Genomic DNA, 72089 nt, shown 5'->3' on the forward strand with positions numbered 1-72089 from the left:
TGGATTACATCATTTACAAATGATATATTGGTGCATGTTATGTCCCCGTGGCTTCTGCAGTCAAGATCCTTCAGCCTGAGAATTGATTTTTGTGAGAACATTGCCTGGGGGAGCTGTCAAAGCCTACAGCAGGGATGTCAAACTCACGTCATCATGGAGCGTCATGTGACGTATCAGGACTTTTTTTTCCCCTTCGCTAAACCAGGCGTGGGTGTGGCCAGTGAGTGATGCATCCGGCCTGCAGCCTACAGGGATCTCAAGGAACGGGAAGTGAAGCATGGGGTGCCTTAGGGTGGGGGGTGCCTTGGGAGGCCTGGGGCAAGTGGACCTGAGCCTGGGCTAGGCCTCCAAGTGTCTCCCCCACCACTGAGGTACCACATACTCCACATAATGACCAGCACAGTTGCTTAATGACCACATTGGGGAGGGCAGAGGTAAGGATCGTTAAACAAGGTGAACATATGGTCATTGCCACTATGGTCATAACTCAAGGTCTATCTATACCTGTGCCCTTTTTTTCTTTCCTTTTTAGTGGAAAGAGCCATTACAGCAGCTTATATAAGGTCCGTTTAGAATCCCAAAGCCGCTTTTTCAGCCTGATAAATATTTTTACTACTAAACAATAGATGAAGGAGAAGGGGTGCGTGTGTGTGAAATTTCTTTATTGATTATCAGTGGAATTTCTTGCTGTGCAATTTTGGAACAAGAAAAAGATTCCTGCATGTTATGATCCTGCATGCAAATACTTAATAGTAAGATGACATAAAATTTTCTGATACAATTCAAATGTTTTAAGTCTTTAGAATCCATTATGTCTAAATGGCATTTTAAATAATAGAAAACTTCATTTCTGGATTTTGAATGCAGATGATTAAAGATTACTGTACCATATCCTGTTGATTCTCACTGAACTTTAGAACCTTAATCCTAACTTTATTTGGAAAATCTGAAAAATAATAATAATAATAAAGAGTTCATATTTGCCTAGCCAGGAAGCTATGGATTATTTTCCTGATGCAGTTTGGAAGAGTTTCACACAGAGACACACAAAACCTCTTGTTGTTGTTGCTTGCTTGCTTCTTCTTTTTTAACTCTTTATGATTTTTCTCCTTCTCATAGGTCATTCTTTCATAGGAATTAAAAAGTAATTAAAACTTGCAGAATGAAAAAATGGCACACGCACTGCTTGCACAACCAGGACCCGATTGCTTCTTCCGATTCACTCAGGAGTCACTTGCAGCAATTGAGCAAAGGATCACCGAGGAAAAAGCCAAACAAAAAGTAGATCAAGAGCAAAAGGAGGAGGACCATGATGAAAGCAAGCCAAAGCCAAATACTGACTTGGAAGCAGGGAAGCCGTTGCCTTTTATTTATGGAGATATTCCTCCTCACTTCGTGTCTGAGCCCTTGGAAGACCTGGACCCTTATTATGCAAATAAAAAAGTAAGTGTTCATAAAGAATAAAACCGAAGCAAGGATCATAGTAAATGTGTATATATGCACTGCGTAATGTGGATGAAACAAGTCATATGTATAATCTTGATTAGCAGTGTTTGGCTAGTGCAGGGATGTCAAACTCAAGGCCCACGGGCCAAATCCGGCCCACGGGGTGCTTAGATCTGGCCCATGGAACCACCCTGGAAACAGTGAAAGATTGGCCTGCAGTGCCTCTGCCAGCGAAAATGAAGTTCAGGAAGGCAGCCCTCCTGAGTTCCATTTTCACTGGCAGAGAGTTGCAGGAGGCCGTCACAGCCAGAAACGGAGCTTGGAAGCCCATTTTCACTAGCAAAGCACTCAGGCCACCACAGATGCCCCTGACATGAATGATGAGCAGGCCATGCTCACCTTGGCCCCCTGAGGCCAAACACAACCCTGATGCGGCCCTCAATGAAATCGAGATTGACACCTCTGGGCTAGTGAAGGCATCTTGCCTAGCAGTTATTTTAACATTATAACAAATGCACCACAAATCTGCTCTTTTTGCTTAATTAACTAGTATTTGTACTGAAATGGAAAATTGATGCCTTATTTGCCATACCCTTGTGGCAAACTGAAATGCATAACCATTAAATAATTATTTACTTTGAATTTTTTGTGATAAATGCCACACGGTAGGTGTGTACAAAGCCTACCATTCCTATTCCAATAGACAATTTCTCAACCAGCTGCCCTAGGTGTGGATTTACATACAATCATATTATGAATGGGAAATAGGACCCTTCCTGGAATTGTAGACTTTGCACATATCTGCCATTTGTCAATATCACGTTGTTGTTGCAAAGTCGTGTCCAACCCATCGTGACGCCATGGACAACATTCCTCCAGGCCTTTTTGTCCTCTACCATCCTCTGGCGTCCATTTAAGCTCACGCCGACTGCTTCAGTGACTCCATCCAGCCACCTCATTCTTTTTCATCCCCTTCTTCTTTTGCCCTCAATCTTTCCCAGCATTAAGCTCTTCTCCAGTGAGTCCTTCCTTCTCAGTAGGTGGCCAAAGTATTTGAGTTTCATCTTCAGGATCTGGCCTTCTAAGAAGCAGTCAGGGTTGATCTCCTCTAGGACTGACCGGTTTGATCAGTCCAAGGGACTCGCAGGAGTATGACAATATCATACAATGACAGTTAATCATAATTTACAATTCAAACAAAAAAAATGCAGTTCCCTTAAAATTGCACTCATGTCAGAAACACCGAGGCATTTCTGGATTGAAAGGATTAGCCAGTGACATCACTATTGCTCAGGGAACACCCAGTTGGGGGGCTCTTTTCATGTCCCTGGGAGGAGATGGAGCAAAGAATGGGAGCTCAATCTCTGTCCAGGGCAGCATTCGGGTCTCGAACGGGGGCTTGCTAACTTCCATCCCAGAGTCCTAACCATGTGAGCCACCATGCTCCTACCTTAAAACTAAAGAAGGCATATTCCAGTGGTGGGTTTCACTTACCTTTGCTACCGGCTCGCTTGTACGCATGCCACTTCTGCGCATGCGCAGAGCGTATTTAATGACATCTGGGTGGGTGGGTGGAGCCTCTTGCTGCTGCTATTACCGGTTCGCCCAAACCAGTAGCAACCCACCACTGGTATATTCATTTCATAACAATATACCAGGAGAATTTGATAAGTAGGAGCACTTTTACTTTTATCGTGCAGAATTATGATATGATACATCACTATGGCATATTAAAAAATAGTTAAGATAGGCAACAAGAGATATAAAAGTCTGGAAATCTTCCCGGTTCATTTACAACATTTGCCCAGGCTTTTAACTGATTCAGTGCTTCTGAGTTTCATTAATCCTGTGGTAATTATTAAGATTTTGCAAGCTGATGATTTTACAGCTTTAAGCTGTTGTAATTTGAAGGTTTTGTAGTTTTAATGCTGTACTGAAACCCCAGTATAATTGTTTGTTAAAAGGAAAGCTGGTAATACATTCTATAAATAAATGAATACCAGGACAGAACAGAACAGGAATATTATACAGAATTGTGCTTCGTGTAAAAGTTTTGAAAACTCCTTTTGCACAATTATGAAGGGAAGGAATAGCATATGGCTTATAGTGACTCCTTCTCGTAATAGAAAACCATGATTATCTGGAACATTTGAACTGCAACTTGATGTAAAACTAAAGAAATAAAATCAACATGATTACAACATTACATTTATGTTTTGTTCTCTCTTATCAGACATTTATAGTATTGAATAAAGGGAAGAATATCTTCAGATTCAGTGCCACACCTGCCTTATACATGCTGAGTCCTTTCAATACCCTTAGAAGAATTTCTATAAAAATTTTAGTTCATTCATATCCTTTTACAACAGGTAATGTAAAACTTTCTCTTATGAAACTGCTTTTTAAACAGCAGCATCAGTTCCTTTTGTCAGAGAGATGTACATGTTCTTCCTTAATTTTAATTACTTTGGTAACATTATATTCTTATTTAAATAGATAAAATCTTCTCTTTGTAGATATCATTTGACTTGGAATAATCTTCCTTCTTTCCTTCCTTCCTTCCTTCCTTCCTTCCTTCCTTCCTTCCTTCCTTCTTTCCTTCCTTCCTTCTTCTCCTTCTCCTTCTCCCTCTCCCTCTCCCTCTCCCTCTCCCTCTCCCTCTCCCTCTTCTCTTCTCTTCTCTTCTCTTCTCTTCTCTTCTCTTCTCTTCTCTTCTCTTCTCCCTTCCCTTCCCTTCCCTTCCCTTCCCTACCCTACCCTTCCCTTCCCTTCCCTTCCCTTCCCTTCCCTTCCCTTCCCTTCCCTTCCCTTCCCTTCCCTTCCCTTCTCTTCTCTTCTCTTCTCTTCTCTTCTCTTCTCTTCTCTTCTCTTCTCTTCTCTTCTCTTCTGCTTATTGTGGCCACCCTGAGTATCTGATAAAGTAAGCAGCAGCTCATGAGAGCTTATACTTTTTAACACAATTCACCAGTTGTAAAAGATGTTACCAGATTCCTTTTGATTTTCTACCAGTAGAATAAAACTTTGGATTTATCTTGGAAGGAACTTTTTATGTTGGCATAGCATTTTTATGTGGAATTTATAGATATATTTTCAAATAAATTCATTGATTCATACAATGAATATTTATAAGCCAGTATCGTAAAAAAACATGGATACATTGGTGACACAGTGTTTAGAATGCAGTATTGCAGTCTAATTTTGCCCACAATGATCCTGATGGGGCTCAAGGATGACTCAGCCTTCCATCTTCTAAGATCGGTAAAATGGGGACCCAGATTGTTGAGGACAACATGCTGACCTTGCAAACAGCTCAAGAGAATGCTATAAAGCACTATGGAGCAAAATATAAGTCTAAATGCTATTGCTATTTAGAGAATAAACCTATGCCTGTTTATCTCATTCAATTAAGTGGACTTACTTTTGAGTAGACATATATTGAAATGAATTGGTAGATGTAAATATTTGTCTAGAATTTGCTACATATTCCTTGACATAATCCAACATTATTCAGCATCTTTATTATGTTTACTATTCTCACAAACTGTGTATTCATGACTTTGAAAGACCCTCCTGACTGGTCAAAGATGGTAGAGTAAGTACACAATTTGTTTGTTTTCCTAGTCCTATATAGACAGTCTCGTGATAATACTGTATCTAGGCAGTGATATAGATTTGCAAGAAGAAAAAAATAAATGGTGTTTTATGGATTACTTTTGGTTCCCCCCGTCCCCCCCCCCCCAAAAAAAAACAAAAAAAAACCACCAAGTGGTAGTATTGGAGCCAGCTCATACTGACTTGCAAGAACCAATTTTGGAAATTTGGAACCAATTTCCAATTTCTGGAATTTTGTGAGTCAGTTGAAAACAGAGTTCAGCTACAATGCCTGGTACTCTGATCAGTTGTTTGGCAATTCGCAGCAGTAATTGAGCCAGAAGAGCCTGTGATACATTTTTCAGAACATTAGTAGATATATTCCATGTATAATTTTTATTTAGACTATTAATGCAACTTAATGGGAGACGATGGCTCAGCAGTTAAAGATGCTGAGCTTGGCAGCTGGAGAGCTCCCATTACTTGTCCCAGGTCCTGCCCACCTAGCAGTTTGAAAGTATGCAAATGTGATTAGATTAATTTGTACCCCTTTGGTGGAAAGATTACAGCATGAGCCGTGGTGGCGCAGTTGTTAGAGTGCAGTACATATTCAAGGAAAAAAGAAAGTTTCACAAACCTGAAACCGGACAAGAACCTGGTGGCTCAGCAGACTGATAGCATTGTGATTAACACCACCTGTCTGCAATTACTGTAAGTTCGAATCTCACCAGGCTCAAGGTTGACTCAGCCTTCCATCCTTTCAAAGGTAGGTGAAATGAGGACCCAGTTTGTGGGGGCGATAAGCTGACTTTGTATAAATATACAAAACTATTAAGGCTATTGCTTAACACATTGTAAGTCGCCCTGAGTCTCCAGAGAAGGGCGGCATATAAATCAAATTAAAAAAAAAAAACCCCGAATCTCATGGAATTTACGGAGAAAAAATATGGAAGAATTACATGTTCAAAATAGAACATGCAATATGCTTCCATAAAACAATAAGGACTTTGAAATCTTTTTATTGCTAATCTATCGCTTCAGTAATAAGCTAATATATGTTCCTTCTACTAATATATCTTCCTTCTTATTCTGCAAATAAGGAGGAACATTACCTTTCTGTATTAAAAACTTGGTACATTGGTACTCTTTAAAACTTTAACAGAATTTTAAAAACAGCCCTCTAGCATTGGGTCAAAAGTTATGTTAAATCATTATATCTTAAAACTTTTAATGAGATGTACATCTATAGTAGTGTTTTATGCTCAGTATAAAAATAATGTGAAAAATCCAGTAGTATAATCTTTTTGATAAAGAGAATGTTCCTGCCCTTAGCTCCAAGATGTAGGAGCAGAAACTCAGAGTGAAAAGGGGGTGGGGGGGAAGTGGAAAGGAAAATTATAATTTTAAGTGCAAAAATCTCTGCAATATTGGAAGGCACCAGGAAAAGGAGGCAATAATAAAGCAAGTAGGAAATACTAAATCCTGCGGGAATGATCAGTTTCCTTGCATTTTTCTCCCTTAGATACACATTCACTGGAATATATACATTTGAATCCCTCATAAAAATTTTTGCAAGAGGTTTCTGTATAGATAAGTTTACGTTCCTTCGAGATCCTTGGAATTGGCTTGATTTTCTTGTAATTTCATTTGCGTAAGTATTCAGCCTTCTTCTTTTTTTTTTACATTGGTGACCTATGTATTTTTTAAAAACCAGTATCACTACTATTGCACCTGCATGACAATTTTGACATACATTAATTGTATTGTTTATGAATTGCAAATAGCTTTTTCTTAGTGGAATGGGCATAATAGGCAAGAGAAATTTCCCTGCATGCCCCCCTCCCCTAACCACTGCTCTAGGATAGGTGCAGGAATCCCAGAAGGTAGAATCTGTGGGAAATTCTCACTGTATAAGCAGAATGGAAAAACTGTCACCAGATACTACAACTAAACCATACTAATCTCATGTTTAGTTCAGTTGTGATTAGTTTTTCTTGGTCATAATTAGCTCCCTTTACCAGTAAGGTAGTTTCTGTCAGTAAAACTGTTTGTCCTGAAATCCAATCCATGTTTCTTCACAATGTATTCTGGAAGTGTAGGAGCAGATTGAATGTAAAGGATGAATTGCTGTATCTAACCCAGTTTTCCCCCTCTTTTTCTTAAATGTCAGAATTTCATTTGTTGAAGCAATAATGCAATATTAAGGTGTAACTGATTCACATTGTCTGAAATACAGACACATACATATACATGCACATACACATGCAAATACACATACATATACATCCTTGTGGCCCTAAATTGTTCATTTAAATAATCCGTATCACTTTGAAAGTAGTACATAAATTTATTAATCACGCAAACAACTGTGGTGTACAGTAGGCTTCCAAAAAAGCACTGACAGTTTTTGCATATGGTGATGCATTTTATAGGGCTGAATGAAGTTCCCTTTTAAGGAGGAGGTACTTTATTCCACCACAATACATCCACACAGGCATGGAAATACACACACCTAAGTTTCGGTCTGCTAACAAACCAGTGCCATCTATACGTGGTAAAGCATCTTTAATCATTTATTAATTTATTTGTTCAACTTGTATGCCGCCTTTCTCCGAAGACTCAAGGCGGCTTACAATGCATTTAAAAACCATATATAAAACATTAAAAGTTAAACCATTAAAAACCATTAAAACCCAATCATGGATATCAAATGTGCTAGTGAATGTTTCACTGACAGTAATTGCAAACTTACAAGCATTCACTTGATGTTATTCCCAGTGGACACAGCGGGAGTTATTTTCAACTCTACATGCTGAATGCAAAATCACTAAAACTAAATTATAATTTAATTACCAAACGGATTTAGCTCAAATAAATACTCAGGTAAGTTACCGTGAAGTCTGCCTCAACTCTGAATAACTGTGATTTAATTCTACAGGTATCTAACAGAATTTGTAAACCTAGGCAATGTTTCAGCTCTTCGAACTTTCAGAGTATTGAGAGCTTTGAAAACTATTTCTGTAATTCCAGGTAAGCTGTAAGTAGTGTAAGGTGTTAGGTCCCTTGTATCTGTCCAACTGTTCCTTTTTATCCTGTCATTGTGTTTGTGTGTGAACTCCCCTATTACAGATATGTGACAGAGTTTGTGGACCTGGGTAATGTCTCAGCGTTGAGAACATTCAGAGTTCTCCGGGCATTGAAAACAATATCAGTCATCCCAGGTGAGAGCTAGGTTAAACCCAGAGGCTGATTTTAATTTGTCAAAACTGCAGTCGTATCTGTTTGGCCAATTCAATTGCTACTCTAGATTATTTATCTAGAAACAATTCCTTGTTTCTTGCTGTGGTGAAGACATCAGCCTTGGAGTTTAACACATTTCTGCATGAGATAGCAATGATGTATGTTGCACATGAAAATAGTTAATTTTCTTTCATACAACAATATGAAAAATGGTTGCACTTTTCATATTCAGATAGACTTTGCTTATTGAAATAATTTGGGAATGAGGATGTTAGTATTTAGAAAATTAGATTGCTAGTAAACCTTCTAATAATAATATGCTAATAAAGGAACTGCATGGATATTGCATGAATATAGCTTAAGAAGCCTTACCTTCCAAACCACTTTCTGGCTTGAAAGGAGATGTTTCTTGTTAAGTCATGCTTGAAAAAATTTACTATTGGTAAAAAAGAATTCCTTACATCAGATCAGGGGTAGGCAACATGGTGCCCCTGGGCACCGGCTTGCCCATGACACCTCCTTTGCTACTGAACTAGCTTGCCATCCTGCTTGGCTGTGTTTAACAAGTCCTTTTATATATGTATAAAACCATCACGAAGCAAAACTGCATCTTCTAATGTTCTATGGAATTATAAGAACGCTTCAAGTCAACCGCTGGGATCACAGAGAACATACTGGGAGGAAGGGCTAATTTGACTTCTGGTAAATGGGTGTCTTCTCATGTCAAATGTTTGTAATTAACCCATGCATTCAAAATTAAAGTTATCACACACCCCACACCCCCAGTTGCCTACCCACTGCATTAGCTCTATGCAAAGTAAGAATAACTACAATTGCTGGCTTCCAGTCGCATAGCTGTTTAGGTGATGACGCTTTTTATATTCCTGCATAGTTGCCTTTTTTTTTTTTTAAATATTTCATGTCTCAAGAGTTTGAAGGCTTTCTCTTTTAGCAAAAAAAGTAATGGCTTTCAAAAATAGGAACTGCTTGCATGAAATGTTTTAATTCATCTCAGTTGCCAACACCTAGAGCTCGAACCGAAGCTAATTTGGGATTGTGCCTTTCTCTTTATTTTAGGCCTGAAGACAATTGTAGGCGCCCTCATTCAGTCAGTGAAGAAGCTTTCAGATGTTATGATCTTGACTCTGTTTTGTCTGAGTGTGTTTGCACTAATAGGATTGCAGTTGTTCATGGGGCACTTGAGGCATAAATGCTTGTTTTGGCCCCTGAGTAACACTTCTTATGAAGATCCACACTTTAAGGAATACTACAATGGAACTGAGCTCATGTGGTCTAAATATATTGAAAATAAAGGTAATGTTTAAATAACAGCAGCAGCAGCAATAATAATAATCCACTAGAGTACTTGAATATGAATCCAAGCTTTACCATAAATCTAATCAATCTATTTGGCCAGTTCTAAATTCAGAAAATAATTGTTGAATCAAAAGTTGCTGTGAATCAACCTCACATCACACTACCATCATTCAGTTGTTCCACTGGGTGGCACTCTATTTTCCAATATTTACTTAATTTTTGGTCTTTTCGGTTAAAGTGAAAACATCATTTGCTCAACATTGCCTGGCAATAGGGTTGATAATGTAATAATAATTAATCTAAAACTTTTTTTCTGGGCTAATTTTATTTAGTGGCTTCTCTGAACTAATTACCATATAAATTTCAAATAAGAGTTGCAATATAAAACTTCAATAAATAATCAATCTCGTGTTTTCTATTTGAATCTAAATGCTCAGTCACAGAGATAGATTAATTAATTAGTAGTTTCTGTTGCAATGTCAAAAGAAAAAGTAAAGCTCTTTGAAAATGCTAGGAGAAAAATGACAATTTCCCTTCAATCAGGGTGTCCACTTTCCCGAATGAGATGTTGGTTGTAATTCGTACACACACACTGGCAATACCTCACCTTGAAAATTTACTTCACCTTGAAAATTGAAGATTTCAGTCATCGTTTACAGAATCACAAGATTTTTTTTTGTTACAAAAAAGTAAAGATATTAAATAATAATAAAAAAGAATTACATGGATTCAAGAAATATAATGATATAATCGGGCTAGTCAACTTCCTTGAATTTAATCCACACGCAACACGCACACATACACACACACTTAACCTGCATTCCTAACTGCTTTGTCTTCTCCCATACAAGTCTAGTCAGAAGACCACAGTTATATTTGCATACATTATAAACAAGTGGCTGTTAAAAGTAGAAGAACAGATTGCGCACTGTTAACTCATCACTATGTTAGTCTATATTATTTCCCCATCCTCATGCCTTCCAGATGTGTTTGGACTGCTTTATGTTGGGCAAGAGAGTTGTAGAGGCTACACGCATCACAAACACAAGTAAGACATAGTCATTTTGCACATAACACAAATTTGAAATTAGTTTCTTGGATGAAAAACCAGGACTGTTAATTGTTCTACTTATATGAATATTGTGTTTGCCCATACATGTGTTATAGCAAGTCTTTACTTTTTTCAATACAGGAACACGTAAATTGGAAGTACTCAATGAAGAATTCTTTAGAAAAATTCAAATTTTAGTTTTAAAAGTTTATAACTGAAAAAGACATACCATAAAGTTTTTTGCTTGTTTTTGTTTAATTTTTTATTCCATGTAATTAATAATAATGGTATAGAGCCATGATGGCGAATCTATGGCATGCATCCCAGAAGTGGCACGCAGCGCCCTCTCTGATGACACATGAGCTGTTGCCCCAGTTCAGCTCTGCCGCACATCCCGCTGGCCAGCTGGTCTTCGGGTCTCTGCCGCGTATGCACGGGGGGCAGAGCATATGCGGGAAAGCGCATGTGCATGCGCAGGGGGCCGGGCGCAGGGGGGGTGGGGGATGCGAACGAGGGGCACAGGTGCATGTGGGGGGCACACACGCATTGCATTTTGGGGGTTTGGGCACACATGTGCGCGCTTTGGGCACTCAGTCCGGAAAAAGTTAGCCATCACTGATATAGAGCATCAACAGAAATTTCTGGATTTTCTTCAGTCAGGAGAGCAAAACTGCAAAATATTGTGCACGGAATACCAATTTCTACCAAAAGTAGAAATCTCTTCTGTGTCTCTTGATTACTTTCTAATGTATCTGGTTGGTTTATTGGATTGTGGCTCTTAGTGTGAAAATGTCTTCTGCGACAAACAGAAAACTGTGACTATGATATGAATGAAAATATCATAAGGGTTTTTTTTTTCCCTTACCAGACCACTTTTACTTCTTGAAAGATGCAAAGGATGCCTTGCTATGTGGTAATAACTCAGATGCTGGGTAAGTATAGTTTAGAAGAGAAATCCAATATTAGTAATCTAACTAAATCTGCTAGTCCATCAATTACTTTGCATTGAATGCTAACATATTTGAGCAGAAGCTATGGAAGAGGTTTGGGGATACTTTCTGGCATCATGGAACATTATTAAGAAAGCTGTAGCTTAAGGGAAGAAATGGGACAAATTTAATATTTCCTCTTTGCTTTATAATATGGCAAGAATATTCAAGGCACTAAAATACTTTGTTTTACAGGCCCAGTTTAGTGTAAAGTCCTAAATAAAAGTTTGGTTTAGTACAAAGACCTGATTTTTTTAATTGGATAAAAAAATATAATTATTTTTGAAAGTCATGAGAAGTTAATGGGAACTTTTTCACACACTCATAAAATCATACCCCTGTTTCTCCCAAAATAAGACATCCCCTGATAATAAGCCCAATCGGGCTTTTGAGCGCATGGCAATAAGGCCAAGCACTTATTTCAGGGTTCAAAAAAAGACAGGGTCTTATTTTCGGGGAAATACGGTATTAATTAACAACTAGTTCAGATAGAGCTAAAAATTATCTGTTTTCTTTAAGAAGAAAAATAGGAAGAAAAGTACCCAAAATGGAATCTCCATCAAAACGGGACTGAGCCTCAGATATTCACTCTGATGTGACTCAATGTGATGAACTCTTAAGTAATACAATGTCCTTAAATCTCTGAGACCAGTCTGGTTCTGATTCATGTCAGCCTTGAATATATACACAGATAGTTTTTTGTTATCCATAGGATCTTCAAATCTTTATAAATCCACATAGTAATTTGCATTTTGACTTTTAATATGCCTGATATATCTCTACGTGTTCGATTTTTATTTCTAAACTATTTTAGTCTAAAATGAGCATTTTAAAGTGCATTCAAAGTTTCTGATCTGATTGATGCATTTGATTTGATTTGAAGAAGTATGAAATTTGAGAGGTAATTTCACATATTAATCCTGGATATGGGATATTTTCAAAGATCGAATTCAAGAATGTTTAAATAAGTTTAAAAACTATAAAGTTTTTATTCTCAACTGTTCCATGCAGTTTGGGTTATTATACATCTCAGTATTTCAAGGTACAAAATACAGTTACTCCTTTACTTTTGCTTTGAGATATATTCCATGTGCTTAATTAGAAAGTGCAAAAATGTTCATTTCATCATCTTTTTTTATAGGCAGTGTCCAGAAGGATACACGTGTGTACCAATTGGTAGAAACCCGGACTATGGCTATACAAGTTTTGATAGCTTTAGTTGGGCTTTCTTGTCACTCTTTCGGCTGATGACTCAGGATTACTGGGAAAACCTTTATCAACAGGTGAGAAAAATAACACTTTTAATTGTGGGAAAGGCCAAAAATAGTTTATACAAGTGGCTGAAATATAAACCACCCTGTCATATTGTGAATATGACTCAGATGAAGAATTGTTATGAACCATTGGTTAGAGAAACAGCTAAACTTCACATGCAGCACTGAAAAGCCTGATGTCGTTTAATTCGGCTTCCCAATTTCATCCTACCCATTTTTAAACAAGTGATACATGGCGGTAGAGTTGAATACATGTATTAAATTCAGAAAATATGTTTATATTGCTGAATAATAGATCCAATACTTATTTGTTCATTCCGTATATTTAAGAGACAACATCAATGGAAGATATATAAATAGAGAGAGATAGATACACACATAACTTTTAACATTCACTTGTTTACTAACCTAGTAACTCCTTGGTTTCCCAGACATTGCGGGCTGCTGGCAAAGGATACATGTTCTTTTTCGTCGTGGTGATTTTCCTGGGCTCTTTCTACCTTATCAACCTGATCTTGGCAGTAGTAGCTATGGCCTACGATGAGCAAAATCAAGCTACTATTGAGGAAGCTCAGCGAAAGGAGACAGAGTATCAGCAAATGCTTGAGCATCTGAAAAGGCAACAAGAGGAAGCTCAGGTACTGGTGTCTAAAATCTTCAAGAAAAGTAAATATAGATAAGTAGGAACTGCACAAATTATTTTCTTAAACGTTTTCCTTTCAGAGGGACTTTGTGAGACTCCCCTGCGGCACTGCTTTCAATCTCAAGGTGTTCAAGAAATCTATTGCATTTTCAAGGTACAGGTAGTCCTTACAACAGTTCATTTACTGACCGTCCAAAGTTACAACATCATTGAAAAACGTGACTTATGACCATTTTTCACATTGGCAACCTTTATAGCATCCCCATGGTCATGTGATCAAAATTCAGATGCTTGGCAACTGGCTCATACATACGACCCTTCCTGCGTCCCCAGGTCCTGTGATCACCTTTTAATAAGCGCAACATCAATGGAGAAGCCAGGTTCACTTAATAACTGTGTTACAAATTCATCAACTGCAGTGATTCACTTAACAACAATGACAAGAAAGGTCGAAAAATGGAGGAAAATTCACTTAAAACATGACTCACTTAACAACAGAAATTTTGGGCTCGATTGTGGTCGTAGGTCGAGGACTACTTGTATATGTTTGTACACCAGTGCCTGATGTGATATGTTTTATAAAAATAGAGTTCTATATGGGTTCATTATGTCTTGCCTTTATCAACCATATAGAAAGCTTATGACTCATATGACATCTGTCATCTGTCAAATAACAGTTGTAGTACAGATGCAACACCAACAAAGATGACAGGAAATTAAGGGTATTACTTAGTGTTATTGTCCTTCATAAGGATGGGATTGAGTTGGGTGAAATGCTCCCAGTTCGGACCGGATCGCCCGATCCGGTAGCGATGGCGGCGGGTGGTTCAGAGAACCGGTAGCAAAAATCCCTGCCCCACCCCCCACATGCCCAGCTGAGCCACACGATCATCAGAGGCTTTTTTTTTTTAACTTTTAAAAGCATTTTTTCTACAACCTCTTCCGACGAAAAAATGTTTTTAAAAGTAAAAAAAAAGCCTCTGATGATCGCACAACTCAGCTGGGATCATCAGAGGCTTTTCAAAGCATTGTTTTCTGCAACCTCTTGGCCGAAGAGGTGGTAAAAAAAAAATGCTTTGAAAAGTCTCTGACGATCCCAGCAACTCAGCTGGAATCGTCAGAGAGACTTTTTAAAAAATACCTCTCTGCCTATCAGGCAACTCAGCTGGGATTGTCAGAGATGTATTTTTTAAAAAAATACCTCTCTGACAATTTCAAAGCATAGAAAAAATGAAACTTGAAAAGTTTTTTTTTAAAAAAAAAAAGTTGGCCACGCCCACCCAGTCACATTACCCCACCACCACCAAGCCACGCCCACAGTACCGCTAGTAACAAATTTTACATTTCACCCCTAGATTGAGTCCCCAGAGCTTTAGAACGGGTGTTCATGTGGATGGAAAGAACACTATTACAATATTACGTACAGAACATGAAATACAGTACCTTGGCTTATTTAATGATACACATAGAGTTAACACACAACACACAGGCTAGATTCTAATTCTCATCATTATATATCAGCTAAATATTTACAGGCAGTCCTCGACTTACAACCACAACGGAGCCTCAAATCTCTCTGTCTTAAGTGAGACATTTGTTAAGTGAGTTTTGCTCCATTTTATGACTTTTCTTGCCTTAGTTGTTGCCTATGTGGATCGCTGCAGGTGTTAAGTGAGTAACACGGTTGTTAAGTGAATCTGGCTTCCCCATTGACTTTGCTTGCCAGAAGGTTGCAAAAGGGGATCACATGACTCCAGTAGACTCCAGACACTGCAACCCTCATAAATGTGAGTCAGTTGCCAAGTGGCTGAATTTTGATCGAGGACCACGGGGATACTGCAATGGTTGTACATGTCAAAAATGGTCATAAGTAACTTTTTTCAGTGCTTGTTTTAACTTTGATGGGTCACTAAATGAACTGTTGTAAATCGAGGATTACCTTAACATACTGATACATTTCAAGGGGTTCATAAACTTCAAGAGGGAAAAATTATAATTGTATTTTAACTAAAACTTAGCTTGTGTTGATTAAATGGCTTAATAATGAAGCACATATATTGTATTCCATATTGCTGTTTTTAAAATATGTTGATACCTGTAGTTGAGTATAACGATTTCCTTTGTAACGTAGTATTTATTTATGTATTTGGCTTCGTGCATTTTAAAAGCATTTTTCTAAGATGATATCCATAGATGTCACAAGACCCTCAAGGAGGCCTATGAAACAAAAAGACTAAAAGCCCCTATTTTGGTGTATATTCATTTGCTAATATTTTGATACATGCATGTTGTTGGTTTTTTGCCCACTTGTATTCTTCAAGCTGTGTTCTTTGGCAGTAATAAGCATCATGCTAAATAATTAAATTGTGTGAAGAGCACTTACACAGTTGATCCCTTCATACGATAGGCACTGGTGGCGGCAGCGGCTTATAAAGATTTCAGGGACGATGGTGCTCTTGGAAGACTTTCCGAAACATCTTCAGAATTATCAAGCTCCAAAAGTGCTAAAGAAAGGAGAAACCGAAGGAAAAAAAGACGGCAAAGAGAATTGTCTGTCGGCGAACCTGGAGGGAACAACAAAACGTTTCCAAAATCAGAATCAGATAGTAGCATCCGAAGGAAAGGATTTCGATTTTCCTTGGAAGGGAATAGACTCACGTATGAAAACAGGGTCATTTCTCCATACCAGGTCAGATATCCTGTGGGTATATCTATCCAAATTGTTGCAGATGAGGGCCTGAAAGACACTTTGTGGTCTTCATGCAAGGAAAGACGTGTATAAATATATTGTGTCCTTCTGGGATTTAGATTTTTGTCATTACTTGCAGTAACTTGAGGAACTTAAAAACAATACTATCTTTTTGTTATTAGAAAGCCAAACAGTTAGAAAAAAAAAGGGGGGGGGAGTTCATAGTATGAAATTTGGGGAGAGAGGAATAAGATTTTTCTAACAAAGACAGTAGAGCAGTGGTCCCCACCCTTTCTGGCACCAGGGACCAGTTTCGTGGAAGACAATTTTTCCACGGACTGGGGCAGTGCTGGTAGTGGTTCCACATGCTACCTAGATCCCGCGGATGCACAGATGAAGCTGCACTCACTTGCGTGGCCTGGTTCCTAAAAAGGCGTGGACCAGCTTGGGGATTGGGGACCCCTGAAGCCAGGTCTTTGTTGCTATACAAGGAAAGACAGAATGGTGTCTAACCTATTTAACTGTACTGTATGGACATTTTCATGACTTATTAATAAGAACTTGGTAGTGCAAAGATTCTACTAGTTAGAAATTATCATTTCAATGGAACCACTAATTATAGTTGAATTTTCCTTTAATAATATGTCTAGAGCTTTATTGATGGGCCTTTGATGCAGTAAATTTGATGTGTTTGGAAGTACCTTTTAGCATTTACTGAAATTTGGGGTGAGGGGCGGAGAATAGTGCCCAAGGACATCGCTCTTGATATGCGTCGAGCTATTGGCCCATGTTGATTTTGATTACTTCTTAATTAAAAAAAATAGAACAGCTATTGTATTTCAAAGCACTATTAAACACGTTTCTAAGAAAGCCCATAAGCCTCACACAGCCATATAGGAATTTCTAAAAAATGAAAATAGTGGCTGTTCTCAATTTGGAAGTATGACTATCTTCGCAAACAAAGGATAAATTGAGATTATAGATGGTATCCTCAGAGGCAAGAAGAGGTGGTAGAAAACAATATTTGAATGTTTTGAGTTTCTTATGTTTTTCTATTTTGCCAGGACTTGGGTAACCTTTTTATAATGACTTGTGGTTCCACTTCCCCATTTCTAAGTCAAACCTGCATTCTTTTAGCCCCTAGGACTGTGATGGCGAACCTATGGCACGTGTGCCACAGGTGGCACGCGGAGCCATATCTGTGGGCACGCGAGTGTTGCCCTAGGTCAGCTCCAGTGCGCATGTGTGTGCCAGCCAGCTGATTTTCAGGCTTTCCGGACCCACCGGAAGTCAGAAAACAGGTCATTTCTGGCCTCCGGGTGGTGGGGAAGGCCGTTTTCACCCTCCCCAGGCTTCTAAAAAGGCCTTGGAGCCTGGGGATGGCAGAAAACGGGCCTATCAGGCCCACTATGCCATCATGTGCCAAAAGTGGGGGGAGCACAGGGGGTCACAGATGCAGAGTGTGGGGGGGCACATTGAATTATGGATGTGGGCATGCGCATGCGTGCGTCCTGGCGCCCCCCCTCCCCGCTTTTGGTATGCGATAACAAAAAGGTTAGCCATCACTGCCCTAGGAAGCATGTCTAATCCCCATGGAATCAATTTAGAAGTTTGATCACATCATACTTAAGATCAACTGTACTCAATTTCAATAAGATCAACTGTACTTTTCCTCTCAAAAGTTATTGCCTAGGGTCATCCAACTGGGATTTGTATACGATTTGCAAGTTTTCACTCGATGGTTCAATTTCTGTCTCCTTAGTCAATGCTGTTTCCCACGAGGCGCAATAGCCGGGCCAGCTTCTCCAGCTTCAAAGGCCCAACCGCCGAAGGAGGCTCCGATGCCGATAGTGAGCACAGCACCTTTGAAGAAAACGGAAGCCGGAATGGTTCCTATTTTGTTGTACGCAGACATAGTGACCGTCGCAGCAGCAACATTAGTCAGACCATGTTTCCAATGAATGGGAAGATGCAGAGCAGTGTGGACTGCAATGGGGTGGTTTCCTTGGTAGGAGGACCCCCTGTGCTCCTGTCGCCCACAGGACAGCTTCTCCCAGAGGTGATAATAGATAAAGCAACTACCGATGACAGTGTAAGGAAGATTTAAGTAGCGTAGGCATGATGGGTCTCCAGAATGGAATCCAAATCCTGAATGCCTCTGCATCTTGGAAATGCTTTCGATATTGCCCCTTTTCCAGGCTTTAACACTGGGCTACCCGAAAATAAATGGTCTGACTTCTGCTGCATGTATTTGCAAACACCGTGCACACAATGCGATTTAAAGGAAAACAAGATTAAAATTAAATTAAGTACAAAAGGGTTTGTTGCCATGTTTACCTTTAATTTATGCTTAGCAAATACCTTCGCCTTCTTTGCTCCTTTATCTTCGATTTGCTCCTGCTCATCCTTGCCTAAAAGATCCATTATGTATGTACCTTGTTTCTAGAAGTGCCCACATGGACCTTAGAGCCTCTCCAAAAAGCTGTTTAATGTGATTTTTTTTTAATGTACCAAAAGGGTGAAAATTCCACTAACTTTATTTGTTTGGATCTTACCTCTTTATCCGGGTCTCCTACTTTTGGGAATGCAACCCTAGCCACACAATGTGGTAGGAGCCATGGTGATGCAGTGCTGAGAATGCAATATTGCAGGCTAACTTTGCCCACAGTCTAGAGTTCGATCCTGAGAGGCTCAAGGTTCACTCATCCTTCCATCCTTTTGAGGTTGGTAAAAGGAGGAGCCAGATTGTTGGGGGCAATAAGCTGACTCTGTAAACTGCTTAGAGAGGGCTGTAAAGCACTGTGAAGCGGTATATAAGTCTAAGTGCTATTGCTATTGCTACTCAATCCCCCAAAATTGTGCACCCCTACTTAACTCTCTTCCATTGCCACAGCTGCTTCTATCTCTTTTTAATTCTCCCACTGGTATCTGTCTCATTGCTTTTCCTTAACAAGAAGGCACTTCTGTCACCATAGAGAGTGAAGTATTCCATGCTCTGGCTACAAGGCCAGCGTTCTTCCATTCTCTGTGGCACTTCAGCCTAGTAAGGCCAATTCCTGAGGCAGCAGTTTCTCCTAGAAACCAGCTTTGCAAAAAAAAAAAAAAAAGGCACAAAGGACACCAATAAATCTTACTGCCTACACTGAGCCTGTATATTGGAATGCTCATGGGGTTTTGTGTGTGTGTGTGTACATCTCTACATAGACATAAATTTGTGTGGAGCTGCACACATTTAAACTCGGGTAATATGATTGGATAGAGACATTGTGGGCAGAATGGAGGGTGAAATCTACCTGGCTTACTATCCTGCCCTCCATGCCAGGATCAGGAGAACCTTCATTTTGTTCTCTTGAAAGAACCGTTTGGTACTCAAGAGTATGTTGTGAGATTAGCATCAATGTTTGCCCCTCATTAACTTCACGGTATGGTCCTCCAACTGTATAATAACTCATTTCCCAATTTTAAAAATGGATGCAATAAATAAATATGATCTAATCACATAATAAACGTGATTAGATCACATTTAACTATATTGTGTTTGCAGCTTCATAGAGTATTATAAACCGGAATATCTTCCCTGGTTTATGGTTGGTGTGCTGAAGCTCAGTTAAGTCATGTTTTTATTGCTAGGCAGAGCATGCAACAAGATGCACCTGGGATAAATTTGTTATTGATTTTTTTAAACAATTGTTCAGAATGGATTGAAGGCCTGGAGGAGCACTGGCTCAAAAACATAATGCTGTTTGCTGAAATGACTTTTGTTGCATGACCTAATTTTTCTTTCTAGATTCCCATGTGAAAGGTGTCAGGTTATCTAAACATAAAACTAATTCTTCTAATCTCTAGTATGAATCTTCATGCTTTGATTTACATATATAATTTTTGTGTCTTGGCAATAAGATGTAATCGAATATTCACAATCATTTCAATTGTAAATGTTACAGTTCTGCAGAAAATAAGACTCATATTCACCAGTGCATAGAAAACAATGGGACTAAGGCAGTGGTCGGCAAACCACGGCTCGCGAGCCACATGCGGCTCTTTGGCCCCTTGAGTGTGGCTCTTCCACACTCGTGATGCCCTGGCCGGCTGTGGCTGAGCTGGGAGCGTGCACACACGCAGGGAGACCCTACTCAAGCGAGCGCCGAAGCTCAGGAAAGGTGCGTGCAGGGTGGGCAGCGGCTTGCTTAAGGAGGGTCTCCCCACGTGTGCGCATGCTCCCGGCTCAGCCACAGCCGGCCAGGGCATCACGAGAGTGCAGGAGAGAAGGTGCCCGTACCTACCTTCGCGCCACATTTGCACGTAAGACAGCCTTTGCTTCCTGCCGCTTCAGGCTGGAGTTCACACCCTCCGCACTCAGCCGAAGAGCTGCTGGGGGTGGGGGATGAAACAGCAAGGCGATGGCCAGAGCATTAGTGCAGGAAAGAAGCCCCATCCTGTTAAGACCCTCCTAATCGAGCAGCCGCTCACCCCGCGGGTGCCTTTGCTGTGCTTTGGTGCTCATTTGGGGAGGGTCTCCCTGCCCATGCACACGCTCCTGGCTCAGCCACAGCCGTCCAGGACATCACAAGAGGAGGGGGAGAAGGAGGACAGTCACCTGAACGGAGGGGGAGACACAGAGAGAGAGAGAGAGATGGGGGGAGAGAGACATAGAGATACATACAGAGTAATACATAGAGAGGGGTGAGAGAGGGGAAGAGAGGGAGAGAGACATGGGAGGGAGGGGGAGATAGGAAGAGGGGGAGAGAGACAATGTTTTTGTGGCTGGGTAGTCGTGGCTAGGGGGGTTCATGTGACTGGGTGAGTGACATCGAGTTGGCCACGCCCACCCAGGTTTTGTGGCTCCGGTGTGTTTTTTTTCTGTGGGAAACGGGTCCAAGTGGCTCTTTGAGTGTTTAAGTTTGCCGACCCCTGAACTAAGGCAATGGGATAGGAATGACATAGTGTTGAGTGAGGCCACTGTTTTCTTGAGTTTTTCCCTTATTGGGCAGTATTTGAACTTTTTTCATTTTCTTTTCTTAATATTTGTGTATGTGCCACCAGCATTTCTAGAAACCAAAGCCTTCCTTACAGTATGGTTTTTGTATATATTCCATTTCAAAATAGCAGAAAACTATTCCAACAGATTCTACTTGAACCAAAGAGGATCTGCAAAACTAAATTTTTAAAAACGTGCTATAGATCAGGGCTGTCAAACTTGCGGCCTGTGGGCCAGATGTGTCATGCGCTGGCCACGCCCATGCCCGGTTTAGCGAAGGGGGAAATTCCCAATACATCACGTGACGCTGCCATGACGCGACAAGTTTGACACCCCGCTATAGATTGATCCCTGCTAAAGTCTGGGTCGAGAACCTAATCGTGATCCAAGCACGGCTTTGGGAAACTTGTAATGTAGTTTCAATTATTATAGGAAAAATATATTCAAAATAACATACAAGATTTGCAAGTCAGCCCTCAAGAGCTCCTGAAGTGCAAGCCTGGTCATGGGACATTTCCAAGCTAAAAGGCTAAAGTGGCCTGTTGTAGAGGTGCAGGTTTAGTTGGTTACATGTAACAAGCATAAAATATGTTCTACGGTTGACTTATGTTTAAGCTTAAGAAGTACAGAAAGATTCAGGTGCATGTGCAATAGCATGAACTTCTTGAAATTATTTGTGTTGCGTTATAGTTCTAGTATAGATCTCCATAATCATGTCGATAATTTAGTCTTCTTACTTCACTGTAGACTACTGCTTCTGAGGTGGAAGGCAAAAAGAGGCGGTCCAGTTCTTTTCAGATATCGATGGATTTGCTGGAAGACCCCACCATAAGGGAAAGAGCAATGAGTATAGCAAGCATTATCACAAACACGATGGAAGGTGGGTCCCTGCGTATAGCTATGTGCCTAGCCTAGTAAATCTGCGATGAAACTTTGGTTTACTTATGCAAATGGAAAGCTTTACAAAGCTAATAGAGCACTAATCAAGTTTAAAAAAAACACTGTGCTTTATTAGGCTTTGCAGCGATTTGGACTCAATAGACAAAACGTAATTCAGGATATGCACAACACCTATAAAACTTTAAAACACTCCATTTTCTTGGAGAGTGGGTCTTTGTGGGTCTGCTGATGTGCCATCATTGGAAAAGGTGTATCTGGCTTTAGGTGTTCCTGGCTGGTGCTACAGATTTAGGTGAAAGCAATTAAGAAAAGAAAATGGAATGATGGCAGTACTGGTAGATGGTAAAGAAACACATTCATTGCTTCATGCCTGCATAATCACAGGAAATTTGCTGATTTGGACCATTTACGATCCAAATCAAATTGGGATGTCAAACTCAATTTAATTGAGGATCAAATCAGAGTTGTGTTTGACCTTGGGAGGGAAGGGTGGCGTGACCAGGGGGGCAGCATAGACAGCTTGATGTCACTAGTATGAGGAACCTGTGGTAGCCCAAGTGCTCTGCCAGTGAAAACAGGCTCCCAAGCTCCATTTTTGGCTGCGATGGCCTCCGGCAACCCTCTCCCAGCAAAAATGCACATGGCCCTCCTGAGGTCCATTTTGGCTGGCAAAGGCACCACAGGCTAGTCCTTGGTTTCAAGGGCAGCCCCGCAGGCCAGATCTAAGCATCTCAAGGGACGGATCTAACCCACAAGCTTTGAGTTTGTCACCCCTGATCTAATGTGTCGAACAATTCACTTGGGTGGGCCTAAAATCCCTCTCATGCATCCTTCAGTGTGTTTAAGGAGAGTCAATCAAACTATCTCATGTTTCTCAAGGTAGCATTTTTTCTTAATAGTATATTTTATAATGTAAACTTCGTTTGTTTGTTTATAATATGTTGCCCACAAATAAAGTGACTCTGGGCGGCTTACAAAATGATAAGCAGTTAAAATGTCAAGCGCCAGGGAAATCAGGAGATTCAGGCAGTTCAAAGGAATATAAAGATTTATTACAAGCTTAAGCTCTCTACAAGAATCTGAGCTATTAATGGTCAAGGGAAATTAGCGAGAGTTAAGAAAGGCATTCAAGGTGGGCTGTACTTAAATCTCTTGTGGGCACGCAGGAACTCATGACTGATGACGCATTTGACCCCTCTCTCCAGCTCAGCCTGGTCATCTCCTACAGGCAAGATTTAAATTAGAACTAAAACCAAGAAGATGAGAGTGAAGTCTTTTCTCTTAAGTATACTGATAGTCTGCCTATTTAAAAAAATGGTACACTGGATGTATTTTTAGAAGAGGATTTTTTCAAGTACTAGAATAAACCGTGACAAAGGCTTAATTAACACCTAATTTTAATTTAGGTGTCTTATAGTAAGGAAGAAACAGAGGGTGGAACAAATACTACACACCTCTTTGTTTGAATGGAAGTTACAATTAGATCAATGCACAATTCTCCATATACATCTGAGAGCCTTACACCGTTGTCCTCTGATATGGCTGCAGCTGAGCAATGGGGTGCAGGTTATAGAGTTTTCAACTGGGACAGGATGGTTCCATCCTTTTTCCAGTCATTATGCTCAAGACGGTGCAGGATATTTTTTGATAACAGTTTTGGGATGTGCCTATTCCTGTTGAAAGAGGCTCTACTCACAAGTGACTAACACAGAATCATGCCCTGGTCACCTCCTGTAATGAGTTCTACATGGAGCTGCGGTTGAAGAGTATCTGGAAATTTCAGCTGGTGCAAAATATGGTGGCTTGAGCAGTTATGTGTGCCCTTAGAATGGCACAAGTCACATCTTTGCTCTGTAAGCTTCATTGGTACCAGTTTGTTTCCAGATATAATTCAAGATGTTGATTTTGAAGCCCTTCATGGCAAGGGGCCAGGTTAGTTAAAGGACCACCTTCACCCAGTTACATCTGCCATCTGTGAAAGAGTTTTATTTAATGTGACCCAGGAGATGGCCTTTTCTGCTGGGATGCCCGTTCTGTGGAACACCATCCCCACCCCGTCATCTCTGAGGTGAGATTGGCTCATTCCTTGATATCCTTCCAGATGTCCCTCAAAACATGGCTGCTTCAGGATCTCAAGGAAATAGTGGTCTAAAAAGATGGCTGCATCATTTCCCCCCCCCCATTTAATAAATAATAATATTGCCTGATGTATTTTTACAATACAATACAATACAATACAATACAATACAATACTTGTAATTGTTTTAATAGTTTGATTGTACAGTAGTTTTTTATTGTGCACTTCCTACAATTGTTTTTCTGTGTGATGGCAATAAATAAATAAAATATCCAGCACTTCATTTTCTGTCTTACCAATTGTTACAATGTCTGTGAAATAGGTTTGCCCTTTTAAGTAGCAGTATTTGAAATGTGCTATGACAGAAAGTTCATAGAAATGAACCTGCAAATCAGACTTTAATGAAGTTGTTGTTTTCTGATGAATGTAAATCATGAAATCAGTATAGGTGGTTTTTAAAAAATATTTTCAATTCCTTTAGAACTTGAAGAATCAAGACAGAAATGTCCACCATGCTGGTATAAATTTGCCGACAGTTACTTGATTTGGAATTGTTCTGATAGGTGGTTACAAATAAAGAGAATTATGCATTTAATTGTGATGGATCCATTTGTTGATCTTGGAATTACCATCTGCATTATTTTAAATACACTATTCATGAGCATGGAACATTATCCAATTGAGGACTCCTTCAGTAGTGTTCTTAAAACTGGAAATATGGTAAGTCAATTAATTATAAATATAAATAATTTTACAATTCATAAACCTGCTACATTCTAAGGAAGCTTTCAAAAAATGGGTTTCTTTAAACTTTTTGAAAATATAAATCTGAGCCAGACATCAGTGCCTTTTTAGCAGGAATCATCAATATAGTAAATATTGTTTTTTCCACCACAATATTGAAATCCTTTCTGAGATTAAATCTGGAGTTTATTTTATGGAATATGTGTGTTTCCCATGGACCTGTTCCTTCTTTTCAGAATTAAAGTTACAACCTTAGGACTGTAAAGGGAATGCTGTTCTGATTGAGAATTGTGGAAGTTGAAGTCCCACACATCTAGAAGGCTATTTTTGTATGATTAAAAGTTGTTAAATAATGTTGTTTTCAACAAACCTTTCCATGGTTCATGCCCTGTCCTTTGGTGTAAGTTCTCCTGTACTTCAGCTCTTTTAAAATTATATCAAGCCATGGATTTCCTCAGTTGGAGCTGGAGAACAAATGAGATTTAAACATTTGTTTTTGTCACTGTAGTTCAAGTATTGTTTCTTGAGCTGTATGCCTTCAAACAACAAAATAATACATGGAAGTTTTCATGGGAATAACTAACTGATTGCATTCTACATTTAGGTTTTCACTGGAATCTTCACTGCAGAGATGGTCCTCAAAATAATTGCCATGGATCCTTATTATTATTTCCAAGAAGGCTGGAATATTTTTGATAGCATCATTGTATCCCTGAGTTTAATGGAGCTGGGTCTTCAAGATGTGGACGGATTGTCAGTCTTAAGATCTTTCAGACTGGTAAATATCTGACCTGTAGGGGGATTTTTTTCCCCCAGCAGAGCTGCAATTTTCCTTAGGATAAAAATCCTTCTATGTGGATTGTGAACTTGGTGGATCTAGCAGGTTGTGCAGATATCTGCAGATTAGCTAATTTAAGCAGGAAGACATAATATCTCTGGAATTGACAGACTCAGTTTATCCTATTTGGAGATTGTTATAATAGAGCAGAAGTTTTATATTAGAAAAGCCAGTCTAGGATTTTCGAATCTGCCAAGATCTTCATTAGAGTTTTTGCAAACACTTGGATGGAATATTCATACATACAATTATTTTCTCATAGGGAAACAGACTGATTGGATGCATTGTCATTATATAGTCTGGCCTGTCAAACTGGCGGCCCACAGGCCAGATGCATCACGTGCCCACCCCAGCTCTGAAAGGCAAAAAATGTCGTGATACGTCACGTGATGCAATTGAGCTTGACACCTGTGTGATTAGGGGAGAATGAAAACTCCCTGTTTGGATGAAGCAAACCCCCAACCCCCCCCCCCCCCCCCAAAAAAAATCCCTTCATCTGGAATAAATTGAAAATACTGGAGGGATCTACAGTTTACTCAGAAGGAAGCATTTTAGCCATTCTTACTAGAATAGAAAACCAATGTGGAATGTAGAGGGAGATCACTATTCTGTTTCCAGCATTAATAGCCTCTAGCTACATAGGATCTAACAATAGAGAACATAAGTAGCCTCTGTGGTAGGCAGGTGTTTGGTATAGGAAGGGCAGATTAAAAGGAAACAGAATGAGAAGCTTTGTATTTCCTAGAAACAAGTCAAGTTCCCTGAAGAAATTTCTAGGCCATTCTGGAATTGATTACAGCCTGGATTTCACAAGCATTCAGACTGATTAGCAGCAAGCCCCTTTGGATATAAGGCTGTCAAGTGTATGGCTTTTCCCTATACACAAACACACACTATGTGTTTTATTTTATTTATTTATTTTATTTAATTTAATTTGTGTACCGCCCTTCTCCCCAAAGGGACTCAGGGTGGTGAACAGCCAAAATTAAAATACATACAATACAAAAGTTAAGATAATTAAAAGAGATTAAATCAATCGGCCTCCCAATTTAAAACCCCAAATCTATAAAATTTAAAAATCCCATTAAAAACCATTTAGGCTAGGCTGGCTTGCTGGAATAAATAAGTCTTCAGGGCCTTATGGAAGGTCCAGAGGTCCGGGATCAGTCGTATTCCAGGAGGTAGCTCATTCCACAGGGCGGGTGCCCCCACAGAAGGCTCTCTCCCTGGGGGCCGCCAGCCAACATTGCCCCCCACATCCCCAACTCCATGGGGGGGGGTCTCCTCCCCGCCAGCGCCCTCTGGCCTTCTCATCCTTGAGAAGGAAAGAAAACATAGCAGTTCATTTATTTATTTGTTCGTTCGTTCGTTCAATTTATATGCCACCCTTCTCCGGAGACTCAGGGCGGCTTACAATGCTTTAAGCAATAGCCTGCATACTTTTGTATATACCTGCTTAGTAGGACTTTCGCCTCCCCCCAAGCGGTGTTCTATTTTATACAAAGTCAGCTTATTGCCCCCACAATCCGGGTCCTCATTTTACCTCCCTCAGAAGGATGGAAGGCTGAGTCAATCTTCAGCCTGGTGAGATTTGAACTTGCAGTAATTGCAGGCAGCTGGCAGCTAAGTGCTACTTAACAGCACTTTAGTCCGCTGCACCACCAAGGCTCTTTTCATTGCCTCCATAGCATTCATAAGATACTTTTTTTTATATTTTTTTATTATTATTTTGTCAAACACGTAAGATATCAGATACAAGTATAAACATGATTATGAATATATAGGATAAGGATACGAATACATGGGGACAATAGGACAGGGATGGTAGGCACGCTGGTGCGCTTATGCACGCCCCTTATAGACCTCTTAGGAATGGGGTGAGGTCAACAGTAGACAGTCTAAGGTTAAAGTTATGGGGGTTTGGGGAAGTAACCACAGTGTCAGGTAGTGCATTCCAGGCATTGCTGCAACAATTGCTACATTCACATGACAGGTCAATGGTTTCTGTTGTTAGGGAGAAGCAAAGAAGTAAGGGCAGAAACCAGACAAGAGGAGCAGGGATGTTGAAAAAACTCTTCCTATCTCAGATTTCCTGCTCTATTGACAGTAGCAGCAGCTTTTAGAAGGAACGGCAACTTTCTAAAATAGCTACTAGAAACTAACTAAGACAGTTTGGGTTGCTGGGATGTTCTGTTGTCTCCAACAGAAATCGTCACAGAGGCAGCAAGCTCCATGGCCAAACAGAAGGGGGGGGGGCAATCCTGCAATGGTCCTACAAGGGAGATGCTGTGTTTCCCAGAGAAACACTGACAGATCATCTTGATCTGGCTTCAGCCTTGATTCAGCAGCAGGCTGGCTCTACAATGGAGGTCCATGTAAGGGTGCAACCTCTACAAAAGGTTTTAACAATCCATTTTGATGCGGTGGTGAGGAAGGTCTGTGGACGAGGCCTTTGTTTTCCCTCCAAAAATTGTTGCTGGTAAAGAAAGAATATTGGATGGTTTGGGTTTTTATTTTAAGCATTAATATATTTTCTCAGTTTATGCTAGCAATCAGATGCACATCAACAATAAAAAAAAAGCAAGGAGTCTAGGAAAACTGAAACATGAACATGTATTTTGTTTGGCAATTGTTACTTAAAGAAGTCTACATTTTCAGAGCTGTAACTAAAGCCCATTGTTCAGTATGTAACATATGTAAGTAGAGCAGGGCACACCGTATCTCCCCCCCCCCCCCCCCCCCGATTTGGAATATTTTCTTTATTTTGTGTTTATTTCAACTACAGGTTTTGGTGAAATGGAGTTCACTTTTATGGTGATATAGAAGCAGAGTTCTGATTTGTTGTTTTTTTAAAAGTGGATTGGAGAATTCTGAGAGACAATTAACAATAAGAATGACAACAACAGCAAAAACCCACTGCTAAAAATTGACAGTTTTGCAATCTGAGAGGTGTTGCGGTGTTATAAATGGGTACCAGAGGAATTAAAACAATTCACAGGCTACATGTTTACAGCTAATAGTGTGGCCTGGTGGTTCTCTGTATTTTAGCCAGCCTGTACCTATTCCTCATTTACGTAAATTATATAAATTTTTCTTACATATGAATTCTTCCTTACTGTTTTCAGCTTCGAGTGTTCAAACTGGCAAAGTCTTGGCCAACTCTAAACATGCTAATAAAGATCATTGGGAACTCAGTTGGAGCTTTAGGAAACTTGACCTTGGTGCTAGCTATCATTGTCTTCATATTTGCTGTGGTTGGTATGCAGCTGTTTGGTAAAAACTATGACAGTTGTAAATGCAAAATTTCAGAAGACTGTAAACTTCCACGCTGGCACATGAATGACTTTTTCCACTCATTCTTGATCGTGTTCCGAGTTCTTTGTGGAGAATGGATAGAAACCATGTGGGACTGTATGGAGGTTGCAGGTCAACCCCTTTGCCTGACCGTTTTTATGATGGTGATGGTGATTGGAAACCTGGTGGTAAGTAACTATGCAGATTTTCAGTTATTTAGGTCATGGTTGTCCAAAATGTGCTTTTCAAAAGGCAAATGGACTTTTTTTTTTTTTCTCCTTGAAGACGTTTTGCTTCTTATCCAAGAAGCTTTTCCAGAACTGGAAAAAACAGTCTTCAAGGGGAAAAAAAAAGAAGAAAGTCCTGTTGCCTCTTGAAAAGCAACTTTGGGACTGGTGGTAAGTGTTTGTAGACACTGTTGTATACAGCTGTTATGGGATTATTTCTACTGCGTTGTCTAACACTATACAGCTCTTATTGTTGATGAGGTCAGTTAAGTAGTTTTGTTGAGAAAACTGCTCTTGCACATTCCCACCAAAATTTAGAGTCCATGAGAGCTACTAAGAATACTCTTTTCAAATATCTTTTGTATAATCAGAAAGTTATAAGGAATTTCAAAGATCCCTGTACAGGTAGTCCTCAACATACTTCCACAATTGAGCCCCAAATTTATGTTGCTAAGGGAGAAATTTGTTAAGTGAGTTTTGCCCCATTTTACAACTTTTCTTGCCACATTTGTTAAGTGAATCATTGCAGTTGTTAAATTAGTAACACGGTTAAGTGAATCTGGTTTCCCCACTGCAACGGTCATAAATGTGAATCAGTTGTCAAGCATCCGAATGTAAATCGTGTGACTGAGAGGATGCTGCAACGGTCATAAGTGTAAAAAAATCACTTTTTTCAGCGCTGTTATAACTTCTGCAACTTTAGATAGCTGTCACAGCCTTAAAGTGCTGTGATGGGCACAGTGTCTATTCTGGCATAATTCTAAACTTAAAAGTCTATGCAACTCAAATTCAAGTATTGTACCATCGATTTCCTCTATTGTAATTGCAAAAATATGGTGGGCAATCTTCTTTTTGTTTTAAGTAACTCATTTACAGGCTTCATAAACAAAGCAAGAATATTCTTATTACTTGCCTGGTGAAACAGTAAAATATTACTACTTTACTATGTTTTAACCATCCACAGTTTGCAGTACAGACGTAATGTAGTATAGACATAAAGTTAGTTGATGTGGTTAATTTCATCAGGAAGGGAAACGTGTGAGCTCAGAGAAGAGAGTGTGCAAATGTTTTAGAAATTACATTATTTCAAAAAGTCACCTGTGGAGAGAGAGAAAGAGATTCCCAACTTAACTAGCTTGGACTGTATTAGCAGGCCTGTATTTAGTTATATGTTTGTGTTGCTTCGGTTCTTTTCATCACACAGATTCTCCTTGCTTTTTTTCTACAAGTTAATTTGTTATTTTCCAACCACTATACCATCCCATTCTATCTTCAAAAACAGTGCTGATTTGGTGTTACCAACCAGCCAATTTACATGCTATTATACAAATGGTTTTTTTTAAATGGGATTGGCCTCCTATTCTGGTTAAGGACTCCTCCCCGCCCAAACACACACACACACACACACACACACACACACACACACACACACACACACACACAAATCCTGAAAGCAAATTTGATTTCATGTCTGCCAAAGTTGAAAACCCAGAATCAGGAATTGGATTTTTTTTTACTATGATCAGAAACTAAAAGGTGAATGCATGCAATTGGTAGAAAGTCAAAAGGAAGAAGTCAAAATGATTAACTAGAAAGGGGAAAAAATCTAATTAATTTATTTCCATACTCCATCCTCCAGCTTCTAAACCTCTTCCTGGCATTATTATTGAGTTCTTTCAGTTCAGACAGCCTTGCTGCTCCAGAGCAGGAAACTGAAGCAAATAATCTACAGATTGCTATATCAAGAATTCAGAGGGGAATAAATTACATAAAGAGGAAGATATGTGAATTTGTGCAAATTGTTTTTTTGCAAAGATGCAAGGAACCTTCTGGATTAAGTGCACCTGATCTACAAAACAATAAGAAAGATCAGTGCATTCCCAACCACACCATAGTGGAGATCAACCAAACTTTTGGTTATCAGAGGCCTAGAATGACTACCAGCTGCATGGACAACACTGATCACATGTCATTCATAAACAACCCAAATCTTACTGTGACTGTGCCGATAGCAGTGGGAGAGTCTGATTTTGAACATTTCAACACAGAAGAACTTACCAGCATATCTGAACTTGAAGAAACCAAAGAAGTAAGACATTATTTTATACTGTTTTATATGCTTGAGTTATTTTTCAGTGTATACCATAGTGCCATTAGTTTTCTTTCTTTTTTTTTCAAGTTTTTTATTTTACAATATATCCATATAAATGTGTGAACAGTGGCATCTGGGTATCATACATTTTAGTACAAATAAAAATAGTGCTATTAATCATATTTGTTACATTCCTCAAGCTTATGTAATTCTAGTATTAATACACATATTTGTATTAAATTATAGACTTTCATTACTTAATTATTCAATGTTTCAATACCTTATTCCAATGCCAATTACAATATTGTTTAAACATACATAATACCATCATTCAATTTCTAATCTTCCTTCTTATTATTACTTTTGTCTTATTGTATAAAAATGTGTATACTAATATTCCCCCTCTCTCTTATTTCTATCCCTATTCTAACTTTTAATCATGCCCCCTTTATATTTATTTATTTATTTTAAAAAGGGCCATTAGTTTTCTTTGACTTAAATCTTTTAAAGGATTCTTAATTTTTCAATAAAGTGAAATCTCTTTTTATTGGACTAATTGGGAGAGGTACTGTTCATTCGTGCATGGCCAGTAGAATTAAAAAGTAGAGCATTGCAGCAATTTACTTTATTTGTATCATTTGTTTAATGATACAAGTACACAAATGACATAAATAACTGGAGAAATTTGGTCTAGTGGTTATGAAGTCTGTTGTGTCAAAAGCTGGTAAGTTAGGGTTTCGTTGAAATTACTGTTTTTATCTACATATTAGTATTGACTTGTGACTATTAAACAGTGACAACCTAATTATCTTTTGATCATGTAATACAGGACTATGTATGGTATGGGTCCATTCATTCACAGAATGGCACCTAACATGTATCTGCATATTGTTGAGTGCACATGACAGATAAAATGTATCTGCAAAGAATTGAGTGAAATACAGATTTCACACAAGTCTGAAAGTTAGGGAGGAGATGCTGTGTGGAGCAAGACACACACCATGCCAAAAATTGAAGAATTCTGTCAACATACTGTTCTTGAATACCATCTACAAACTTCAAATCAATGGCTGAATTAGGTTCATTAAGGTGACTCAGTTTGGTAGGTTCAAGATGTCTCTCTAAGGGAAAAAAGGGAAATGTGACAAGACCCAAAAGGAAAACTCACATGAAAACTCAGACCTCTAGTGGCACTTGGCTTAGAAGATTACTTTAGTTCAGAAGTGGTAGTTCCTTAGTTTGTTAAGGCAAGTAATTCTCCCAAGATGATTCAAACAATCTGAACCACTTGTGTATTCAAAAGATTTATCACATCTGAAATCAAAATATATTGTAGTTAAATAATTTAAAAAAGAGTCAGGTACATTTTTAATAGGCAAAAAGTATATATGGAAAAGATTATGGCTTTCTATAGTACAGGGAAACCACTATATCTGAAGTCTGTGTTGACTTCTCATAATTAATTTTCATAGAAACCTCAGTAACTTTTACACTTTTTTTTCAACCCAAATATCTAGGACCATGATGGCGAACCTGTGGCACGCGTGCCACCTGTGGCACACAGAGCCATGTCGCCTGGCACGCCAGCTCAGCTCTGGCGCGTGCATTTTCGGGCCTTCTGTGCCCACCAGAAGTAGGGAAACAGGCTGTTTCCTGCCTCCGGAGGGCCTGGGTGGGGGGTGCGGAAGGCCCGTTTTTCTTTCTCACCTGGCTCCAGATCCTCTCTATGCATCTGGGGAGGGCGAAAACAGCCTTCCCCACCCCTTCGGAGGCCCTCCGGAGGCCCGAAACAGCCTGTTTTCCAATTCCCAGATGCATAGAGAGGATCTGGAGCCAGGTGAGAAAGAAAAACGGGCCTACTGGGCCATCACATGCCAGGAGCGTGGGGGGGGTTCGCGTGCGCATGCACGAGGCACATAGAATTATGGGTGCAGGCACTCACACGCACAAACCTCCCCTGCACCCCCCCCCTTCCTGGCATGCGATGGCAAAAAGGTTAGCCATCACTGATCTAGGAGATATATCTTTAACAAAATGCTGAAATGGGCTATGTCTTGACTTAATAAATTTATGAATATAAAATGCTATTGTGTTTGAAGAAGGTAGTCAAAATTTTGAAAATAGACACGTGGTCCTTTTGAGGCTAGTGTTAACCGAAGTAACACTAATTACAATAACAATCAGGTAATAATATTTTATCTATTTAGAGTTATATTCCTTCAGGAACTCAAATTGATCTACCTAGGTATCTTTTCTCCCTCAAAATGATCTTGTGGGATAGAGACTAATCATATGTCACCCTGTGAGCTTCCATGGTTAAAGATGGATTTGAACTTAGATCTTCCCAAATTTATGGGGAGATTAGATTATGGAACTAAGATTCCGCCCTAGTGTGGGAAGGCGGACAGCTAATAAATTTTACAAGTAAGTAAGTAAGTAAGTAAGTAAGTAAGTAAGTAAGTAGGTAGGTAGGTAGGTAGGTAGGTAGGTAGGTAGGTAAGTAAATAAATAAATAAATAAATAAATAATAAATAAATAAATAAATAAATAAATAAATAAATAAATAAATAAATAAATAAATAAATAAATAAATAAATAAATACCAGGTGTCTTTTCCTCCATATGTTGGCCTGCCTCATTCTCCAAGAATTTTGAGAATGAGATATTATTATTCACCTTCACTTCTCTATTTGTGCACATAAATGGTATCCTGCTGTCCTCCAAGTAGAGAAGCATCTTCATTGTTTATCAGCTGTTGGCAAACCCTGAATGCTGTAGGAGATGAGGCTAGTGTAGGTTGGAGCCAAAAACACCATTTCCCTTTTCTCCCTCTTTCTGCCAACCCTTTTCTTTTTATCTAACCATCTAGTAAGCCACTAAGGGAAGGCCACTTTACTCTTGCCAAAAGTCTGTTAATGAACAGAATTTATTTTCAATTGAGGTCAAGCGCCACTTGATGTTCTAGTACCATACATTATTTTCTCCTGCTGAACCACTTTCAGTCACAAAGGGCACTTGACACGAACATGATTATGAGAGGAAGGGGCAGAGAATAAGGTACAAGAGAACAGTGGATGAATAGTTTTATTTTATTTTTTTGCTCCAAGTTCAGAAGCTTTGCAGAAACATAGACAAACTTTACTTACACTTTGTTAGATTAATGGAAACAATTCAGTTTCAGACCAAATTTTATTCACATTGTTGCTTTTTCTTAGTGTGATTAAGATTGGCTGCAATTTTTGGTTGTGAATATCATGTTTGTATAATATAAAGTTCAATATCCAACTTCAGAGATCCACAGGAAAAGAAGGGAAGGTTACTGTGAGTTATCCTACATGTCTAATATAATGAATGTATTTTATTTATGTATTCATTTCCTGTCTTTATTATTTTGATAAAGAACTCAAGGCAACTAACATACCTAAAACTCCCTTCTCCTATTTTCCCCAGTTCTGTTTATTAAGCAGTTAAAGTCACACGGCATCCGTGTGAGTTTGCTGGAGTGTCCCAAGGTTGCATAGTTGACTTTCTTTTTCCTTATCGTACAATAGTTTTTCAAAAGGAAAAGTTCCACACTGTAGAAAAGTGTAATACACAGATTATCTATTTGGAATCAACTTGTTCTGAACTAACAGTTGTTTTTCTGGAATTGCTCTGTGGAGATTTCCACAGATGCTAGTATTCCTTTTTGTTGATAATTGTATTGAAGTCTCTAATAAGCATAGTAATTTTTTTAAATATTTAAGTTTTACAAAACATACAAAAGTTGACACAAGCTAATCAAATGCAGAAACAGTAAATAAAAAAGAAGAAAAGCAAAAGTGCAGAAAGAAAGAATTTTAAAAAAATAGAATCTTCCGATTTGTTTTGCAGCAAATATGAGTACATTTAAAAATTCTCTATTACTATATGATATTAAAAATTTATAAACATAGTAAAAATGAATATAAACTAAAACTAGAAGAAAGAAAAATAAAAGTTCAGAAGGTGCAGAATAAAGAAGAGAAAAAAGGCAACAAAGACAATAATGAAGTGTTTCCAACCTTTATCATATCAAGCATAAGCTAGTATGCTAACTTTTCACCCTCTTTTAAAGTTACAAAAAAAAAAAAACACCCTTCTCCCTATAGCCTAACTTTTGTAAGTAAACCCAATCTAGAAATCATCATCTTTTCAATCCTAATTCAGCAAAAAGTCGATTAGGGACTTTTGCCAGAAATATCAAATAAATAGTTTACCCCTGGTCAAATAGTCCAACTTTGTATTCTTTCTCTTTCCCTCTGCAAATCTTGACTTTTAAATCATTCCTATGGCATTTCAGGATTTGATATTTCATCATTCTTTGGATTTAAAAGGAGTCTTCAAAGGTTTTACCAGCCTACTTTGTAAATCCCATAAAGAGATATTGTCCAGGATTTCTTGTCACAGCTGTTTCATGCCTAGATTTTCTTGATTTGCCTTTGGTACTCTTATTTTAGTAATCTCGATTTTATTGTCTTCCATGCCTTGCCCTGATTCTATAATGTCTGTGTTAGGTAAAAGGGTTATTTTTTTAGTTTTTCTCTGTATCTTCTAAATGTTTATCCAATTAAGTCTGTATCCTTACTGAAATATTATTTATTAATATTTCAGTCCACATTTCAAAAACTTCCTTACAGATAAGATAAAATTATAATTGGCTTAGCTATTTTAACACTTTTTCTGCCTGGTCCTTCAGTTCCCTCTAGTGTCCATTTGCTGGTTTCATCAAGCCTCAATTCCTAATATGGGTTTTAGTTCCATTTCAGTCATTTTCCATAAGTATATTGAATAAATTTTATACTTATTTTCCAAATCGTACAGCAAAAATAACCAATATTCCAAATCTCTCTAGTCTCCCACTCCATGTAAAACTTTATTAAATAAAAATCCTCTCTCTGTTTTTGCTTTTTGCCAGTACCTTTGCTTTTTTGTTTATTATTTTAAATTCTTAAATCTCTGCTTAAAATGTCTTAAATCCAAAGAAGATAAAGCTTACCAGGTTTCAAATTAAGCTCCCTGCTTTGAAGATCTCTAATATTCATAAAATGGCTAAATTGAACATTTCCAAATGTAACTAGAAAGTTCTGCTGACTTAGTGTCCTTATGAAAGGCTCCACCGCTGAAAAGATGTTTTCTCCCTCAGCTCCTAGTGCTCAAATCTGTGGGAGATACATATTTTATGATCCCCTAGAAAGAAGCTGCCATTCAGAGCACTCATGGTGATTTCTCTATCTCTTCTCCAGAGAGAAGAGTTCTTTAGTTCTTTAGTTCTTCACAGTAGTTGTCATCTCTACTCATTCGCACAGGTGTCTTCAGTCAGTCATGGCTCACACCAGAAGCCACAGCAAGCAATATTCATAATGTGTACTTTTTAAAAATTGAGTTTTTATTCACTTGCTATGTTTGCCCTGCTTTTCACAGTTTTTTTTTTTTGTTTGAATATTGTAGTAGAAACGTTTGAAGCCATGTTCAACACATTTACCGAAACAGAAACCAAATTTGTGTCTTCAACCCTGTTTCCTATCATTCTTACTTCTCACAGGACTTAAATCAAGCAGGATCAATCAAGAGTGCACCTCTGGTGCTTTTAAACAAGGCAGATCGTCATGTGTCATCTCTTTTGAACAGGTTGTCTTAGCAAATCTACATGTTCAATGTTGAATAAAACTCGACTGGCATGCATGTTAATAATCAGTTTACAATATCTGCCACTTTCATCCATTGCAAATGAATAGAAACATGTATGAATTGATCTAGTTTTTGAATCACGTGACTTGCATTACAGCATGATCAGTGCCCAATATTCACCATGTCTGACTATTGTTACATAGCATTTTAATGCATGGTCTATGGATCCACTTTATCTTGGATTATACATTTTTGGTAGGTCTTGGGTTTAATAGAAATTCTGATTTTTAATAAAATTATTGATTTTGTCCAGTGGTGTTCTCCATAGGAAGTAAAGTACTGAACAACCTAGTTGAATATTATAATGTTAAAATTATAATGTGATATTTAATTTTCTAGCATATTCAGTGGAGCTTTTTGCTAAATTTAATTTTTTTTTACTTAGCCTTAGAATAGAAAACAATAAATTACATACAGATTTTGATGGTATGAATTAAAGTTTTTGTCCATACGCCACTCAAGGTTGTGTTAAATTTATAACATGATTGCTACTTGTATAAATGAGTATGTCCTGCTGCCTTCTGGGAAAACAATTAGAACAGGTCTTTCTGTTAATATAAAACAGTATTAACTATACTATCAATGACTATAACTACAACTACAACTATTACTATAGGTACTAGGAGGAAAACCCATCCTGAAAAGTGTCTGAGGTAATTCCATCTTCAATCATAACTTGAGTGTTTTTATGCTGAGAGAAAAACACAAATTCTCTAAATTTTATTAGAATTCTGGGTGCATAACTCAGAATCTTTAGGTGGCCTGCTCAGGCATAGCCTCTAACAGCGCCCCAGCTTCATCTGGCCAATGTTATGGCATTACAGAGGTGCCACTCAACCACTTGTATTATTTCTATCATCCCTGTTGCCCTCCCTTTTCACTTTCCCCATACTTTCCTTTCTCCTTGCATTCCTGGCTTGCCTCCCCCACCCCCCTCAGTCCCCAATCCTCTGCCTTTCTCCACACTTCCCTTAGCAAGAAACTTGTGTAAAAAGTGGACAACACATTTTCACAGTTCTTGTTGAACCATTAAATTCTTCCTTCTCTTCTAACTCTTTATTTCTCCTTGCTGGCCTGATGAACTCCATTTCATAGTATTTACATGTTGAGAAATTGGATTTCTTGATTCCTGTGGGTTCAGGAAACAGACACAGTTCCTCACTATTATTACTCCCCAGAACGAAAACAGGCTTGGCTCCTGATCAAGCAGGGAGATTATTGCAATTGATGATCTTCTGGGGTTGATATAAATTGCCATAGTTGATCACAAATCTCTTCTATGTCTGATCCAGGGATGGAAGGTTCCAGGATGTATGTGCAGGGTATCATACTCAATTTAAATGGAGGAAGGCAGGGCCTAGTGAGAAGCTGACTCAGTGAATGATGAGGAAAAAAATAATATTACAGGGAAAGAAGAGCTGGGATGGGGAAAGGTTGAAAAGAGGGTGAAATGAGAACTTTATCACTCTGAAATGCTGTGGCACCATTCAGATCCATTCTCAAATGTTCTGCTGAAGAACTGAGCAAAGTGACTAAGGTTGAAGGAAAAAGAGGAAGGTGGGAGTAACTATTTATTAAACAACAATTAAAAACAATCTGAAATTATCTAGCAAGATATACATATCTAGCTACTTAAACATTTTCTATTATCTTTGTTTTATAATCCAGTTCAGAATCAATATGTCCACTCCAGTCAGTTGTAACATTTGGTGTAAGAAAAATGCCCATATTAGAAGGATGAAAGCAAAAACATTATAGCTCAGCCCACAGTAATAAGGAAAGTGATATATGTTTATTTTAACATAGACACAATTCTTATAGCCCTCTTGTTGTAAGTGCTTTGCAATTCTTATATTGCCTGTTTTTCCAATAACCAATAAATCATTTGTGTAACAGGCAAGAACTGAATACAAGTTTCTTCCCTCAGGCAGCTTATCTGCTCTTTGGTCATCTGAATGGAGAAGTTTCCATTTCCTCAGAAAGTAGCAGAAGATTAAATAATGTGCAGAGGAGGGATTGTTGTAATGAATCATTTGGGGTGGGGGGAAACTAGTGATGTTGACCAAGTTGGCCTCCCCATTGTCTCCTCACTTCTACGTACAAGCACCCATTTTGATTTTTTTGGAATCAACAATGCCATAAGAAACTTTTGCCTTGTTCAGACAACCAGCTGAGGCTTTCTCCAAGAGTTGGGAGGTTTCTGGTAGCATTCTTCCCCAGCCAAAGATGGGAGAAAATGTTCCTATGGCATCCTTTGTTCTGGCATTCAGTAATTAAGACAAGTGTTGGCCACAGTTCAGCGAACCCAAGGCCTATGCAGCCTTGTCAGCCTTGTGCAATAGAAGTTCCAACTCCAGTGGTTCTCATTAGGAGAGCGTATTTGAATATCTAGTCTGTAGTTTGTTTCTCACCCAGGTAATTATAGGAAAACAATTTCAAGGAAGAGCATGTAGCAGGATGATGCAGTGACTTTCTCTACCTTGTGAAATGTCAATGCGTGGGTTGGATAATGCAGCCCAGTGAAGCTATGGCAGATAAATAGTCATATGTTATAAATAAATATTTTGTTTTCATTCACTTTGTGCTCGTGGGCTTCCTTTAAAAAAGGAAGGGAACTGAATGAAAAACAAAATAAATTTATAAATGCATGTATTTTTATTTTAAAGGATAAAATAAAAATATATTTTTTTATTCTGTATCTTTTATTTTGTATCTTTCAAATTTAAAAAGGGAAAATTGGATTGCAAATATTGGTATGAATGATCCTATATGGTTTTAAATTATGCTTTCATTGTTCATTATATTCATCCAGCTGTGTCGCGTTGAACTCATTTCTGATGTTATACTTTATGGTAATAACATTGTAACAGATCAGAAAATACCATTACCAAAACTAATTTGCTTTATTTTGGAAGCTCATATATGTCGATTGTTTATCCAGTTTATATCAGTTCCCGTCCTTGCCCAGAATGCTACATTAAATCACATTTACATATGTGATGATGTTTTCAAGATTGGTAGATATCAAATCAATATAGTCACAATCTAATTTTTTTCCCCCAGGAACAATCTGGATATCTATATTTATATGTGTACCAAAATAACAAATAGTTTTAAAATGTGCCGAAATCAATACATTTGTGCTTCAGCAAGAAAGAATGCAAAACAGAGGCTATTGGAATGCAATTTATTTGTTATCTTTCACTGTAGTGATTTCAGTGTTGCCTTGACTATGTTGAAAAAAAAATGATATATCAACTGTGATACTTGTTCAGTATTTTAGCACTGTTTTTCCTAGCTCAACTTCAGTTAAACAAAATGTTTCCATGATAAGAAGTGGCAAACTGACCTTACAATATGTAAGTACACATATAGCAGACAGGACAGGACATTTTTATTACCAGCTTTGCTCAGGTGTCTGCACCATGCCATATATTAATCTGAAACATCCATCAGTTGTTATGAGCAGTTTGAGCCTTCAGCAGATAACAGGAGATATATATCAGGAAGAGCTGAATGTAAATCCAAACCAAAGACTGAGACATAACTGGTTTTTTTAAAAAAAGGGATTGTGACTGACAGAGTAACATTGATGCCAACGCTTTTTTAAAAGCAGTGAAGGCGGGAGGTGGGGTGGGGAATCTATCTTTGTGTCTAGTTGTTTTGGCATGCAGTGCCGTATAGCAATATCCTGAGGGGGATCAGTTGAAACAGATTATGTCCAGGATGTGAGGGGGTCTGTAGATATTTTCTCAGCCGTCTTTCTGGATCGTGCAGTATACAGATCCTCAATGGAAGGCAGGCTGGTTGCGATTGTTTTTTCTGCAGTCCTAACTATCCTTTGAAGTCTGTACCTATCCTGTTTGGTAGCTGTGCCAAACCAGACAGTTATTGAGGTACAATAATCAATGTCAATAATTCCTCTGAGTTGACGTAGGAAGAACATTCTTCATTGTGCCTTTTTAATGATGGTTCTAATGTTAGGTGTTCATTTCAAGTCCTTGGAGATAATAGAACCAAGAAATTTGAAGGACTCTAGTGTTGATACTGTGTTGCCTAATATTGTAAGTCAAATTTGCGGCCTGCGGGATGGATGTGTCATGCACTGGCCACGCCCATGCCCAGTTTAGCGAAGGGAGGAAAAGTCGTAATATGTCACGTGATGCCGCCGTGATGACGTGAGTTTGCGCCCCCCCCCCCGTTGTAAGAGGTGGTAGAACAGGAGAGCAGGTCGTCTTCAAGTTTGAAATCTGTTTATCCCTGAAAAGTATCACAATGCATGCCTAATTTCCATTCAGAATAAATATTGTTTTCTTTAAAATGCCTTGTGGGATCTTATTTGCAGAAAACAAGTCTATCCAGCTCCACTGAAGGTAGCACAATTATTTTCGCATCTGTGGCGGACAAAGAATCTGATGCTGCAGCAAAAGGCCCACCACAACCAAAACCTTGTTTTACTGATGGTATGTATCAAAGAGACCAACTTTATTGTGGTGATTGTGTGTATTCATTGTGAATTTATTTTGGGAAATTTGCAAATCATTGCCTTTTTCAGCCCTTGTGTTCAACCAAAACGTACTTTGTTAATCTGTATATGATACCACCAGGAATTTTTATCTGAATCTGCAGTTTGTAATTATCTTTGTACTGCTGTGCACCTTAATTTATCTTTGCTGGCTAGTTACCGAAAGGTTATGTTTTGTTTTGTTTTATTTTATTTTATTTATTTATTTATTTGTCAAGTGCGTATAAGATAACAGATATAAGTATAAACATGATTATGAATACAGGATAAGGATACAAATAAATGGGGACGGTAGAACAGGGATGGTAGGCACGTTGGTGTGCTTATGCGCACCCCTTACAGACCTCTTAGGAATGAGGTGAGGTCAACAATAGACAGTCTAAGGATAAAGTTATGGGGGTTTGGGGAAATAGCCACAGAGTCAAGTAGTGTAAGCGTCAAGTCATTTATTACGGAATTGATTTCTTGGCCTCTGAAGAAAAGAAAATGCAAGTTTATGAAAGACTCAGACTTCAGGCCCACTTGTGATGTGACTGACAGTAACTTTTGGAATTAGAAAATGAGAATTAGATTGTAGACGGTTTTTCACTTGCCAGAATACAGATAGTAAATTACTGTTTACAGACTGCAAAGGAAGAAGTTTCATTCATTTTCTTCGTGTGATTAAGCAGAATGCAAAAAATATTGTGGAGGTGTTTTAGTCAGTGAAAAAAAAAGTAAAGAAAATATGAAAAGTTGCCTTAGAAATATATTTAGTTACTGTTTGTTTAACCTGGATAAGGAAGAAATAACCAACCTCTGAAGAGTTGTAGTAGTAGTAGTAACAATGACAGTGTAAGTAGAGAGGCATGTTTCTAGAAACTAAAAGCACAATTGTCAAGGGTGGGGCTTAAATTGCTTAATGCAGTTTTAAGAAGCTGTAATAATAACTATAGCTGCTGCAGAGTCAAGCCTTTTATTTATAACCGCAAAGCTTACATCTTATATTTTACTGTATATATCTTTTTCCCTTCCTTTACATAGTAATGAACTTCTTATTACTCATTTCTTTGTCTTCTGGCCTTTTGCCAGCCTCAGTCTTCACACTGTTATTTCTAAAAATACATGCCATTTATCCTTCATAATTTGCAATCAATAATACAGTTGGAGTATGGGAAAAATGCAATATACCTGCAAATGGAAAAGTAAAACATATTCCAGGCAAAAAAAACAAACAAGTAGATTTTTATCTCACACACACACACACACACACACACACACAGAGTGACCATTTGGAAAGATTGCTTATTTCCCTGTGGATTTTTAAAGATTCCCCAGATATTTGGGAGAAATCCCAATCAGATTAGAAGAAACCTGAGTGAGCCAACCTTTCCAACTCTCCAAATTCAATGCCATGTATGTTGATGATATATTAACTGATTATCTATCATGAATGCTGAATTTAGTACTAGTAATTTATAAAATTTAACTGGATATGTGAATCTGAGATAAATGAGTCTAATGCTGATTTAATGCTGATTTGGCACACATACTCGGGACACTTCTGGGTTAAGGACAGTGTAGAAGGTGGCCCAGGAACCTGCAGTGGAAGTGGAATCTGAAATATCATCTTCTTCCCTTCTGTTTGCTAAGACTTTTGTTGAATTGGCATTTTGTCAATTAATAGAAACTCACACTTTCCATGTGCAAAACCCAGTTCTGGAAACAAAATGCAGGGGTTTTTATAAAGAGTTTGTGTTATCATAGATAATGGTTCTTTTTTGGGGGGCTGTTAAGTTTGTTTAATGCAAATATTCTGGTTTCTAGGCTGTGTACAGAAATTCAGATGTTGTCAGATCAATATAGAGTCTGGGAAAGGCAAATGCTGGTGGAACCTTCGCAAAACTTGCTTTAAGATAGTGGAACACAATTGGTTTGAAACCTTCATTGTCTTCATGATTCTTCTAAGCAGTGGTGCTTTGGTAAGTTGAATGTATTCCATATCCAACTGGAAACAAAACAGTTGTAGGTTGCTTGTGCTACAACAGGATTCCACATTACAGCCCATGCAAGTTCCATTGCGTGCGAAATTAAGTAAGTAGACTAATTGGAGGGACAGCCTTGATATTTATACAAATGAAATTGAGTACATGACCACTAAGGAGGAAAACAGTTATGGTGACCCCCTGGTTATGGGGAAAAGATATCTGGTATTATCAGATATAATTTGATGCTGACAGTCACTTCAGCATCAAATTGAAGCTTTAATTTATATAATAAGGGGACATGAAATCACATGATAGCTATACATGTTTCCAGATAGTCTTTTCTTGTAGCTTTTATTATTTCTCGTTTATTTTTGCTTTGCTTCATTTAGTAATCCGAATAATTATTTGTTAATAATAGTTGGCTGAGGTTAAATGTTTTCATCACAATTTTCTATCTTTTCTGTAGCATCTTCATAAGCTTTCAAAATTTCTCTAAGTCTCTAAGCTCCTATTTCTCTGTTGTTGAATAGATTATAAAGGATATGACAGAACTAGCCTTAATTCAAACAGATTCTATCTGTAAGCTCATTAAAATACTAATAAATATTTGAAAGATTGATAAATTCAAGGGAACTGGCTCTTAACACTGTTCAATTCTGAGAATATGAAATAGTTGTTAAAGTCCTGTGCTGTGGTACGTTGAACATAAAATGTCAGTTTGATATTTATGAGGATTTTGCAGTTTCATATGTATGGGATATAAGAATGCTTTATACGGGCTCAAAATCTACACAACCACCAGGTGGCAATGAAGAGCTTCAGAAAACTTTGGTTCTTTACCCACTGTCTCCCATCTCTTTGGATGTCTGCAACATGTATATAAAAGCCATTTACAATGTGGTCCGTTAAGTGCATATGATGGGCTGATCCAGGTAGAGCTCATTAATGAGCTTTACCTGGGGTGCCAAGCTAAGAGTCCTTAAGACAACAGCTCTAGTTCTTTGCTACTCGGCAGGTGAATACACCTGCCCAATCTTGTATAAATCAGCACATGCTGGGAAAGTAGAAGTTGCTCTGAATGATGCTAGCAGAATTATTACCAGATGTTTTAAACCTACCCCTTTAGATAAGAGCTACAAATTAGCTGGCATTGCCTTACCTGCTGTTCCACACTTGATTTTTTTTAAATAGAAATAGTGTGCAAAAGGAACCTCTTTGTCACTGATTGTTAAGATAGGTAGGGGAGAATGAGAAGAACGAGTTATTACATTAGAGGAGGTAAGAGACATGAAAAAGATCAGTCTGGACAGACAGATAGAGAAGGTAAATGGGAATAAAGGTGGGGAGGCCACAAAGAAACTGGGGAAAATAGATTTGTCCTGATGGCTTTAGATACAGGAAGATTATTATTATTATTATTATTATTATTATTATTATTATTATTATTATTATTATTATTAAATAAGGTACTTGGTCGATACCTAAGATGCTGGCAGCAACCCATATCAACCATCAGCACCAGTCAATAATATTTGTGATACATTTTTAAATGCTCAGTTGACTGAGTTTCATGTTTAATGAATAAAAATTTATAATAATAATGATAATGATAATAATAATGATGATAATAATAATCAGGTTGCACCTGCCAAGAAGAATAGGAGGCAGAGGGCTATTGCAAATCCATTAAACTGTAGAAAAAGAAAAACGAAGTTTGAATGACTATGTGAATCAAAGTACAGAAAAATTGCTGTAGGCTGTGAAAACGGAGAACATTATAAAAACAACAGGGAAAAAAAGGCATAATATAAGGAAAACAGGTGGATGACAGATTAAATGGATGGAAAACCAAAGTTTTGCATGGATAGCACTTGAAAAACATTGAAGGAAAATGTGATAACAACTTGACATGGGCATCGTTTAAGATGGGAACCATAAAGAAAGAAACTGAAAGTTTAATACTGGCTGTTCAAGAACTACAAACTAATGCCATGAAAGCGAAGATATAAAAAACCAATGACAATCCAAACTGCCGACTTTTGCAATGACAAAGTTTAAACTGTTTCACATTTAATATGTGAGTGCAACAAAATTGTGCAAACAGATTACAAAGCTAGACATGACCGAGTTGCTAAATTAATCCACTGGTCATTATGTAAAAAATACGACTTACCTGTATCCAAAAAATCATGAGAACATGAAGCGGAAAAAGTTGTCGAAAATGAGAAGATACAATTTATTGATAGCGCTGTATCAGGAAACGCCAGAATCGAAGAAAAAGAACTGGAAAAAATCATGAAATATCACAACCTGGCCATCAAAACTATGTAATTATGGATGAAACATGTGACAGTGATACCCATTGTCATTGGAGTACTTGGTATCATGTCCAAGAATTTTACAAAACACATCAAGAAATTGCAGCTTCCTGCAATAACACCAGCAGAACTGCAAAAAACTGTACTACTCAGAACATCGTACATCTTAAGAAGATACTTGGTTGATACCTAGGATGCTGACAGCAATCTGTATCAACCATTAGCACCAGTCAATTATATTTGTGATACATTTTTTAATGTTCAGTTGACTGGGTTTTATGTTTAATGAATAACAATAGTAATAGTAACAGAGTTGGAAGGGACCTTGGAGGTCTTCTAGTCCAACCTCCTGCTCAGGCAGGAAACCCTATACCATTTCAGACAAATGGTTGTCCAATCTCTTCTTAAAAACTTCCAGTGTTGGAGAATTCATAACTTCTCGAGGCAAGTTGTTCCACTGGTTAATTGATCTAACTCTCAGGAAATTTCTTCTTAGTTCTAGATTGCTTCTCTCCTTGATTAGTTTCCATCCATTGCTTCTTGTCCTGCCCTCAGGTCAGGGGTGAAATCCAGCAGGTTCTGACAGGTTCTGGAGAACTGGTAGCGGAAATTTTGAGCAGTTCAGAGAACCGGTAGCAGAAATTTTGAGTACCACCTCTGGCTGGCCCCAGAGTGGGGGGGGAATGGAGATTTTGCAATATTCTTCCCCCAGGAGTGGGGTGGGAATGGGGATTTTGCAGTATCCTTCCCCTGCCATGCCCACCAAGTCAGGCCCACAGAACCGGTAGTAAAAAAATTTGGATTTCACCACTGCCTCAGGTGCTTTGGAGAATAACCACCAAATGAATGTGGTGGTTCATAAGTAGGGCCTATGAAGTAGTACTAAACATTGTGGTGTTTAACAAAGCAGCAGAAAGAATCCTGACCGAATAACAAAATACAACTATCCAAAATATAATTGTGATAGAAATCAATGCAAAACAAATCTTTGAAATATGGAGTACAATGGGTGGGCGGTATTTTCTTTTCTATTTTCCTTCCTTTCCTTTCCTTCTTATTTTTTTTTCCTTTTCTGTCTTTAATCTTTTACCTTTATGACCTTACTTGTAGTAGTATTTTAATCCATAGGCTTTCGAAGACATATACATTGAGCAGCGCAAGACTATCAAGATCGTACTGGAATACGCAGACAAGGTCTTCACCTACATCTTTATTTTAGAAATGCTTCTAAAGTGGGTGGCTTATGGCTTTCAAGCCTATTTCACCAATGCCTGGTGCTGGCTGGATTTCATGATTGTAGATGTAAGTCCGGATTCCATTTACTTACCTTCATGCCTTAGTCTGAACCTAACAATGCAGCAAGTGATTGTATGTGACACCAGAGCAATCACAGGGGCATCCATTAGTCTCCATAATCTAAACTTGTTAATAATATTAATAGTTTTATTTTAAAAGAAATTCTTTATGTCAGATTGTCATATTTGGCACGAGTGTTGTATTCTCACATAGCAACTCCTAATATTTTCTGTCTTTGTGGGGGGCGGGGGATGCTTTGAGTCAGTGTTGGCTCCTGGTGATTGCCTGAACAAATCCCTGCAGTTTTCTTCACCTGATTTTTGAAGTAGTTTTGCCCTTGCCTCTTCCCCAGGGCTGTGAGAATGAATAATCTTAAATTTGGGTGTCATTGTTCATTTTATTATTATATTGATTTTTTGGTTTTGGTTTTGGATATAAACATTTCATACCGCCTGGCCACTGGAGATAAAGCTGACTCTTTAGAGCAGGGGTGTCAAACTCAAGGCCGAGGGGGCCAGATCCGGCCTGAGGGGTGCTTATATCTGGCCTGTGGGGCCACCCTGGAAACAGCGGACTGGCTAGCAGTGCCTCTGCCAGTGAAAACGGAGCTTGGGAGGACTGCACGTGGTCCTCCCGAGCTCTGTTTTTGCTGGCAGAGGGTTGCAGGAGGCCGTCGCAGCTGAAAATGGAGCTCAGGAGCCCGTTTTCTCTGGCAGAGCGCTCAGACCACCACAGGCTCCCCCAACATGAGTGATGTTGAACTGGCCACGCCCACCCTAGCCATGCCCACTCTGGCCCCCCAAAGTCAAACACAACCTTGATGCAGCTCTCAATGAAATTGAGTTTGACACCCCTACTTTAGAGGTAAAGGTTCCCCTGTCTAGTCGTATCTGACTCTAGGGCCCAATGCTCATCTCCATGTCTTGGCCAAGGGAGCCAGCATTGTCCGAAGACATTTTCCGTGGTCATGTGGCCAAGATGGCTATATGCCAAAGGCACACATTACAATGAATGTGTAAAAACAGGCTAGTCTAGAACAGTTAACGCAATAACTTTGCTTTAAAAAAATGCAGTTCTATTGGTATGCTGCCTTGAATTCCACCAGGGTGAAAAGCAGACACTAAAAATATAGGTTAAATATCTAAACCATTCAATTCAGATGCTTTAATCTGGTAATCCATCTGATCATTTAAGTCTTTTTTGTTAATTACATTTTTAAACAGGATACTTCCCTCCTTCCCCCCAGCAATTATTCAGTGACATGATTTTGATCTCCTAGTGCTTCTTGTTTTTGAACAGGTTTCCTTAGTCAGTTTAATTGCCAACGCCTTGGACTATTCGGAACTTGGCCCTATTAAATCGCTTCGCACTCTGAGAGCTTTGAGACCTTTAAGGGCCTTATCCCGCTTCGAAGGAATGAGGGTAAGTAAGACCAAAGTTATTGGTAACGAGCTGTTCCATAGATGCCGATTCATTGGCGATTTCGGTAGAGTAATTTGTTGGGTGAAGTTATCCGCTGCTTGGCTTTTCCACTATTAGAAACATTCCCTATAACAAGGATAAAGATTTGCAGAGAAGATTATCACAGCCACAGTCATTCTGGCGAATAGTTTTTACAGCCAAGTGCATTGTTCTTTTAATGCTATCCTTAGAACAATTTGAGAAACACACGATGCAAAATTGCAACATAAGGCGACGTAAATTAATCCCAGAACAGATTGCATCGCTTTGTTTATTGCCAAACAAGCTGTAATTTAAAAAGCAAAAAAACCCAAAAACCCTGTATAAAAATGAGTACTTCCCAGACTTATTCAAATTAAAAATAAGTTTGCTGTCTCACAGTGCAAATCCCACCATTCCTTCTGTATGTATCAGGATGTCAGGCTGAGTATTTCATTATTCCACCATTGCTCCTTTGCCCTACCAATGCATTTGCCTCAGATGAATTCCTCTTCCACTGCAAAACTTGCATACTTTCTTGACAAATCAGTCCAAAGATATCAAATAGAATCATTATAAATTGTCAATCCCCAAAATTCCTGAGGTTCTTTTTTTTAAAAAAAATTCTACCCTATAAACTAATTGTGGAAACATAATATTTAAAAATTTTCTGTTCTATATTCCTGAGATTTTCTTTCGTGCTACTGACGGAGAAGAAGAATTCTTACTAGCTGCTGCTTTTTGGTGGGCCATATCAGCATGTTTGTTATGTGAATGTTGCCTGGTGAATTGTCTATGATTAGTTTTATATATTTACACTTCAGGCAATTTCTGCTTCATTGCTCTTTTTCTTGTTATCTTTTTTGCAAACCTAGAATAATATGTTCATCTGAGTCGACTTCGTATTGGGACAAATGTATTTCATCTTTCAGGTGCCGTAAGACTGTTTGATGTAGACCTACAATTTTTTGCACAATTTTTGTTCCCCTCTCTTCAGGTGGTGGTCAATGCCCTGATAGGAGCCATACCCTCAATTATGAATGTGCTTCTTGTTTGTCTTATATTCTGGCTAATTTTCAGCATCATGGGTGTAAACCTGTTTGCTGGTACATTCTTTGAATGTGTTAATAAAACAGATGGAGTAAGGATTTCTCATTTAATCGTTCCATTTAAAAATGTCTGCGAGACTTTAGACTATGCCAGATGGAAAAATGTTAAAGTCAACTTTGACAACGTTGGAGCTGGATATCTCTCTCTTCTTCAAGTTGTAAGTAACTATGAGTAAGATACTACCATGTTTCCCCCAAAATAAGACCCTGTCTTGCCTTTTTGCTGTCAGAGGCCTTCAGGAACTTCTGCAGTTGGCAAGGCCAGCAAGGCTTTCCTGAAGGCCTCTGAAGCCGATAACAGATCTCCAGATCGATCCGGAGCTCTGTTATCGGCTGCAGAGGCCTTCAGGAAAGCCTTGCCAGCTGCAGAAGAAATGGGCCGGCAAGGCAGGTGTCGGGGTGTGCGAGGCCTGGCTGCAACTGTCCGAAGGTAAGTAGTAGGGCAGCTCTCCACCACCTCATCTCCACCCTAGCTTAATTTTTACCCATGCACCCTGGAGTGGGTGGGATCTTAATTAGGGCTTATTTTGGGAGTAAGGTTTATATTGGGCACATGTGTAAAAATCAATAGGAGTAAGTCGTATTTTCGGGGAAACACGGTAGTAATAATTTTCCTTCTATACTATGTAGTTTATGGTTTCATAGGAAAAATAGAAACAAGTGAAGCCATTAGCCAAATCCTATCAATCCACATCCCTATTTTCAAGCAAGCAATATTTAGCATGTAGGAACACATGTATCAACAGAGCATTTTCTTTGGAAGAGTTCTTGCTGTATCTTCACCATTTTTGTCAAATGAAAGCCACTGGACGGATCCAGATCAGTACATTCAGTGACTTGTGTAAAATAGTTACGACTCACCGTTTCAGTTTTATGCTTTGCTTCAATGTCATTCTTTTTTAAGAAGGAAACATGTGAAAAGAAGAATTGGTTGTTAAAAATAAGGATAGTGAAGAACTATATGTAAAGCCCATCCAGGCAATGCTAAGTACATTAGCATTTGCGTTAGTCACTATTGCTGGCCATCTTATGCAGGTATCCTATGCTAAATTATAAAACTGCAGAACATTTACTTGGCCATTAAAATTAGTTCAGGGTCATTTGTAGACTAGCACAGTTCTTTATTCTGAAGCTTTTTATTTAATTCCAAATAGAGGTTTTCAACCTCAATTGAAGTGTAGGTTGCGTCCATAGTTCTGTTAATGGAACAGCATCTGTTATATAACAACACTGACACTTTTTTTAATAGGCTACCTTTAAAGGATGGATGGAAATAATGTATGCTGCTGTTGATTCAACAGGAGTAAGTATAGAATGACAAATCTACATGTGTTCATGATAAGTAGATTTTGCTTTGCTTTCAGATTATATAAAGACACTTGACTGAATGAACGTTACTGCTTTCAGTTAGATTCATTCAGTGGCCAGTTGCTTTGGACATCTTTCTTGTCTGTCAAAGTTTTGATCTCTAGATATCAGAAGATAATCTGGAGTTTAAAAGGCTTTTTCATTAGGATCAAACAGCAGAAATTTGACTTTTAATCCTGGGTTATGAATTAGGAGGAGCGCCATCTCCTTAATTTTGCCTCCTTGACTTTCTTTTTTTTTCTTTGCTTCTCTCTTTTGGTAAGAATAATAGGACCTTCAGAGCAATTATTTGTCAGATACCTAGACCTGTGTAGAAGAATATTGCTTTTCTCCAAATCTTTTCCTCTCCATGTTGGGGAGAGCCCCACTAATAGCCAAGAATACTGAGACAAGATCATCTTCCATTACTCTTTGCCAAGAGAGTGTTGAGTAATAGTCGTTCATCTCCCTCACTTCTCTTGGCAGTTATAACAACACTGAGAAAGCATATAGTACATGTGCTGAACTTTTCTTCACTGACAGAGCAGCCATTTTGTTTTCTTCAGAACTGCTTGGGACTTAGTTTGACCATCTTCCAATTCATCTGGAATGAATTCTCAGACTTCTTCTCTCCAGTATTTACTATCGAAGAGAATAACATTATGGAAGCTAATACCAGATTCTTCCATTATTGCACCAGTGCACCCCACACTGCTCCATTTATAGACTGTCCAATGATAATATAGAATTATGTTCAGAAGGATCCTAACTGGACCTCTTTCGGCATTGGTTTGCTGCTTCTAATGTCATCCAAAGTATTTTCCTCACAGACCACCTGGGAAATTAATGAAGAAAATGGATTTCAAGCTATAACCATATATTCTGTAGAGAGAGAGTTTGGTCTAGCAATTAAGGCACCAGCCTAGAAATCCAGAGACCAGAAGTTCTAGTCCCACCTTAGACATGAAAGCCGTCTGACTGACTTTGGGTCAGTCATTCTACCTTAGTCAACGACTGTGACAAACTGGTCAGTCCATTCCAATGGATCAAGACTCGGTTGATCCAAAACAAGTGGACCCTGCAGGTATAAGAAAATGCTAGGAAGGAAAAAAAATGATAAATTCTGTACATTATTTCATTGTTCTTTTATGAATATGGTGATATTCATCAAATATTTAGCGTACAAATTCTTCGTCATTTCTGAAAGCTGATTGGATAATATTTTTCCATGCCTCCTTATTTTATAGATAGAAAAGCAACCCCAGTATGAGCATAACCTGTATATGTATCTTTACTTTGTCGGCTTCATTATATTTGGTTCATTCTTCACTTTGAATCTGTTCATTGGCGTCATCATTGATAATTTCAACCAACAGAAAAAGAAGATAAGTATTCATTAACATCTGTTAACATTTTTATTGGCTGTGTTTTTATAATGGATGATTTTAATGTTTTTTTTAGGTTGCAAGCCACCCACAGCCATTGGATACAAGATGGGTGGCAAATAATTTTCATAAATAAATAAAATTTAAACAATTAGTTTTCACTTCAAAATACTCATTGTTATAATTAAATAGCTAGAATGTCATTTTAGTGGTTTTACTGAATGAGCTTACTGATAATTAGTTCTCAATATAATTATGCTTCATTCAAATTAGTAACTATATATTACATTTTAGTAACTGCTACACATAAATGTTTGTGCAAATATTGTAGCAGTAGGCTCACTCAGTCCTACAACATTAAGAAGGCTGTCTACAATTGACGTGGTTGTTATAATGGAAGAATAATATCTCATAGATATTTGTGGATATTATTTTTCTTTCATAGCTAGCATTTTAGAATGTTAAATGGCAAAAATTCAATATTCTAGTGATCTTTTCAGTAAGTATTTGAAATGAAATAAAAAAAATGTTTTCCATTTTATGTTGTTGCATAAAAAATAGGGGACAAGCACTTTTCAAGATTTTTAGAGAGGTTCTTTTCTCTCCCTTGTCCTTTTATATGCAGCCCATTAAATGATTTAAAAAGTCGAGTCTTTGACTACTACTTTTAAAATATTTATTTTTAAAAATTCTTAATTCTATTTTAGAATATAGCCATTTTATCCAACAAAATAAGAACACTTATTTTATACAAAAACCTCACCTGAAAGTTGTTATACAATAGTAGCTTAATATAAACCTCAACTATACCATAACAAATTAAGATAGGTCACTCTTAATCCCAATATTAATGTTGCCTGCTACACAGCAGCTAAATCCTAATGCTTTCATCAATGCATTCAACTCCTTTAGCAGTTGGCATGGCCAGCAAATACTTCAATAACATGTTAGATTTTTGGCCCTAAGATAATTACTTTCTGTAGATATATACAGCTAGTCTGTGACTTACAACAGTTTATTAAGTGACCATTTGAAGTTACAACAGTACTGAAAAAAGAGACGTATGACAATTTTTCACTTACAACTGTTGCAGCATCCTTATGGTCACATGATCAAAATTCAGATCCTTGGCAACTTACTAGTATCTATGACAATTGCAGTGTCCCAAGGTCATGTGATCACCTCTTACGATCTTCTGACAAGCTTGGTCAATGGGAAAGCCAGATTCACATAATAACCATGTTACTAACTAACCATCGCAATGATTCGCTTATCAACCATGTCAAGAAATGTCGTAAAATGGAGCAAAACCCACTTAACAAATGTCTCACCAACAGAAATGTTGGGCTCAGTTATGGTTGTAAGTCGAGGACTACCTGTACATTTAATTATTTGTGCCATTTCAATTCCATTACATCAGTTTGGAAACATTTTGGAACTCATTGCTATCTATCCCTTATTATTCTATCTATCCTGAATAATATAGCATTAAAATACATTTCGCCCCTTCTATGTTCTATCTTATCTCCAGAACATTTCATGAAAACATAACCATTAGTTGCAATAGAAATTCTTGAAAAAATTCCACTGTTCTGCATTCCTTCATTTTGAGAATCTTTCATAATTTTGTTTTGCTGGTTAGTAGAATTTTATGGGAAGAACTTCTCTTCTTATCCTGTGACCACTCAGTTTATTAAGGAAACCACCAATTTCTTAAAAAAACATTTTTAAACTACCATGTAAAGCTTTGTCCTTGTGAGGTAAATGGTTATAATCATTTTGTTTTACTTCTTTACTTAGGAGGGCAAGATATTTTTATGACAGAAGAACAGAAAAAATATTATAATGCCATGAAAAAATTGGGATCAAAAAAACCACAGAAACCTATACCCAGGCCTTCAGTAAGAATGCTTGTTATTTATTTAACTGCGTAAAACAGATAGAAGTAAAAATACTTTGTTTTATAGAATTTAAAAATGTATCCTTTTATCAAAAACTGAAAAAATAACTGTAAAACGATTTCCAATCCTTCGGGAAATAATAACAAATTGTTTTTCTTTTCTTTTTTAGAATAAAATACAAGGCTTCGTTTTTGATTTTGTAACCAAACAAGCCTTTGACATCGGCATCATGATTCTTATCTGCCTTAACATGGTTACCATGATGGTGGAAACAGCTGACCAGGATCCTTCTGTAGAAGAGATTTTATATTGGATTAATTTGATTTTCATTGTCATTTTTACTGGGGAGTGTCTCCTGAAATTGATTGCTCTCCGTTACTATTATTTCACTATTGGCTGGAATATATTTGATTTTGTGGTTGTCATATTCTCCATTGTAGGTAAGAAACTTTTGAAGTAAAATCAGATTAAATTGTGCTATGCATAAATTTTTTTTGCTTTCTGACAGCTCTCCCATCTTTACTAAAAAAAAAAAAAAAAGATGCATTTATGTGCACAGGATACACTGACTTAGTGTTCTATTCCTGTTTTCTCAGTCATATCACTTAGAAAAGGGGGATGGAGCCAATTTCAGATAAAAGAAACCACAAGGATGTTATTTCATCCTGATTTAAAATTACAATAATATTCACTCCTGGTTTAAAGTTACAATAATATACAATAAATGTATGAAAATATAACTATACAATTTTAACTCGTAGTGAGGTTTGTTTTTGTTTGTTTGTTTGTTTGTTTGTTTTGTTTAGGTATGTGCCTGTCACAGATCATTGAGAAATTCTTTGTATCCCCCACTTTGTTTCGAGTGGTCCGACTTGCCAGGATAGGTCGAGTCCTGCGTCTAATCAAGGGGGCAAAAGGGATCCGCACTCTGCTTTTTGCCTTGATGATGTCTCTCCCTGCCTTGTTTAATATTGGTCTCCTCCTTTTCCTGGTCATGTTCATCTACGCCATATTTGGAATGTCCCAATTTGCCTACGTTAAAAAGGAATCTGGGATTGACGACATGTTCAATTTTGAAACTTTTCCTAACAGTATGATCTGCCTTTTCCAAATAACCACATCCGGTGGTTGGAATTATCTGCTGTTTCCCATTCTCAACAAGGAGCCAGACTGTGACCCTAAAAAAGTTCATCCGGGAAGCTCAGTTGAAGGAGATTGTGGCAATCCTTCGGTTGGGATTTTCTTCTTTGTCAGCTACATTATCATCTCGTTTTTAGTTGTAGTCAATATGTACATTGCTGTCATTTTGGAGAACTTCAGTGTGGCTACCGAAGAAAGTGCTGAACCGCTAGGGGAAGATGATTTTGAGATGTTCTACGAGGTCTGGGAAAAATTTGATCCAGGTGCAACACAGTTTATAGAGTACAGCAAGCTCTTTGATTTTGCTGCCTCGCTAGAGCCCCCTCTGCTAATACCAAAACCAAACAAAGTTCAGCTAATTGCAATGGACCTGCCCATTGTGAGTGGCGACAGGATTCACTGTCTTGATATCTTATTTGCCTTTACAAAGCGTGTTTTGGGTGAAAGCGATGAAATGGACGCCCTCCGTGTGCAAATGGAAGACCGGTTTATGGCTGCCAATCCCTCAAAAGTCTCCTATGAACCAATTACAACCACCCTGAAAAGGAAACTTGAGGAGCAATCGGCTAAGGTTATTCAGAGAGCCTTTAGGCATCATCGCCTGAGGAAACCAGTGTTCAATACGTCATACTTATACAGGGATGGGGATGTTTTTCCTCCCAAAACAGAAATGGCTTTTGATAAATTAAGTTTGAGCTTAACTCTGGAAAAGATAGAAAGAAGCTCCTCCACAACGTCACCTCCTTCCTATGATAGTGTAACAAAACCAGACAAATATGAACAAGAAAAGTCAGAAAAAGAAGAAAAAGGTAAAGATGACAAGGATTATAGAAAGTAACCCTGAAGCAGGCCTATCATTCTATCTACACCAAATTGTTTACAGCAGCAGAAAGGTAATACTGATACCAACAGGAATTATGCTGAAAGCTTATGCCAAACTGACCATTTCTACTATATCATCGTAATATATTCATGCATCCAAGGTACTTGTAATTTTATCGTTGACTGCATAGTATGGTAACAGACTTATGAGGACAAGAACAATTCTTCTTACCAGCTTGCACAGATGAAGAGGACTCACAAAATTACTATAGGCTGCCAGAATGCATTAGCACTTGTGTGTGTGTGTGTGGTGTGTGTGTTAATAACAACAACCAAAAATTATTCCCTTGCTGCAGTAATTGTATCCAGTGTGTAGGTCTCAATTGCCATTTACGTCATGTTTGACAAAATTGTTAGTGCAGTTGTATTTCTGTTCATAAATTATTGTTTGTGATTATGTCCAGCAACAGAATTGATTTTTCATATATATTTAACTTTATTACTTATAATAATGATAGGATCATTGGGGAATTTAACCATTGTAGGCTTAAAACTCTTGTCAGACATTTGTAGGCTTGTCCAAAGTTTATCTGCAAGATCCTTCAGATCCTGGAAAAAAATATTGTCCAACTTAAGTTTACTAAAAGCTGAGCCTACCAGAAAACAAATGACGGGAATCAAAATAAGAGACTTGATGTCCAGTTAAAATTCAGTGAAAAGCTTAAGAGAATTGTAAGCAACTAGAAGTTCAGATCTTGAACTCATGTGATTGGAAAGAGCTAGAAGTAGGCAAGATGGAAGCCCAGCTAGGAGGTGAAGGGTACGGACAGTGAATGGTTGGCCACCTGGAATGGAGGCACATACCTCCCTTGAAAAGAATAGGGCATTTCCACAGTGGATAGTTTGTGATGTGATTCTTTCAGGTAGCAGAATTTCAGATCTCTGGCGAGAACATACTCAGCATTATCCATGAAGATGGATGAGGTTTCTTTGGCTATTGAGCTTTATTTTGTACAGGCTGAGAGGGGCTGTTGGGCACAATAGCACATGTGTGTTGCTTCCTGCCATAGGTAGCGACAGAAGTTCTTCCCCCATTACTGCAAAGTCAGCCAGCAGCTTGAACTACTAATCTTCTTTATTGGCTGTTGCTGGTTCCAGGCTTTATTTGCAGTTTATCACTGCTCAAGCCATTGGCTGTTTGAATTTGGCTGAAATCTGCTCACCTTTAAAGAGACAGGTAGGTGCTTTAAGAATATAGGCTGGTGTCTGGCATAACTCAAGTGCTAAATGGAACTTTGTGGGATTTTCTTTCCCAAAACAATCTGAATTAGCTGCTACATGGACTCCCATCAATTCTGACTATTTTTTATTTTTATAGTTTCTCACGTTTGGGCAATTCTTCTAGCTCCTCAACTTCCACAGGTTTTAGTTTTCCGTTTGTCTGTACACATACAAATGTTCCTATTGTAGAAGAGGAATGTGTTCCAAGGTGATACTTCTTTAGAGGAAAAAGTCTTGAATCCTGTGAGATATGGTACATAAGAATGCAAAAGCTGAAAGGATTTTATGTTCTCATATGTATTCTCCTGTAACTACTTCTACAGAGAAAAAGATAACTATTAAAAATAATCAAAAATAAAATGTACATATTCTAAAATTAAGTACTATAGCATACAGTGTATACACTGCATTTGATGGTAAGACTAGCTCTTACCATTCATATATGGGTTCACTGATTTGATTGATTGGTTGACCATCGGAAAACACATATTTTCAATGGTTTTAGGAATAATTTTATGTTGGGGGTCACCACAACATGAGGAACTGTATTAAAGGGTCGTGGTATTAGGAAGATTGAGAACCACTGCTCTAGCACATTAGTTATCCATTGAATTTATTTGGCCAGTTAGTATACTAGTATTTTCACACATGTACAGATAACAGATGCTCTACTTCCTAGCTCACGCATGATGGAAAAGTAAACAACAAGAAGTCATAACTTGTCCAAATTTCAGGGTTACACAAGTTTGTAACTTTTACCTATTCATGTTGTATCATACAAGATAACTTTATCATACAAGATAAAGTTTCTATACAGCTATGTGTAGGTAAACTGAACCAAATAACATGATGACTTTTCTTTTTATTGTAAATGTCCGTATCTGAATTAGTATATTTCACAATTTGTTTGCTAAACATGATTGTTTGTTTATGTGGGTCATAATTGTTTTTACTGGTTTTTGTTTTAATTTATGTTTAAACCATCCAGAATCTTCTGGAGTGGGCAGCTATAGCAATCTAATAAATTAAGTGAAATAAGCCAAAATAATTATACAGTTGGCTTATTTAAATACACCATTTCTTTTTTCTTCCAAACTAGCTCTAGAATGATTGGATATGAACTTTGAGCCTAGCCTAGCTCTCAAAAGATTATTGAATCATCATCATCACTATTTGAACGAGAATTGTTCAAACACATCTAGAGCTGCAAAGGTTCTAGATTAGCTTCTTACATATTTTATAGATTGAAAATGTCCACTCGATAAAGTGTGCTTATGTTGTGTCTAGAAAAAGTGCAGATGTCAGGTGCTGCCTTAGGAAAAGAATCCCACATAACTTTCTCACAAGGAGAAAGGAAGATTCTTCCCATTAAGCTTTTGAAAAATGAGCAAGATTTTTAGAAATTACTGTTTAACCTCTCTGCAGTTGTTGAATGCTCATTACTGTAATTGAATGAAGACTTTCTTAAAAAAAAAAAAACAATAGTTGATAGCTTTTCCTATACTCTTTTTACTTTCAGATAAGAGCTTTCTCACCTTACGTACCTTATAGGGGAAACAGAGAAATCCTAAATTAACTGAACATGCCATTCTTGGAAATGGGGCTGATGTGTATAATTTAGTAAAGTTACTAGATTAGAGTGATTTGGATTTTATCGGCAGGATCTAGATCTGTTGGTGCAGAATACCTTTGTTGCCTCTGATTCATCTTTTTTTGTAGTTGTCAGACCGGGGAAATCATGTGTCTGAAGCTGAAAGAAACTAGTTGAAGAGATATTCTTCTATTTATATTTGATGCTGCATATAACCACTGTACAATTTTTACTACTTGATTATCCTATGACATGAAACATTACTGTACTAACAAGATGTACTATGAACATGGTAATTGGTTTAAAATATAAATATATAAAACTTTTTATAAAAGCATATTTTATATTATTTTTAAATCACTTTGATTTATCAGCTTGCAGTTGATATATGCTTGCTTTATTTATTTGAACCGGTATTTTATAATACATTTTAACACACCAATGGGGGTGGTGGACAATCAGGTTGTTATTGCTATGTTTTGTTTCTGTGCCTCCTAGCAGTTTCAATTAAAAAAGCTGAACAATTAGTAATTGAAGTAATTGCAGATGTATGGAGACTGTGTGATTTGCCTGTGAAAGCAGTGAGCTTTGGGTCAGTGATATTAGTGAATGTTTGGTTCTCATAGTACTCGCACCAACACTTGGGTCTTGAATTTCACTACTGCTACATCTGTTGCAGTATTCGTTTTGATCTGTGCTGCGTTAGATATATCATAGCTGTAATTTGGTCCCCAGAGGCTGATTCGAATGTCCTCTTTGTTTAAGAACAAAATAGCAAAATGAAAACCAATGTATCTGGGCATCTTTTGTTTTGTGTTTCTTACAGAGGGAAGAAGTAAACCTATTCTTTTACTTTGGCTATTGACTAGTAATATATATTGATGAATTGCATGTAGAAGAATATTTTAGCATAAATAACTATAAACCATATTACTAACAAGCCAAAAGAATAAAGCTGATCATTTTTATCATGGATCGATTAACTTTGTGCTTCTTTTTAACTTTAAATTTTCATTAAAGCAAAATAATGTTTAAGGATGGGGGAGAGGGTGTTAAATAGTGAAACAAACCAAAATAAGATCCAATTGTTTACCCAGTTGGGCCCAGCTACCAAAGATACCAAAGATTTAAGCATCAGCAGGATATAATTGATAGAGAATGTGTAGCTCAGAGCTGAACTGTCAACAGCACCAGTCTGAAGATAAATAGCACAAGAGCAATGCAGAGACTTGCTCTTATATAAATCCAACTGTGTTTCGTGGTTTACTAGGTGATTGTGACAATTTTCACCCTGCTAGTACAAACCTTTTCATCTGTAATGTCTGTATTAGCATGGAAGGAATAATTACAACTTCTCAAGCTATCACCTAGAAACCATCTTAATCCAGAGATTAAGCAAAATTTTAAATCAAAGTAACATAAAGGCAAGATAATGTAGGAATACCCCAGATCTACTATTCTTTCACTAAGGAGGACCAACTGGTCCCCTCCCTGCTTCATTTCTGGTAAGCAATAAACATATCCTTATTTTCTTAACAGGTTGATGCTTCTTTCCTTTGGAAGATTTAATTTAGCACTTTTCTAATCTTTTGATGCTTATTTTTCATATTTTTATATGCTGTATTTGCAATCTTGTAGCATCAAGGTGATCTTTATAAATTCTCTAATATTCTCAGGAAAAATCATCTCTCATCTTTTTCATTAATACAGAAGTATGTTTTTCTGAACTCAGCTATTGTCCTACAGTATTTGTCCCGATATTATCACATATTTTTACTCTGATCTATTATATGAGGTTTTTATCTTTAGAGAGTTATGATCTCATGTATCATCCCTGGAATGTTTATGTAAAACTAATGTTCTTAATTATTGATTTCAAACCCTTCACATTAATTTGCCAGCAGATAATCCATTTAATTTATTTAATTTGCCTGCTTTTCTCTGGATTTGCTAGATATATCATAATGCTGAGTTTTCTACTGCCCTATTCCCAAATATGGCCCCATCCTCACTAGCCAACCATGTCTGTTCTAGTCATTCTGTGGCAGTCTGCTGATCCATTATCCATGCTCTTGGCAAAGGAAATAAACTGCAATCCACGAGACAGAAGCAAAATAAAACTATATACAGTATTTTGGGATAAAATTATGAAGCTTGGCATATTTGGACACTAAACAATTATAATGGCTCCCAGTAACTAAAATATATTTCAGAAGACAGGAGTGACAAATGTGTCCTACTTTTTAATCCAGTCAAGGAGAATATTCTTGTGAATGTCACAAATAATGGTGAATGCAATTTTCGGCAAGGTCTTTATTCCAAGATGTAAAATAGAATGCAGCCTTACAGCAATCACACAAGTTAACTGTGACTCATGGAAGGTAATTGATTTGATAGCTGTGCTGCCAGCTCATCAAGCTGAAGATCTCTTAAAGGATTTTTGTTTAAGGACAAAATTTGGAATCCTTTCTCCTTCCTTACATTGCTTGTTTTTTTCTTAACATCCCCAGCATCATCGAGAACATCATTTCATTATTTAGATGTATTTTTTCCTTTTCATCTTGAAATATAGTTGACCTACTGTTGACCTACTGTTTCACGTAGGTCAACATGTATTCCTGCCCTTCCAAGGCACATCTAAAGGATGTGGTCTTTTTGTCAGCAATTCTCCAAATGGACAGCAGTAGCCATAAACTTTGTGAGGTGATCAAACAGCTATGTCCCCTTCCAACCTGTTTTGTTCCCATACGAGCATCATAGCCTTTCTTTCAAGCATTCCCTGACTAGTTGTGTTGGCAACTGCATGGGCTCAACCTTTCACTATAGATTAGATGTCCATTCCCAGACATTTGAAAGGGGCAACTTATTTCAATCATGTTATGATACCCAAACACTGCTCCAGGTAAGCAACTTTTTACTCACTCGTGTTAAGTCACAATGTTCACAAGAAATAGTTACTTATCTTTAACCGCTGTTCCTTGAGTCGTCATCTGTGAATTCACACAATCTGCCCTCTGATCTTGCTTGAAGTCCTGTGTTCCTTCAGATCCTTTCTGCCAAGAACTGGAGGTTCTTATTCATCCGGTCACAGGGTATATGGGCGAGATGGTGTTTCTGCCAAGTAATTCTGTTCTAAAAATTGCAAATGAGACTCTGCCCTATGTGTGCTTTCAAAGATGATCACTTAAAGAATTAGTTACAGATAGATTGTTTTTTTTTAAAAAAAGAACAAATGTTAAGCAATAGTCACCTGGTTTATGCAATGGAATTTCATTTTAATGTTTGCCTATTAGTGTACATTCAAATAAAGTTATTCTATGTTCTATGATCATCTATGTATAACGGGTTTCATTGAGGGCTGCATTAGGGTTGTGTTTGACCTCGGGGGGGGGGGGGTAGGGTGGGTGTGGCCAGGGTGGGCATGGCCAGCTCGATGTCACTAATGTTGGGGACGCCTGTGACGGCCTGAGCTCTCTGCCAGTGAAAACAAGCTCCCAAGCTCCATTTTTGGCTGCAACGGCCTCCTGCAACCCTCTGCCAGCAAAAACAGGCATGTGGCCCTCCTAAGCTCCGTTTTCGTTGGCAGAGGCACCGCAGGCCAGTCCTTTGCTGTTTCCAGGGTGGGCCCCCGGGCCAGATCTAAGCACCCCACGGACCAGATCCAACCCCGAGCCTTGAGTTTGACACCCCTGATGTATAACATTAAATCATAATGGGTTCAGAATTTCACTAAATAAACCACATTACAGTAAGGATGATCCATCCACAGTTTAAATCCAATTTTTCCATTGCATACCCAATATGCACCTTATAATAATTTTTATACTATTCATATCAAGAATACCTATGCACGAAGAATCCTCTAGGAATGCCATGCCATTTCCTCTAGTTCAATCCCTCATCTAGTCACCAGAAACTATCAATGTTAAAGCCAGACCCACTGGGTATGATAGCAAGTCCTTTTTTTCTGCTAACGAAAAAGCATATTCTGTGCCGGAGAAAGAAAGTGGTTGGGACATCTGGAGACATGTTCAGATTCAGATAGTGGCAGAAACAACACAACAGATCCTTGCCATGTCTAGAATTAGCTGAAGTATCAGTAGTACTTTTTTAGTGCAGAACTCATTGATTTGGCAAAGCAAATCAGATGAAGTAGAAGTAGGTGAAGTGTTTTCCAAAAGCCCACAATCATTGCTGCATTGCAAAATATTCCAAATCCATACACCATGGACTTCAAATCACAATGTCTGTTTTCATGCAATAAACACAAGCAACTTACATTATGACTTAGCCTAACGTCACTTAACACATGAAGCCATTTACATCACATGCGCATACACTAATGTACTTAAGGTATTGTCAAAACTTTGCAGGCAGAAAGGAGATGTCTCAATTTATGATGGCAAACAAATGGGAAGGAATTTGATAAAAACATGAAGATGATGTGCTTGTACTTTACTAGTATCCTTTTCAACATTTTTATTGAATTATAAAGTATTATAAAATACAAAGTAAATAGAAAAACAGTGGGGGGGGAGAAGGAGAAATGAGGAAAGATTAAAAAAAAGAAAAAGCATTGACTTCTGATTCTCTCTGACAGTAAAATAAGGCATTAACATCAAATCACAGCTTTTTGCTTTTTCATAATAATATGAACAAGCCATTTCTATAAAGATCTATCAGTCTAATCAGTAAAACCGAAAATCAAATTTTCATTCTTTTCCGCATCAAGCACAATTAATATTAGCGTTAATAGTATCCTTAACTCTTGATCTTTGCCATTATAAACAAAAAATATCCCTTCTCTTTCATAGAATGAATTTATGTGTAATATTAGAGATCATATTGAGGCTTCTCTAACAAACAGCTACATGATCATGTTTATATCTCATTAATTAATGTGCCACACTATCAATTTTAAGATTGGTTTTGTGCCTTGATCATTTACTTGGTCTTCTTTGTACTTAATCATAGTGCTGTTTATTCACTGTACTCCTTATCTTTCATTACTAAAGTTCTCAGATTATTTGCATTTTCAGCTATCGGAGAATCATCAACGTAAAGCAGGTTACAGATGTTCCTTCTTCCAGCTATAAAACCATACTTATCTTCTTCCAATCTAGCTTTAGTCACCTACTGATTCAATAAAGAATGAATGTATAGCCTTGTCTTGTTCTTTTGCCAATATGAAACCAGATTATTTTGCCATATTTCATCTGGACTGCCCTATGTACAGGTTTCACATAAGAACAATGAGCTATTCTGGGATTCCCATAGATATTCCTAAAGATAATTCATAGCATTACATAGTCAGCACAATCAAAACGCAATCTGATTTCTATGTACTGCATCTGGTCATGTCTCTACAGATAGCATTACTGTGGTTGTTTCAAAGCAAAGAATGGACAGGTAGAAACTGATAAGCCATTATTCTTCTGCTTCATTTCTGTTTCCTAGGCCATACAGTCCAAATACATTTCCTATTTTGGCTTTCCATTTTCCGTCATAGGCAGCTTGCCTGTTCTGTTGATTTCAGACTGAAATTGACCATAACATTTGTTCACCTTTTCTTCTTCTGCACCAATGGTTAGAGCATAAACTTGGATAAGTGTCATATTGAATGGTTGTCCATGAAATCTGGTATTATTTGTTGATAGACTGCATGGTACCCAAGTTCTCTCTTAGCTGTATCTTTCCTATGAAGGCAATATTAGTCCTTGTTTTTATCCTGGGTGGTAAGCAGTACCATCTTTTGAATGAAAGTGTCCAATTCTAATCCATTTCAGTTCATTGTTCCCTAAGATGTCAAATTACAGCCGATTATCTTTCAAGATGTCGACCTTTCCCATATTCATGCTTTTCATGTTTATGTTTATGTTTTCACTGTAATTATGTCAAAGCTTTGAATTTTTCTGTATGGCAACATCAGCAACTGGATGTCCTAAAGATTTTGCCTAGCGGCATCATAAACACAAATAGTATTTTGAAATACCTTCTGTTCTTTCTCAGTAGCATGTTGAATGCCTTCCAACTTGAGGAGCCGTCATTCAGCACTATGTCATCAATCACTTTATTTTGCCCAGCCATGATTTTCTGGTAAAATATTGAATTGGTTTCTCCTGAGCAGTATGAATTGATGCCTTTGCCATTGTCTCTAAAGTGATCTTCCTCTTCCAACATCATTCTGTATTATTCCTGCTCAATATAGATAATTGCTTGCTTTAACTGGGCACGTAGATGACCTTCAGAGTTTGTGTGAGCCTCCTGGGACTCTTCCATACTCTTGACATATTCTCCCAGCTTTTGTCACTCATCCCATCCAGGAACACACAAACACATATGCCATGATTAGGCAGCATAGCACAGATTGAGGGGAACGAATCATGTATATGCACATGTATATCAAATATACACACATGCACACATACAGCTTGTTTTGTGTGTAATAAAGGTGTACCACACTTCAAAGGCAGGAATGTAACTCCTGTGACTTTAAAGCAGCCACAATTTTTTTGGAGGTCTGCAGAGGAGTCTGTGTGAGTGTATGTATGAGACAGAGAGAGGGGGTGGGGAAGAAAAGGAAGGAAGAAATGAATGAATAAATAAATAAATTTGGACTCACAATCAATATTGGAAACATGATTACTGTTTGGATATTAGTTTATACTATTTATAAAATCTTTAAAAAGGAAAACCTAATGGATTTCAAACATAAGGAGAATTCAATGAATTTAGGAAGTTTTGTATTTTTAGCCCGGGTGCATGATTTGTTCAGCAACCTGAACTCTACAGCTCTAATAAAATAAAAACAGTTTCAACTTGCATCAATCTTTTAATGGTTCAAATATATTACTTATCCCAGGACGTATAACTATCGTTTATTTCACTATACCAGGGGCAAAACTTGCACACGTCTCTTGCTAAACATCCTGATTTTTTTTCCCAAACAGCACGTGGTCTTGAAGGAAATCTGCATTCAGTTTAAGGTGGGGCCGAGAGGGATAGCTTGCTTTCCCCCCCCCCATTTTTTTGCAAAATTCCTCTTTTGGGGGCTTAATTCGAGATTCTTGAACAATTCCTTTTTTTTTAAGGATGTGTGTGTGTTAATTCATTAATGCGACCCGCTTCTTTATGCCAAGAAAGCGGGTCGCATAAAGAGCTCTGCGCTTTATTCGCTGGCGTTGAAAGCACGCCTTGTTTTTTCCCATGCATCGATGCAAGAAAGACCCAACCGCAATGTGCTAAAATGGCAGCAGTTTGGGGGGCGGGGGGAGTTTAGCATTGTCAGGAGAGAAGATATTGCCAGATTAAAAATAGCCGAATACCTCTCTCTGAAAGCCAACCACCAAGAACCTAAGCTTGCTTTTTTTTTCGGTGCGCGTGTGTGTGTTCTTGCAGGATGACTCATTTGCTTTCCTTGGAGAACGAATCCAAAACGAAGTACCTGGCTCGGAAACACTTGAGGGGGGGGGGAGGGGAGAGAGAGAAAGGGGAGAATTTTTTTTAAAAAAAAAAACCTCTCTCCGCAGGAAAGGCTGCCGGGCAAGGAAGGCAAAGCATGAGCTGGAGACTTTTGTGCATTACGAGCCACCCTTTTCCTCAGCGACGCCTCGAGACGGACCCGCGCTCCGCTTTTGCTTCGCCTCACCCCGCCTTTTCTCTCTCCCAGCGCTTCTGAGGAGACGCGGCGCATAGTCTCCCACCCACCCACACCCACACAGGCCGGAGAGTTTTGAAGGGATGGGTGGGGGTGGGGGGCGGTGGAAATGACACTGCAGTGCCGCCGATGTCGAACCATTTGCGGCACTTCGCCGTCCGGGCGGGGGAGGGAAGGGAGGGTGGAGAAGGTGGTGTGCCACTTCTCGCGTGGTTCTTTGCGCGGTTCCTGCTGCTGCTGCTGCAGGAGCACGAATTAACTCAAGGAGCGGAAAGACGCCCCGTCTGACACGCAATCGGAGCCGTAGAAAGACCGGCTCCCTTTTTTTTTTTGGTTCTCTCTCTCTCTCTCTCTCCCCCACCCCCTTCCCTAAACTCGGTCCTTCAGAGTTGATGGCTATGAGGTTGATCTGCGGAAATCGAGGAGATGGTACTAGAAGAAAGCTTGTGTTTTCATTCCCCTTAAGTGGGAATGTTTGTATGTAGATACGGGTCCTGTACGTAGGTAGGTATTCCTTTTTAATAGCCACCCTGACTTAAAGATAAGTGGTTTCTGGTAGTCCTCAACCGTATGCAGGTAGCCCTCGATTTACACCAGCTCGCTTTGTGACGATTCGAAGCAGGGGTGGTATTCACCTACCTTCGCTACTGGTTTGCAAATATGAGCGGGTGTGCGCTCACGTGCGACACCTGTGCATGCACAGGACTTTGCGCATCAAAAACAGGACCTGATGATGTCTGGGCGGGTGGGCGGAGCCTCCCACAGTTGCCACTACCGGTTCACCCGAACCGAATGGAACTGGCTGAATACCACCACTGGTTCGAAGTCACAAGGGCACTGAAAAAAAGCGACTCGTGACCGTTTTTCACACATGTGAAACACCCCCACCCCCATTGCAGCAACCCCACAGTCGAATGTAATTTACATTTGTATGCTTGATAACTGGTTCATGTTTATGACGGTTGCAGTATCCCAGGGGTCATGCGATCCTCTTTTGCGACCTTCCGACAAGCAAAGCCCATGAGGAAGCCAGATTCGCTTAACAACCGTGTTACTAACGTGACAACTGCACTGGTTCACTTAACAAACTGACAAGAAAAGTCGTAAAATGGGGCAAAGCTCACTTTTAACCAATGTCTCACTTAGCAACATAAAATTTTGGGCTCAATTGTGGTTGTACGTTGATTGATTGTAAATGGTTTGGGGGTAAATTTTAGAAAAATACATCTTTTAATGAGAGTGGGTAAGCTTTGTGTGGAAAGTTTTAAGCAGCAACCATAGATATTCCAAATCTGCAAACTCAAATCCTGTATCAATATTTTGCTTTTATTCATGACTATCTGAATGTGCCACAATTATTATTCCCCCTCCAAGGTAGCAATAAATATTTTACAAGCGCAGAGGTGTTCTGGTTGATCTGCGGCTATTTTTGGATTTTTCCAGCCAAGGGTTTACCTGGCCCTACATTTCTTAATACATGCTGATCGAGGATCAAGCACCACTGAACACAACCGAATTTGCTTCCAAGGTTTTTTTTTATTATTTATTTATTTATTTCAAATAATTCTGCCTCACCTCCAAGTAAAATTTGAGGCAGATAAGAGAGAAGAGACATAAAGTTCAATTCTATATATAGAATTAGCTTCTGAAAATAGCAAAATGTCCATGTGGTTTTTTTTAACTCTTTTGTTTTAAAATATTTTAAATCTTTCCCCCCCCCCCCTTTTGGAGGGATGGAATATGAACATACTAATATCAAAGTATGATGAAAAGTTCAAATGTAAGAGAGAGGGTTAGTTTTTACGTGTGTGTGTGTCTCTCTCTCTTTATGTGTTCATATTCCTTTCATCCAGCTTCCTGTACCTGGAGAAGCCCATGCAGTTTTCTTGGCAAGCTTCTTCAGAAGTGATTTGTCATTCCTTCTTCCTAGGACAGAGAGAGAGGGGACTGGCCCAAGATCACCTAGGTGGCTTTGTATCTAAGGTGGGACTAGAACTCACAGTCCTCTGGTTTCTAACATATTATACTAAATCATGGTTCATTTTGACTATGGTTTGTTGAATAAATTGCAATGGCTGTGCTCACACAGTTTTGAAGTATGTTTCCTGAACAAATACTTCTTAAATCAATACATCAAACTGGAGTTGAGATTCTAATACCAATGTGTTTGTGCAAGCCATGGTTAAGAGGCAATGGTAAACTACAGCTTGCTGTCAGACAGGAATTTATTAGTTCTGATTAGGGAATAGAAATTGCAGTGGTATGGGATATATTATACTTGAACTGATGCACTGAAAAATGTGCAAAAGAATAACCATAAATATCTCTTTGAAATGATTCACATAAAAAATAAAGCAAATGCTGTAATCAAAATCTATTCAAGGAAAATTAGCTAGCACTATTCTAAATGTGAAGGCTGAACATGGCAATGGATGGGTGAGTGGGAATAAAGGCTGCATAGGGGAAAAGACCCACAGAAGCATGGCATGTGCTTCACACATAAAACTTCTAGTTAGCTATCTTCATCTAGTTGAGATGGAGAAAGAGCAAAGATTAAACTTCCCCTCATCTGTGCTTTCTCCAATTGGCAGTGTCTTATCTACTAAAGAATATCCTCACTGAGGTATTCTGCTGAGTACCAGACAGTATTATGCTAAGTAGACTGTATTTTGCAGTGGTGGGTTTCAAAAATTTTCGCTACTGGTTTGGTGTGGCTAGGTGGGGGGAGCTATGTGACTGAGCGAGCATGGCCAACTTGACATCACCCATGCCCACCTAGCCACGCCCACAGGAAAAGGTAGGAAATTTTTTGGAATTTCCAGCTATCTATCCCCGCCCTCCCTCCACTAGTCGCCCCAGTTTCTCCTCCTTTAGTGGCCCTGGCCCTACCCCCGTTTCCTCCCCCCCACCACCACCTTTTTGTTCGGGCTGCTTACCTTTCGCGGCGGCTGATCCAGAGTCAAGCTGACTGGAGTTTTCGGCGACCCCCAGCCAGTCGCCACTGCTGGAAAGCTGCTGGCAAAGAAGTCTCCCAGCCTCTTTGAGAACCGAAAAGTACCAGAAGTCGCAGAAAAAGCTGCTGCCATCGCCGCCATGTTCTTTGCACATGCGTGTCCCATTGGGCTTGCAAGTCAATGGGATGTGCGTGCGCGAAGAACATGGCAGTGGCAAACATGCCAGGCAGGGCGAGCGAGCAGTGACCAGGGGACCGGTTTGGGAGCGGGGCCAGTTGGCCATTGCTACCAGTTCGGCGACCTTGGCCAAACCTCTGTCAACAATTCGCATGAACCAGTGCAAACCAGCTGAATACCACCTCTGGTATCTTGCCTTATAGAAGGAAGCTGAAATCATAGAGGCTGAATTGAGTAGTTGAATTGGACTTCTATTCTGCACTAAGCCCATACATAGTTGATTTGGTTTAGGTTTTGTTTGTTACATGCACCCTAGCCATTGTGCTTTATAAACCACAATTCATGTCTTGAAGTGTGGTGTGAACACAACCATTTGAGCTTTATTCACTTAACCATGCCTAAGCACACTGTGGGAAGCCAGCTGAAGAGCCAGCCACTCCAGCTTTTGTACATAGCCCTTGAAGAAAAAAAATCCTCCTAAAAAATTGATAGGGGTTGCAATATCAATAAATCAAGAAGAGACAGGCAGTAGAGATGGGCTAAGACAACGTTGCTGGGATCCTGAAGAAAGCAACACCACATCTATCCCAGGATTTTGAAGGTAAATTATGGTAGCTAAGTTGTTGAATTTCTGAAAGTAGACAGATATATTTGCATTTATGTACCAAGTTAACCAAAGGTGCAGAGGGCCTCATGTTAAAATTCATGTTGATACCGCCAGTTTAAGGCCCCAATTTTGTGCAATGTTGTAACATACATTAGAAAACTGGGTATTGTCTTTATGTAAGGGAAAATAAAGGAGCCATAATTTGGGCATGGAAAAAGGAAGCTGACTCTTTTCTGCTGTACCCTGCCTGGCCCTATGAAGATCTGTCCTCCCAGGCAGCGTTTTGCTTAGACGAAAAGTTCCCTTTATCATCAAAGACTGTTTCTTATGTCAGAAATTAACTCTAGCTGTCTGCAATTAGTAAGTTTGAATGTTGCCAGGCTCAAGGTTGACTCAGCCTTCCATCCTTTCTAAGGTAGGTAAATTGAGGACCAGTTTGTGGGGGCAATAAGCTGACTTTGTAAAAATATACAAAAGTATGAAGGCTATTGCTTAACACATTGTAAGCCACCCTGAGTCTCTGGAAAAGGGCGGCATATAAATCATTTTTTAAAAAAAATAAAAAAAAAATCTAAAAGAGAATTTACAGTAGAATTGAGCCTGGAAAACCACCTGCCTATGATTTAATATATAAAATAAATCATGGATTGTGTGACCCAAAAAGAGCTTGCCTCCCAATGACATAATGCAGGGGCTTTCACCAGGAATGGGTGAAATCAATGGTCCTGATGGCTACCTTATTAATCCATTAAGTGTTTACTTCCAGTTTGAGAATTAAAACAATCACTGGCTACTTGCTAAAGTAGGCAAAGAGATTCTCCATTATCAATTGGATCTTTGCCCTGCTTCCCATAAATGCCAAATAAATTGGAGTGCTTATTGTCACCTCCCTTTCCAATAAATGATGGCAAAATTAAAACAACAATTTGGGGAGATACCAAAAAAGGGAAGCTGATGCAGTATAGAGATTCCTGTTGGTCCACTTGCTTTTAAGATAAAGCAAAAGAGAGACTGCCCAACACAGTAGAACAAGCTCAAAGGAGTACATTATTAAATTCATTTCAATATCTCTAATCCTGGGCTCAACTAAATCAAAATCAACTGGAAAGAGTAGGTTTTTCTCCTTTATGCTCTTTTTTGGTACAGTCTCTTTCAAAGTCATAAAGCTCGCTATCTTGCATTTGCTGATAAAGATCTGATCAAATTCTGTAAATTTCAGATGCAACATATTGCATATTACAGGTCAGGTATTGGATAAAATGATCCTCCGGATCTGGCCCAAATTAACTCTTAAACTGAGTTATAGTGCAAAGCTGTAATTTTTAATCATGGTTTACAGAGTAAGCCATAATTGGTTCAATTCATATGACAATAAATCAGTAATACGTAGAAAATGCTTTATTTATGCTAAACTAAAAATTTATGCCAAGCCATCATCATATGCTGTTGTCATAACAGGCAATTTAGTGCAAT

General features: G+C 38.3%; 1 protein-coding gene across 5 annotated transcripts; it reads left to right on the top strand.

Annotated features, from left to right (window-relative positions):
• The first annotated feature begins 1170 nt into the window (after positions 1 to 1170).
• Positions 1171 to 56365, top strand: LOC139327204 (sodium channel protein type 2 subunit alpha-like). 5 transcript variants are annotated; one of them, XM_070956932.1, is made up of 27 exons: positions 1171 to 1443; positions 3680 to 3798; positions 4949 to 5038; positions 6560 to 6688; positions 8167 to 8258; positions 9355 to 9568; positions 11160 to 11167; positions 11514 to 11577; positions 12776 to 12917; positions 13340 to 13552; positions 15959 to 16240; positions 18003 to 18299; positions 21966 to 22098; positions 24677 to 24915; positions 25544 to 25717; positions 28903 to 29259; positions 30938 to 31387; positions 41445 to 41562; positions 43431 to 43585; positions 47038 to 47211; positions 48505 to 48627; positions 49643 to 49912; positions 51004 to 51057; positions 52349 to 52490; positions 54287 to 54387; positions 54557 to 54827; positions 55194 to 56365. In XM_070956932.1, exons 1-27 carry the CDS (start codon positions 1171 to 1173, stop codon positions 56363 to 56365), a joined length of 5856 nt encoding a protein of 1951 aa, XP_070813033.1. The 5 variants fall into 5 exon arrangements, with proteins under 5 accessions (XP_070813033.1, XP_070813029.1, XP_070813032.1 ...); XM_070956928.1 differs by lacking the exon at positions 11160 to 11167 and having other exon boundaries at positions 3680 to 3806; positions 4948 to 5038; positions 9355 to 9591; positions 13340 to 13546; positions 18003 to 18332; XM_070956931.1 differs by lacking the exons at positions 8167 to 8258; positions 11160 to 11167 and adding an exon at positions 7976 to 8067 and having other exon boundaries at positions 9355 to 9591.
• Positions 56366 to 72089: the final 15724 nt, after the last annotated feature.

This window comes from Pituophis catenifer, unplaced genomic scaffold, assembly GCF_029215685.1.
Source record: "Pituophis catenifer annectens isolate HBS135680 unplaced genomic scaffold, rPitCat1.0.hap2 SCAF_1, whole genome shotgun sequence".
NCBI classification, from domain to species: Eukaryota; Metazoa; Chordata; class Lepidosauria; order Squamata; family Colubridae; genus Pituophis; species Pituophis catenifer.

What these genes read in the sequence shown, in the direction of transcription:
- LOC139327204 (XM_070956928.1), top strand. Translation starts at nt 1,171, where the DNA reads ATGGCACACGCACTGCTTGCACAACCAGGACCCGATTGCTTCTTCCGA. An exon ending in CTTATTATGCAAATAAAAAA is followed by an intron (nt 1,444 to 3,679) that starts GTAAGTGTTCAT and finishes CTCTCTTATCAG; the next exon opens with ACATTTATAGTATTGAATAA. An exon ending in TTTCTTGTAATTTCATTTGC is followed by an intron (nt 6,689 to 8,166) that starts GTAAGTATTCAG and finishes CCCCTATTACAG; the next exon opens with ATATGTGACAGAGTTTGTGG.